At 38.8% G+C, this 72,089-nt stretch overlaps 1 pseudogene; it reads left to right on the top strand.

Moving 5' to 3' along the window:
• Positions 1–30,625: 30,625 nt before the first annotated feature.
• Positions 30,626–33,034, top strand: LOC149222635 (putative cytokinin riboside 5'-monophosphate phosphoribohydrolase LOGL10; annotated as a pseudogene).
• Positions 33,035–72,089: the final 39,055 nt, after the last annotated feature.

The following is a 72,089-nucleotide window of genomic DNA, read 5'->3' as shown; positions in this document are numbered from 1 at the left end:
CAGGAGAAACTACCTTCTCCTAAGTCCCCTATTTTCTATGTGAGAAGGCCTATAACTAGATCCACCTCATCCAAGGGAAAAGCAATCCCACAGGGTACACAGCAGGACCTACAGGACGCTGGAGCAGTCCTACAAGGTACTCTGCTAAACCTACAAGAGACTCAAAAATTGGATAAGGAGGGAAGCCTATAGCAAGAAACTAGAGAAGAGGACCCAGAATTAAAGGAACCTAGGCCCCAACCTAACCTTGACTCCTACTACAGATTTATTGAAGGAGGCAAGGTCATTCCACAAAAATTTTCTATTCCACTATTCTTTGAGCTTGAGAAGGAGAGAGCCAAAACTCATCGATGGATGCAGATTGCCAAATCCAAGGTGGTGGAAGACATTGGTCACATGGAGGAGAAGCTTAAAGAGATGGGCAGAGAGCTAAGTAGCTTGAGAGACAAAGAGGCCATAATGAAGAATCAGTTAGAGACAGAAAATGCATTGTTGAAAGGACAACTACAAGAAAGAGAGAATCAATTAGCATTCATGGCCAGTCTCTCTTTGGAAGCAATCCAGTGCAGGATGCCAGCTAAGTCCTATGCTCTATACCTTAAGGAACAGTGGCTGCAGTTCCAAATTAAGACCCTAGCACAGAGGGGCACTATGCCATTTCAGGACTACAGGTAGTTCATTGATCTTTGTGATCAGAGCACACTAGAAGATAGGGCCAAAATGTCTGAGTTTTATTTGCATAACATGGCCTTAATAGACATGAATGTATGGAACCCTAATGCCAATCTAGGAGGTTTACAGTTGATGGCTTCGGCATCATGGATGAACCATGAGGAAGCAAGGGTTGCAGAAATGAATAAGATATTGGCAAGAGAACAAACAGAACCTCTTATGATCAGAGTTGAGCAGTCCAATCCAATGGCTCTCATCAGCACACAATTTAATTGCAAATGATCCTCAGCTTGCGCCCAGGTATTTTGCTGCCCAAGAGCAAGAAATTTCACATTTTGAGGAAATGTTCAGGTTGTTAGGAGACGATAGCATACATGTTTGCCTGAGGAGATGGAGCACATTTCCATATAGTTTAAAGATAAGAGATTACCACTCTCTTCAAAGAATGAGAGAAGCACTTAACAGGAGACCCATGTACAAGAAATCTATGCAAAGGGTCAAAGTCAATTGGATTGGCTTGAAACTCAGTCCACCACTACCCTTAGGAATGCTAAAAGGAAGGAAGAAATAAGAAGAAAGAGGTTGTGGGAGGAGGTAGAAAAGAAAGCAGGTTTCTATGAACAAGAAGAAGAAACCACTGCAGAGGCATGGGATGTCAGGGATGCCACTAGAGCTATGAAGGATATGGATATTGATTGAGTTGCTTAGAGGATGAGCAACACTTTTAGTAGGGGGGTGATGACGAGCCTCATCATTGGGTAATTATATGGGCCTTAATTCACCTCCTAGCTTAGTCAAACCAACTTTTCTCACAACTTATTACATGTTTTTAATTATATTTTGTTTATGAGATGAGTTAGAGTGGGATATTATGCCTAGTTGACTAGTATGCACTGAATGCAGGTTTGAGAGAGAAAATCAAGGAATTTTGGCAAATACTAAGGATTAAACTCGAACGGGACAAGGGAGAGGGATTGTAGGAGGTAAATCCTCCTCATTTACTCCTTCCCCATTCGAATATTCCTCCATTTATCACACTAGTTTGGAGTACAAGCAGCCAAGTCATGAGGATTAGAAGGCAGTCGAGCAAGTGAGAGACAAAGAGCTAGTTTATCTTGAGTTTTGGAGTCGAGCCTACCTAATTTTAATGAATTCATTGGGGACTTTAGTCGTATAAGTAGAGAGCCCTAGAGTATCATTAGGATTTAATTTTTTGTTGTAAAACTCTAAGTTATTTTCGAGCTCCAGACTTGTGGAAGATTTTGATGTAATTTTTTGTTTTGGTAATAAGAATGAGTTTTGTTTTGAGCCAGCACTAAGTTAACTCAGAGGGCTGAAGCTCTTGGGTTAGGGCCCAACCCTAGCATCCAAGGCTCCTCTTTTTGTATCTGTATGTTTAAACTTAGTTTCATAGATTCATTGTTAATTTGTCTTTAGAGGTATTTTCATTGCAAGTAGTGTAGATTTGATTAGTTGTTTATTAGTTTGCTTCCATTTGTGCCTTACTTCAGTAGCAGGGTAGCAGGGATAAAAGAAGCACCACAAGGCTATCAGCAGGTGTCTTGGCCTCACTTCTTCCCTCTGGGATCATGATTTGAGGAAGGGACCCTTATGCAGCCCCAAAAACACAGATTTCTATTTCTTTTATAAGCTTTAGAGTTTACTATATTTAAGCTAGAATTTGATCAGTTTTGCAAAGTAGGATTTCAATGCCATCTCTTCTATCTTCATTCTTGCAGTATATCTCATCCATGATTCCATTCCTTTCAACAACTTTCCTCATGCATAAGGTAGATAGTTAGTCATTAATTATGCTTTTCTAGCTTATGAGAATGCTTCTTATTTACATAGCTTTTTGGAAATTACACATGTTTGATGTAGAGCAGGTGCTTCAAGAGTAGACAGAGACCTCATAGCCAACAATCACCTTCCACTTCATCCACCATAATCATTCCTTGCTTTCACCATTGCCTTCACTAATTTCATCATTTTACATAGAAATTCTTCCAAGCACATTGAGCAAATCCAACCATCTCCTAACCTTGTTGTTGACTTCTGAGTGATCCTAGGCCTTTTCTCACTCCATTCCACCCATCAACCACCTTCCCTAAGCCTTCCATCACCTCCAACACCTCTCGTTTTGCTCTCGGTTGTATCCTGTAGAAATACAGGGAATCTTGTAGGTTTCTAGTACATCCTGTAGGTTTTCCTATAGTGGCCTGTTTTGAGGCCGAATTGAGGGAAAACCTCTAGGAAGCCCCCAAAGGTCACCCAAGGGTCTCCCACACCATCCAACCATCTCCTAAACCTTCCAGCCATCCTTAAACATCCCTAAACCACCTTCCACATCACCAAAAGGAATTAGTTTGCATACTTGATTTTGCATGAAAAGAACAAAAAGACAAAAACAGATTTATTTCAGTCCCTTTACATGCACAATAGTGATCTTTGATGCTTTTAACTTCCATGCTTAGATAATATCATTTGGTTCATGTTAATTTAGGATTATTGCAAAGCATAGTTTCTTAGCATTTAATTAGAAAATGGTGTGATTTAGGATTGAATTTTGGTATTTTTCATTATTGCACTAGATTAGCTCTCTTTTAGAGTAGATTTCCCTTTCTTCCATCAAGAAACCAAGCTTCTTATGAATCCATAGAAGTCTAAATTGAAAACCCCAATGGTCTCTCGCCAGCTGAACAGTGACAAAAGGCAGAACCATCACTTTTACTTGTGTATACAGCACTGTCACCTCCAAGTTTGTACGAATCCCGGGTTGATAAAGAAAATATGGTAGCCCAGGAGTTGCAGCATTCTTGTTGCAATACTGGCGCTCATCATGGGATTCAAGGATATATCGTATTTTCGACATCGCTCGAAGATCTTCTTGAGATGGCTCAGGTGGTTTGACCACTTTCTGGAAAACACTGTCACTTCGTCAAGGTATACCACCACGCTCTATCTGATGAGGCCACGGAAGGTGATCTCCATAGCGTGCTGAAAGGTTGTGCCTACGTTTACATGCCCAAATGGCATTCTTTTGTAAGTGAACGTACTCCACTTGGTACAAAAAGTAGTTTTAAGCATATCAGGTTCTGTTACCAAAACCTGGTTATATCCAGAAAATTTGTCAAGGAGAGAGAACATTTCAACTCGAGATATTGTCTGCAAGATGTGCTCCATAGACGGCACAAGGTAGTTTTCTTTGCCAAGGCTCTATTAAGATTTCGGAAATCCACGCACTGGCGGATTTCTCCAGACTTCTTTCTTACAGGAACTAAATTTGAAACCCAAGTAGAATGACGAACCTTGTATATGATCCGAGCATCCAACAACTTAGTCAATTCTTTATGTATGAGGGGTTCAAGTGACGGATGGACTTTTCTAAGTTTCTGCTAAAACGGCTTGACCCCTTCTTTGATTGGAATGACATGTTGGATTATTCACATGTCATATGTTTTCAAATCATCATATGTCCACGCGAATACATCACGGTACTATTTGAATAGGCAGAAAAAGGCTTGTCACTCCTCTAGTGTGCAACATGTACCGAGATTTACAAACTTCGGATCTCTTTTTGTTCCCAAGTTGATCTATTCATGCATCAATGTGGAATTGTGGGTTTTGGTGTTCCTGGCCCCTTTGAAGCAATTTTGAAATTCATAGATTTTCTCAAGTGAAATCACAACCTTGGGGATGGGTTTTCCTTTGTTGTCATCAAGTGTGTCTTGCAAAGACTGCTCGTGCACATCTTCATCTATGGCTACGTCTTTGAAAATGTCAGCATTGGCCATAAAATGTAGTATTTGTTCATCATCATCAAAAACATGCAAATTAGTTATGTTGTCATGGATAGATGGCTTATACAAAATTTCAACAATAAATCTATCCCTAAGCAGTGTCATCCTAGCAGCTGCATTTTCTAGAGCATCTACAGTTGCATTGTGCATTCTTGGTACATATATGATATTGAAAGCTTGGAAATTAGAAATAAGTCACCATACCTCTTGCTTGTAACATTTTAGATGAGGTGAGACATAGTGTATGGTGTTACATACCTGTCGTACCACAATATCTAAATCACCTACCACTTTTAGCATAGAAACATTGAGGTTGAGGGCTTTGTGCAAACCCAAGACGAGTGCTTCATATTTAGCAATGTTTTTTGTGCACTCAAACTCCAAGTGGCTTGAGACTAAATGTTTTATTTTCCTTGGGTCAATCAAAACACACCCAGCTCCAGAGCCATCCTATGTTTTGGATCCATTAAATACAAGGTCCACAAGTCGTCTGTACAAGGACCGCTTGTCGCACTAGTACTGCTAACACTACTGCTACTATTGTTACAAAGTATTGTACAAGTTTCATTTTCACCAGTTGGGCAAGGAAGGAGACCCAACTGTGTATCTGGTGGGGTGGGGCTCGATTGTGTAAGATAACACCCTAGCTGCGTTTCCAGAAAGCAATTGTCGAATAGAAGTTCTGCGAAATCCAACGGTTCATTCTGACCGTCTAAGGGAGTAATGTTGTGTTTCATATACCTCTTGGACAACACTCGAATCTGGTTGTTTCTACCCTGATACGAAAGCCATAAGTGTGACCAGTCTGTAGCAAAATATCCTTGCAACTTGTTGGACCAGTCTCTGTTAAGCAGTAAGCCATATGCTTCTGGGATGTCCACTATCACAATGTTGATGCACTGGTGAACTTGTCCGTCGGATGATAACTAGATGATCACATCCCGGAGTTCACCAATGGCTGGTACACATGTTCGATCAAGTTGGATGATATGCATAGTTGTAATTCTCCATTGCACATTGATCTGTTTAGCAATGGAGAGTGGCATGACATTAACTGATGTGCCAAAGTCAACCAAACAGTTGTGGACATTGAAGTTGAATATTTCGAATGATAACAAAAATGGTGGGTAGAGTGAGTTTGCTTCTTCCCTGCGAAGCACATTGAGTATAGATGCGAGTGATCCAGGAGACTTACTTGGTCCCTTGCTGGAAGAGGCAACATTATCTATGGAGGTTTGCCCCAGTGCGCACAACATAATATCCCGCTAACCTATGATTTTGGTGAGTTCATATAGAGAGATGTTCGCACAAGTCTTCTTCATGTCTTCAAAAATATTGTAGTCCAAAGCGGGAAGACTCACCAAGTTGTCTGAGGGAAGACTTGTGTTTGTATCATCCGATGGAGTGTTCTGAAGTGAACTACTCATGAACGTATCTTTCGTTGGAGCTATATTCTCAGACTTGCTTTGTGTTTTCTGTGTTGAGGGTACTGGTGGATCAACTTTCTGACCATTTGGTTGAATTTCTCTTTCGTTATCTCAATCACAGTAGGAGGCCCTTGAATTCTCTAGTGGTATCAATTGTTTTGTTTTGGGGGCTCCTTCTCGATGGTTGTTTTCTTTTAGGTAGAATTTATACACTGATACATGTTAACCACGTGCCCAAAACTCAGAGCTGCAACAGCCTCTTCATCATCTTCATCTTCCAGATGAACCTGCTCACTGGCATTAAAATGATCATTCATCCTTGAAGCCATGGATCCCATAACTCGATTCCAATCTGCATAGGTCTTCTCTAAGTGTCGCACTTGGTGGAAATCATAGAAGTTATCCTTACTAATCAGGTCTGTTTGGAACACAACATTTGAGCTCTGTGCAGATTTAGCCCGGTGACTATTGTTGGTACCTGATGTCACATTCTTCCTGCGTGCAAAATTGGAAGGTATTTTGCTTACTGTTTTCTTGCTTTTCCGTTGCTTGAGTTCTGCTACTTCGGTGGTTAAGGACTTAAGGAGAGGAGTAAGGGTCTCAATTTCACTTGTTTCTTTTTCTTTTACCTTACTCACAGTAGCCTGGGACCTCCTACCTGCGTCTTTGGAGTCTTTTGTTGGTTCATCATTTACAATGACTCCAATCACATGCAGGTCTTTCTCCACATCAATTGCTTCTTGGTAATTTTTGAAAAGTGTTGGTTTCGCAACTCGCTTACAAATTGTGTAATGTTGGTCAGTAGTGCAGACGTATAGTAGTCGATTGTGATGGATTCATGAGGTTTAGTGTATTTGGTGAACTTTTTCAGGATACAGTTAAACCTCTAGTTAAAATCTTTCACTTTCTCTTTCGGCTCCATCTTAAGACTACCCAATTCTTTCAACAACATGGCGGGGGCTTTTTCATGAGCAAATTTTTCGAGGAAGATTCTCTTGAACATCCCCCAGTTCTGAATGGAGTTTACAAAAAGGTTCTGGTACCATACAACTACTCTGCCATCCAAGGTACATGGAAACAGTCTACATGCAACATCATCATAAAATAGCTCCAGCGTCTGCAGGTGTAGGTAGAACATGTCCATATGGTCTTCTGCCTTCACTGCTCTGTCAGGGTCATACTTCGTTAACAGCTTCTATGTGTGCCTTGGAATCTTGTGCAAGACATCGTGGAGTGCCAATGGGCCCCGTGTCATCCATTCCATATTTTGATGAACCATGTTGTCTTCTTCTTCGTACTCCTCCTCTTCTTCTGAATCAAACGATTCAACCTCCGAATATGTTGGTTCATCTCTGCCTCTGCCTCCTTCATTGCCTTCGTTGGAACCTGATCCCAAGAGTATATTGTTAACTTCTTATCCTTGTAGCAAAACAGGAGGTTCCTCTTCGTTCTCAACAGCTTCAGCCAGCTCTTCAAGAGTGGCGAGGATTACTTCTTCAACAGACAAGACTACCACTCCTGTGGGTGTAGTCTTTTGCTTCCTTTACGAAGAGGGGATATTGTGTACTCCTGGGATCAATCCAATAGCTTTGGCAAACTAACGGGTGATGGGATGGACTAAGCGAAGGTGATGATATGAAATTTCTTGTTTGGGTCTAGGAGGTGAGGAGTAACCAACTTCAAAGTTGCGTGTGGGAGAGAGGGAGCTCGTGTTACTGCCTTGACCAGATGATGGATATGTGAGGTTGAGAGGACATTCGGCCATAAACAATTAGTGATCCTCCTCCTAATATTAGAAATGTTGACGGTGTTGGACCCTCCAACATTCAAGGGATCTCCCTAACATGAAGTTCCACCTAGACCACACACCGTTTGGTGTAGGAGCCCCATTTGGTACGATGACCCGGTTGCCATTATCTTAGAGATTTGTCTTAGCTCTTGTTGTTCAGAACATGAGAGTGTTATGCTTATAACTTCAAGAAAGAGAGGTGAGTGTGCCTGGTGAGTGCTTAATGTAACACTATGTCTAGGTTCTCTTACTGTCAAAAGGGGGAGGTAAACTGAGGCTCTTGATGAGAGGGAATAGTCCCAACCTAGGGAGAAACACACGTGAACAACAACAAGCGTCTATCCAGCATCCACATAAATACTCCACAGCGGATGCGGCAGTCGTGAAATCCAAAGTTTAAGGGAAAACACGTACACCATCCAGTGGAATAGTCCACACAGGGGTGAAGGTCGTTAAAACCGATAAAACGCAAAGATGGTTTGTCTAATGTCCAATGGAGTAGTACAATGGATGGGACAACAACGATAAAAAATACAACACATATTCAACAATATGAGTACTAGAATAACCGAAGTAGTTCAACTATCTTAGTATAGGTTAAGAAAACATGCATTGACAACATTTAAAGAATAGTCTTACAAACAGATGCAAAACATGCGTGAAAACATGCCGCCCTGAGACAAGCTTCTGAATTAAGCAAAAGATCCAAGAGACATTTGTACACCATACATCACTAGTCCCAATAGTGGGACAGTAGATCCACTCCTCGCTCGTCAAAGAACAACCTACAGACTCTCAAGGCTATGTGGGAGGAGCCAAGGTGAAAAGTCCTTTGCTCATACAATGAGGGGGTATATATAGCCAAGGGGGTGTAACTGACCCTTGTGACTCTTTGACTTCCCTCATTATTGTTTGATTTCATATGAATTTTCGACTTTACATGACTTCATATGTGGGTCTCTTGGACTTCCACTTTACATTACATTGATTACAACAAGTATGGCCCATAGTAGTGATGTGGCCGAGACAACTCATGACACAACTCGACATGACACTGCTGACATGTACTGGATGACTGTGGTGACCATGTCGATCTCCTGTGCTGCTGAGTGATGGTATGCTCTTGGTTTAATATGTCTTCACCTCCGCATGGAAAAGTGCACGGGGTCTTTGATGGTCCTGGTCTTTGCTTGATGGTGCATCTGAATGTGTCCCTTAAGCTCTCTTGCTCGATGTGCTTCGTGTATTCATTCGACTGCAAGCAAGTCTTATAGCATGCACCTCTTTTCCATCTCATTTTTCGGCACGCCATGTTTCATCGATGTACCTGTTCCTATAATCACTCATGATGAGACGACATCAAATCCAAAATTCTCCTAGTCTAACATGATGTGTTGTTTTCCATTTCAATGCAGATGACCGAGAGAGGGGCAAGGCACTGAAATTGTTCAAAGCATAGCTCAGGCCGGGATGCAAGGCTTTGAAGCCTTGTCAGAAAAAATACGTAGATTTCATTGGGAGGTAGATTTGCACAATCTAGGACAACAACGACAATTGCGGGGCAAAACCAAACTGGGAGGCAAAATTGCAATTTCCAAGAGGAAGGTCAGGCGGGGTGTCGAGGAGCTACTGGGCCAATCTCCGCAATTTTAAAGGGGAACACTAGGCAGGTTATATACCTTGGATCTACACAATTTCTCCAGGGAAGACAGTGCGGGTAGCCAAGAGGCACTGCCAAAAAAATCTACTCAGTTTTCCAGAGGAGGACAAGATCAGGCTACGGGAGCTGCTGGTCAAAATTGCACAATCCTGGGAGACAGCCTGGGCCTGGAAAATTTTATGTAATTTTTGAGTTGGTTGCAGAGTAGGGAAGAAGGGTTGGTGAAACCCAGTTCTGTGTAATTTTTTGGGTGAGAGCAGAGCATGTCAGCAGGGAATCTTGCCTGACAATTCTGCGTAGTTCCTAGTCTGGTTGTAGAGGGGGGAAGAAGGGCAAGTGGAGGATAGCTCTGCGCAATTCCTAGGCTGGTTGCAAAGTAGGGAAGAAGGGTAGGTGGAGGACAACTCTACATAATTTTGGAGATCAATACAACCCTGGGTCACAACTCAAGTCATTTCTCTAGTTGACCAGCGGGAGGCTTGATGAGAGATCTTGCGGGAAGCGCAAACTGGATCATTTTCTGGGAAAACTTTTGCATAGTTTTGAGAATCAATCAACTGGCTCATTTCCAAAATTGAGAAGTGTAGGTTGCCAAAAGGGCAGCCTCAAGCTCTGCATAATTCTGGGCAGTAGTGCAAGGTCACTGAGATCAGGTCCAGTTGACGGAGGGTTTTCCGATCGATAGATTTTTGAGAAAATTGACTAAGTGTGAAAGCAAATGTACTTGTGCATACATGACAATGTGATCACACACTTAGCATGACTCGACAACAAGACACCTCAAACCAACAAGACAACATGTGCTCAATGAGACTGACTCAAAGGTTAAGAGCAACAAGTGTGCTAGTTGAAATATGTCTTCGAATGATCGTGACGACATTTGTGTGACAATGTTTACAAATTTGTCTGTGAGTGCGACCTATGTTGACAGAGCCAAAAAAACTCATACACACAAAGACAAACCTTCAAAATTGTCAGAACAAACTCGCAAGCATGACATAGCAATCAACATGCCAAAAGGCGACCGATGATCGATCAAGCAAAAAGGGTGCGACAACTCGACAAGAGCTCATGGGATGAGCCTGAGTGTTTGCAGCCATCAAGGGGAAAAACCAAGGAAGGCTCTGAAATTTGGATGCATGCCAAAATTTTGGAGGGTGTTGTAGCCGCTACAACACAAACTTTGAATCCTTTTCTGTTCCAAGATTGATCTGCCCATGCGACCGCGTTGAATTGTGGATTTTGACGTTGACTGGGCCTCTAAAGCGATTATGCAAGCCATACAAATTTTCTAATGATACCATGCCCTTCGACATGGGGTTTTCCTTGATTTCCCAAGCTACATCTTGCAACGCTTTATCTTTCTCATCCTTGTCAATGGTTCCATCTTTGAATACATCAACACTCGCCATGAAATGCAGTATCTGTTGGTCATCATTAAAAATGCATAAATTAGTGATATTATTAGGTATAGATGGTTTATAAAGAATTTCAATAGAAAAATTGTCCCTAAGCAGTGACAACCTAGCAGAAATATTTTCTAATGCATCTACAGTTGTGTTACGCATTCTAGGAACAAATACAATATTAAAAGCTTGGAATTGAGAAATTAAACAGCATACCTCTTGTTGATAATTTTTCAAATTAGGTGACACACAGTGTGTAATATTTGGTACCTATCGTTCGACAATCTCAGAGTCACCAATTGTTTTAAGAACCCCAACTTTGAGGTCAGTTGCCTTCTGTAAGCTCAGGATGAGTGCTTCATATTCTGTTGTGTTATTAGTGCACTCAAATTCCAAGCAACTTGAGATCAGGTGTTTCCTCTGTCGTGGGTCTATTAAAACATAACTAGCTTCAAATCCCTGTTGTGTCTTAGAACTATCAAAAAATAAAGTCCAAATATCATATGTACAAGAACTATGCCTTACACTAGTACTACTACTATCTGTTGTACAAATGTCATTTGTGCTAATTGGACTAGGAAGGAGGTCCAACTGTGTGTCTGGTGGGACTAGGGAAGGTTGATAAAAGTAGCACCCTAGGTAAGTCTCCAAGAAGCAATTTCCAAATATCAGATCTGTGAAAGCAATTGGCTCGTTCTTTTGCTCGAAGGGTGTGATAGTGTGCTTCATGTAAGGTTTTATTCTACCTAGATTTGATTATTCCTACCCTTATATGGAAGGCATAAATGTGACTAGTCGGTTGCAAAATACCCCTGAAATTTTTGGACCAGTCTCTATTGAGAAATACACCATATGGTTATGGGATGTCCACAATTACTGTGTTTATGCAGTGGTGAACTCGTTGATTAGATGATAGGAAAATAAGCACATTTATGAGTTCACCAATAGCATGGATAAGAGTCATGTCCAACTCAATAATCTGTGCATCTGCCTTATCCCATTTAGCATTGATTTTCTTAGCTACAAATAATGGCATTACATTTACAGATGCACCAACATTGACTAAGAAATCATGTACATTGTAATTAAATCTTTTAAATGTTAATAAAAATGGAGCTTTTGGTTATTTAATTAATGTTAAGTTACTACATAAATTATTGACCATGGTTAGTATGTTGATGAAGTGTATGTGTATTGTATGTACTAGAATTCTTATTATTCAAACAATTCCTATATTAAATTGAGATATCGAGATGGACATGTTTTCATCACTCTTACATGAAATTAAATATGTCACTCTTTAACAAAAATGAAATCAAAATCATTGCACTTGCTTAAAAGAAATATCACACTTTACTTGAAAGAATCATCACACTTGCTTGAAATAAATATCACACTTGCTTGAAAGAAATATCAAACTAGAATAACCACACTTACTCAAAAGAAAGATCACACTTGCAGAAATAAAGTTACTCTGAAATCAAACCCAATTTGCTTCAACAGAAAAAGAACTTAATCTAAAAGATCACACTTAATAAAAATCAAAATCTTCTTTACTTAAATGTAACTTACTCAAATATAACTCAAACCATATTATCCAGTCAAAGAGAATGGCGATGATCAGAGAAAGTGAGACGACTCTACCTACATAGGAGGTCAAGTTTCTACAATCCCTCACAACGCGGGAGACCCATGAGACTCTCTGCGCCATAAGCAAGATGGGGGACCCAACGATGAGTGGCTGGGCTATCATCCAGATCACAAATGAGTAGGGTATCGATCTAGGGCTTGAATACAAAATCACTGGGGCGCATAGGGTTTACTGCATTGCTGAGTTTTGGATCCATATAACCCCACTCGAACCCATCTCGTCACCAGATCTGCATCTCTTTTACTCAAAACCAAAAAGGGACTGTTACACAACATTTTGTCACTGTCCCTGTACTCCATGTTCCTCGATCCTGGAGTACCTCTACAATGACCCACATATGTTTCCCTAACATGAAGAACATGTCCCTACATCCCTCTTCATTTGTAGAACATTTCCCTCTTACATCATTTCCCAAGAATCTTCCTTCAGACCCAGTTTTCAAGACTGGTGCTAGTGCTCAGTTCTTCCCCTGCACCGATTTGCAGAGTTTAAAACTAGGACTAGCGCCGAACGATGCAAGTGAGCCATTCATCACTCGCACCGACCCTCTTTTGGCAAGTTTTCAAAAATGGAGTCGAAGCTTCCAGGTCTAGAAGCTTCGTGAACGAAATTATGGTAAATGGTTGAGCAAGATAGAGCCGAGAGAGATTGTTTGGGCTCCTTTCCCCTATTAAAATGGAACAAACCAAAAGGGATAAGGCCTCTCCCACCATAAGAGGATCCATTTCCCTTCCATAAAAGCTATATAAACTCCCCATTTCACACCCTCAACTAGCTAATGAAAGGGATGAAATAATCTACAAATATTGAGAGCCATATTAAGATCCTTAGCCTTCTAGTTTGTGTGTGAAGGGAGAATAAGCTTGTGGTGTTTAGTTTGGATCAAAAGGAAAGAGGCCTTGAACTTCCATTGTTTTGAGGGTGAATCATGAGATGCTTCTCATGGTGCTGGAACCTAGATATGCCAAAGGGAACCTGCAACGTCAAGGCTCCGGTTGTATTTCTATTTGAAGTTTCATTAATACAACTAATGGTTTATTTCCTATATCTTGTGTAATGTTACATTTGATAGCTTAAAACTCCTTGACCTTTTAAGTAGATTGAATTCAATTTTATGCTATCATGTTTGTTGTTGTCTCTTGCATGTTTGTTTCAGGTGTTTGAACGAAAGGAACAAAAGGAAGTTGGAGCAAGGAGGCAAGATCAACATCAAGTGGATTAGCGCTATAAGAGGTAGGCCCTCTTATTCGATTCTAATCTAAGGAAGTTTACATTAGATTGTTCTATTTGCGGCTAGACCCATTCTCGGGCTAGAGGGATCACCTCTATCCACAAAGGAGATTTACCTACTCCACAAATTGGTGACTCCGTTGGGGATCCCTCTCTTTGGATTGTTTGCATTTCATGATTTGTGTTGACTTTTGTCGTATCACTCTTTATTTTTGGTTTTCTGTGCTTTACACTGTCTACTGCCTAGAGTCTTGAATTTAGAGTGACAAGTCTGGTATTGATCTCTGAAATTTTTTATTTTTTCCTTGAAATTCTCAATCAATGTTGTTTATTTTTTGACAGTCATGCCGACCAGCGTGATTTTCTCTTAAAGGGTCGCACCTTCCCCCCCTGTTGCGCTTATTGTCAGTTAAGCACTCGCGTCGATTCATGTAGCTTAAGATCAGGTTTTCTCCTAAATCATTGCCAGTGTGTCTGCCACTCATAAGTTCTGTTTCTTGGCTCGTTTATCTATTTTCTCCCTGGCTAGAATGCATTGTTTGTTGGTTTTGATTGATTGATTGGCGTGAAGTTTCATTGCTTGATTTTTTTAGTTTTTTGGATGGTTTCTATGACCGTAGGATATCTAGGTCATTTACCGTTCATTTGTTCATTTACTCATTGTGTCAAGTTTCTAATTTTCTGCTTCATTTAATCCATCTTTCAGTCGCAACATCTACATTACTTTAGTTTTAAATTGAACGAATGGAAGAGTCTCATTTGTTCTCTTATTTCGAGTGTCTCTTTTCTCTTTCCGAGCATAGATTACATTGCTTGGTTTCTCTATTGAAGCATTTGTGTGTTTGGTTTGTTTGATTCAGGGAAGAAGTTGCTTTTAGTTTCATTTATCATGCTTTGGATTTGATCGATGCTTGTTTGTTTGGAATTATGAAAATTTTCATTAAAGTGCTTTATGTGAAAGATTTGTTTTGCATTTTATGAAAAGAAGAACATCATTCTAGTTTACTTAAGCGAAAATATTGCATTAGTAGCATTATTGAGAAGCTAGAATTGCATTATCATAGGCATGAGAAATGAAATAAACTTCTTGTTGTTAAAGGAAGATTAAGTGCATTTAGGACATGTATTAGTAAAAGATTTCATTCTTTGGTTGTTGCATTGATTATGTGTTCTCTATCCCTCAATTAATGTAAACTTTCATTGAAGACCAAGATTTCTTTCTCATATGGTTGCATATATAAGTTTCCAGATGATAGTGGTAGGGCCTTGGAATTGAAACCTAATTTAAGATCAATCATTAAAATTTATTGAATTAACCTAAGGAAGCATTGAAACTTAACGCTCACATTTAGAGGTCTAGGCTAGAGACGTGTTCGGACGTCTTTAAACCTAGTAGTTGTCATTCGCTTCGGCATTAGAAAACGCTAGTACAGACTTCTGCTCCCCGTACCATCACATATGTAAAGGGAAACCCCACTAGGTTTGAAATCCTTTATCCGTAGGAAGCTGATTCTGCCACCTTGTAAATGTGATTCACCGAACACAGCATTCATGGAGATTGCCTGCCTGTACTTCTCGGTCCACTGGGAGGTATTTTGCAATTCACGATTCCCTGGTAATCCTTTTTCCTAGATTATCCTGAGCAGTCATTTTGGTCTTTTTAACTCTTTAAATTTAAAAGATCACCGAGCACTTATCCTTTCGATCTCGTTAGCTTCGAAAGTGACTAGAGTCACCTTTTGCCCTTTTCTTAACTCTTGAATTATGAAAAGGCAAAGTTTTGTTTCAGTGTCTTAAAATTAACTACCCACGAAAGATTCCTGGTTAAAGTTATCCTCCTTAGGTATTCTTTAGGGTCGATTCCAATGGAAACACTTCAAGACTCCACCAATCAAAAATTTCCCTCGGATGGGAATCATGGTCCTTTTCCTTCTTTTGGAAACAATGGTGCTCCTTATATGGCAATGTTGTCCCTCCCTGGTTTAATCATTGGTTTACTTGTCTGGTTATTTTCGACCTCGGTGGTCCCGAGTGTCCCAACTCCTACCTAGCCATCTCCTTGGTTTGAACCACATCACGTTGATTCCAAGGTTGACCTCTCACCTTCTTCCCCTATTTCTTCATCTTCCTCTTCTACTTCGCTTGGTCAAAGTTTGAAATCCAGTAACCAGGAGGCTAAGAAGAAGAAGAAGTCAGATAAGTGAGAGGCCAACCGTGCAGTTGTTACTCCAAATGCACCTCCCATAGACAAGCCTTTTGATCCTCCACGGAAGGTCATATTCCCTTGTAAGCTGTGTAAGGGTGACCATCTCCTTCGAGACTGTCCTGGAATTCCCAGTCCTAGAGGTATGGTCTCAAGACCTGAATTGACCATCCCTATCAACCTATAGAGATCATGTTGATGCTACACCTTCAGCTAATGATGGTAAGAAGAAGGGAAAGATTAGATTCCCCTATAGGTTATGTGAAGGGAAGCATCTTCTTCACCTTTGTCCTCTTATGGATAAAGCTTCCAAAGTTTTGGAAAACCTTATAGCTCCTCAAGCCCAACTCCCTGTTGGTTATCAAAGGCTTTCTTCTGACCCTCTCCTAGTTGGTAAAGAGATTGACTTGGATTCATCTCTTACCCATCCTTCTCTTCCTAAGAATGACTCTCTTCTGTCTGTTCCTGACCAACCATTAGTCGAAAAGAGTGCGACTTGACTCCACCTTCAGTTGCTCACTCTGTTCCCGAAGAGAGTGATGATCATACTGCTCATGTTCTTCTCATCTCCTCAGATTCTTATGAATTGAAGAGTGACCCTCTCGTCTTGGTTGTTAAGGAGAGTCCTTCTCCTATTCCTGCAGAGCATGGGGGGAATCATAGGATACCTCCACCAAGTAGTTATGTCATTTCTTTTCATTGGAGTCAATTGACTGCATTCCATCTTCCATCTTATATGCCTTTCCATATCATAGTACAAGCCTATAATATGGTAGTACAAGGCACCATATTGGATGAAGGTGCATCTGTTATCATCATGTATCCTACTACTTGTCAAGATTTGGGTTCCCCACAGCTTGTGCATGTCACCTAGAATCTGTTAGCTTTCAATAGAGGAACCAGTCAGCCCTTAGGGATCCTTCTGAAGTTCCCTATTATGGATCCAAGCATAGTTTTCCGTTTCAAGCTTGTGTAAACATGAAACCAAATCCAAGCATATTTTTTCATTTCAAGCTTGTGCAAACATGAAACCGAGTCGAAGCATAGTTCCTCGTGGTTCAGGCTTGTATAAAAATGAACCCATCTCCATTTTAACCATCGTGATTTCCATTTTTATCAGCCTCTCCCGTCAGATAAGCCCTAGTTTTTTCTCCATTCCATCGCCACCATCTCTTTGGCCGATCATATGTTTTCACTTGGTTGTTTTCCTTTCCTAAGGAACCGCAATGATGAGTGGTCTTGTTAGCCAACCTCTTGACCATTACATGTTTTTGAGCAGCTCCATCATTGTCGAAACCAGTTGTACCCTTTATACCACTCGTTCCTCCAGTACGAGTCACCTTTAAGCTCTTTTCTGACAAAAGATTGTCAAGTATTTTTCCCTTTTAGACTCGTTAAATCAATAAAAGCAGGGAGTTTGCTTTAAGCTCTTTTCTGACTCTCAAAACATGAAAATATTGTCAAGTTCTTGTCGTTTGACCTTGTAAATGGTTTCGAAACGTCATTTACCCAGTATACATTTACCCTTTTTCTAGGCTAGGATAAACTATTTATGAAAAGGGACCCTTGGAGTTTGCTTTTCCATGTCTTTTTCAAACTCTTTAAACATGAAAAATATTATGAGTTTCACCTTTGTCGGACTCGTTAAAAGATTAAACAACATAGGACTTGTCATTATGACGAGACCGAGCTTCTCCTTCCTAGGGCTCGTAAAACTTACTAGGATGGATCCATCTGAAGGATGGACTTATATTACAATCATATGTTATCCCCGTCAAGCTTGTGTAAAAATAACGAGGGTACTCGCTAGAAATGGTGGGGGGAAATTGGAAGTATTCATCAGTTGTATTCTTCACTTGAGGCAACATGTCACTCTTGAACATTGACACTCATCTGTTGTTCGTGTCGAGTTTTGGGACATCCTCACTCTATCACTTGCCTCCCTGGGTTTTGGGTTATCCATTTTAAACCTCTCATATGATCTTTGCCACATCACCATGACCTCTGATCCTATGATGTCAAATGCTGCCAAAATATGGAGTCGTGTCATCCACATGTTCAAGAGAAGTCTTCCTACCTGTACATTGTCTGATCATATGTCACCATCTTAGATTACTCTCATTCATTGTGTTTCCCATTTCGTTTCGATGATGAAGCATTCATTATGACCTTCCTTTGACAGATCACTTCTTGTCGACTTCAGCTCATTATCCGGGAAGTTGATCTAGAAAATCCTTTCCAGTACCTTAGAGCTTGCATGCCTCAATGGCAAGTTCTTCACACTTGATGATGGGTTCTCATCATTAGCCCTCGATCTAGTGATTTTACAGGTGTTCAACTTCAGTTCCTTATTCACACTCTATGAATTGTGTTGTTGGTACCTTGAGAGCCATTGTCATTATTGGTGATTTCTCTCGCGCTTGTTAACAATTCACATCATTGACTAGTAATCAAGCAATTTTCTAGCATGTTCGACATCAACACATCTATTCACATGCTAGAAATTGTACTTTGATCAGGTCGTGTTGGAGCACAAGACCCTGGGCTCAGATTACACAAGTCCAAGTTGTAGGGTAATGTGACATGATCATGCTTACATACATGTCTCTTTCAAATGGATGGTTGCGACCATACCATGAATCTGTTATATGTGATCCTTCTCATTATTGGATGGCTGCAACCATACCCTAGGTTTGATATGATCCTTATTATTGGATGGTTGCGCCCATACCTTGGATCCATTTACATGATATTTTTCTAGATGGTTGCGTCCATACCATGATTCATGTCTCAAAGATTTCAGTGATGTATATTTATCTATGCTTGCTTGCATGTTTTCCGATGGCGACCTCCAGTTCCATGCATCTACTCATAAATCATTTCACCCCTCACTCTTGCTCGGCCTTCACGCTTTAGAGGGCATCTGTTACACAACATTTTGTCACTGTCCATGTACTCCCCGTTCCACAATACTGGAGGACCTCTACAGTGACCCTCATATGTTTCCCTGACATGAAGAACATGTCCCTACATCCCCCTTCATCTGCAAAACATTTCCCTCTTACACCATTTCCCAAGAATCTTCCTCCAGACCCAATTTTCAAGACCAACGCTAGTGCTCAGTTCTTCCCCTACGCCAATTTGCAGAGTTTAAAACGAGGACTAGTGTTGAATGACACAAGTGAGCCATTCATCACTCGTGCCGACCCTCTTTTGGAAAGTTTTTAAAAATGGAATCAAAGCTTCTAGGTCTAGAAGCTTCGTAAACAGAAGTATGGTAGATGGTTGAGCAAGATAGAGACGAGAGAGACTGTTTGGGCTCCTTTCCCCTATTAAAATGGAATAAACCAAAAGGGATAAGGCCTCTCCCACCATAATAGGATCCATTCCCTTCCATCAATGCTATATAAACTCCCCATTTCACACCCTCGGCTAGCTAATGAAAGGGCTAAAATAATCTGCAAATCTTGAGAGCCATATTAAGATCCTTAGCCTTCTAGTTTGTGTGTGAAGGGAGACTAAGCTTGTGGTGTTTAGTTTGGAGCAAAAGGAAAGAGGCCTTGAACTTCCATTGTTGGGAGGGTGAATCATGAGATGCTTCTCGTGGTGTTGGAACCTAGATATGCCAAAGGGAACCTACAACGTTAAGGCTTTGGTTGTATTTCTCTTTGAAGTTTCATTAATACAACTAATGGTTTATTTCCTATATCTTGTGTAATGTTACATTTGATAGCTTAAAACTCCTTGACCTTTTAAGTAGATTGAATTCGATTTTATGCTATCATGTTTGTTGTTGTCTCTTGCATGTTTGTTTCAGGTGTTTGAATGAAAGGAACGAAAGGAAGCTGGAGTAAGGAGGCAAGATCAACATCAAGTGAATTAGCACTATAAGAGGTAGGCCCTATTATTCGATTCTAATCTAAGGAATTTTACATTAGATTGTTCTGTTTGCATCTAGACCCATTCTCAGGCTAGAGGGATCACCTCTATCATAGAGGAGATTTACCTACTCCACAGGACATTATAACTTTCATTGATTTGTTATTTAAAGTCAGATCGGGGAGCTTTTAGTGAAGGCAACTTAGAGTTATCCCTCTGTAGAGAGGCTAGAGTCAATGGCAGAGGCGAGGGATCTGCATATCGGTGAACGACATGGACCAGGAACACAAACAGATCTATTGATCTTATACCTTCCACCCTTTGCCATAGGAAACATAATGAGAAGATCGGATTACTCACTCATTATGACTGCCCAAATCTACTCCTTCAGCGAGGTTCCAACAATCAAACCACAGCTGAATAAGAAGGATTAGGTTCATCTACCCTCACTAAGGAAATTTTACAGGTGAGGCAGTGATTTGAGGACGGATCAAAGACGCTTGGAAATCACTACAATGGTACAATCCTCAGTCCGATCCCGCGACAAAAATTGAGGGGCCGATTATCAGATTTGCCAATCAAGGAGGCCAGTTCAAATCTTGCAACCAGCAAAATAGTGCGATAGATATTATGATCCAGCATAAAGAAAACCAAGGCGGAATCTTGAAGATCAAGTGCCAAATCTACCAAAAGGAACCACGATTCATCTCTTCATTAGATCATTGGAAGGGAAATCAGTCTTTTTGAAGATAGGGGTTTGGGAGTGGATAAAAACCCTCAAACAAATGCTACAAGAAAAGATGGGCATACCAGTCAGTCTACAAACCCTGATCTATGAAGGGAAAGTTTTGCAGGATGATTACAAGCTACAGGCTTATACTATTGGTCGTGATTCAACCATCTTTCTCAACACAAGACTTCTAGGAGGAAGCCCTGGTTCATCCTAAAAAAACACAGCTTCCTTCAAAGATGCAGTCAAAAGAAATATGGAAACACAACACCCACCTGATCAGACTCCCATCACTCCTGGTCCCTACATCATGGAGCAGATGACACAGGCCCCTGCATTGACAATTAATGAACCTGAGGTAAATGTGTTGCATGATGATTTCTTTACTAAAGCAGTGATTTGTAGGTTTAATGGGTTCTGGCCCAAATCATAGGCACTTCATCAATGGATTTTTTCCACATGGACAACAAATTGTGACATTCATTTATGTTCTAAAGGTTTTTTCATTGTCAAATTTGACACAATATCAGATAAGGAATATGCATTGCAGGAGGGACCATGGTTTTGGGGAAATGCCAGTCTATTCATGATTCCATGGTTTCCAAGATTTGATGCAAATACCATGGTGGTTTCAAAAATGCTAGTGTGGGTAAGGTTACACAATCTACCCTTGCATTTCTGGCATCCTACAATATTTATAGGAATTGGAAATACTCTGGGGAAATTCTTAAAAATAGATATAGATCGTGTCTCAAAGGGCATTTTCACCTTTTCCAGAATTTGTGTGGAGGTAGATCTCAGTAATGGTTTAGCATATCACATTTTGATGTACCACAACAATCAGCAGTGGTCCCAGCCTCTAGACTATGAGAATACAACCTTCAGATGTCGTACATGTCTACAAACTGGCCATCTTCAAAGTACATGTCCTCAAAATAAAAAAGAAAGAAAGAATAAACAGACACAAAAGCCTAAAGGTTGGCAATTCTCTACAACAAAGACAACTGCAAAAAAAGATGAAGAAACTACATATCCTACCACAAATAATAATGATCCACAGGATATTATGCATCAGGACGAAACGGTAACCAACACAGCTTTAGTTCCACTATCTTCTACACCACAACAACAGAATGAGATGATTTCCTCTGCCAAAGAAGCAATTAGCACCAAACGAACCCATGTTTCGGATGGCTCGAATTCTGACAAAGAAATCCCACCAAATATAACTGAGTCTCAAAGAGCCATTGTATCATCCACCCCCAACTCTAGTGGTTGGCGGAAAGTGGAAAAAAAGAAAGGTAGGAAAGAATAGTATAGGGTAACTCTCTCATGAGTCATTATTGATCTTGGTCAACAGGATCTACCATTATGCATATGCTTGACAACATCTACAACATGTAATTTTGTTCTACTTTCTCTGAATAAAATTGTGATTTTTCCTTGGGAAAAAAACTCAAACCATACTGCAAATCTTAAATCAATCCACACTTTGTTGTACTATTGTTCATGCGCATAAGAGATATCGGCTTCACTCATTCATCCTACAGCAAAATGATTAAACAAAACACACTTTGTTATGAACTATGTTATCACTGTCAAAATCATATATTAAAAATTGAAATTGGACAGTTAGATGAACTAATTAAACACTATATAAAATGCAGAATTGAAATGTTAATTGAAAACAATAAAACCTTACAATTCCAAGGGGGCCTCCTGCAAGATGTAGGTAACAACATGACTCCTTCAAATGATTATATATGCATCAAGATAACGCACAACAAGGATATCAAATAAAATAGAGTTTTATAACTATAAAACAAAGTTTTCAAATTAATATTCAAGACTGTGTTTGTCATTCCGAGAGGTAGATTAACCTCTATCAATAACTATTTAGATATTTATGAGTCTATCCTACTCGACAAAGACTAAAAATATCATTAAAAAAAGAAGATAAAATCTCATGATTTTCTATCAGAGAAGCAAATCATGAGGCTAAATTTTTGTTTGCATTAATTTCCTTGCTCGCCTGGTTCGCCTTTGGCTCCTTCTTCACTGGTTGACTTCTGCATTGACTGGCCCTATGTGGTGTTCTTATCATCGATCCAGATCATGAAGATAGGAAAATATCATTGTGCCAGCTATTAGCCACCTGCCCATATGTCTCATTCCTCGGCTGGAGTTTCAGAACCTATCAAACCTTCAACTTTGCTGCAGAATCAGTCATTAGCTGCAAAATTGGTGCAATTTAGTAGCTCATGCAAATATTAAGTTAAATCATAAAGAATAATGAAACTTATGAAATAAAATATGTTAAGTACCTGTTATTTCCATGAACCTTGTAAATTGATTCTCAAATAGAGTTATTAGAGTAAAAAAGAATGAGGATGTAGTGTAAGAAGGTAGTAAAAAAGAGACAATTTTGGGCTTCAACATTCCCCCACACAGAAGACATTGCATGTCCTCACGCACACAATTTCAAAATTTGTAATCCTTCTCCATTACTGAGCATATTCAGAGGCCTGAGCAAGAACACCTAAGTTAGTTATTCCTTCTTTCTCGAACTGACCACTGCCATCCTCAGTTTCTTCATCAAGATTATGTGCTGCAAACTTATGACCTTTTTCTTAAGAAACTGATTTTAGCTTTCAATCTCTTAATTTTCTCATACCATAAACCAAGATGTAACAAGATGTTGTCATTTTGAGTTCTTTGGATTTAATTTTATGCCTTTATTGTTTCATGTTCCTGCTTCAAATGTCTATTTACTACCTCATATTCATAGATTTCCTACTTGAGAGTGTTTACAATTTGGGGTTCTTCTGGAGGATTAAAATGAATAATTTCTTCTCAGTTTGGGGATGATTCAACAGTTTTTCATGTAGCTCTTTGTTCCAGAGATTCTATGTACTCAAATATTTCGTGTTGGATGGGATCATTTTCTAGAGTTCTCCTAGCTAGACTTGCAACTAGTGATGGAACTCTCGGTTCCTCTTCTTCTTCTAAATTGACAAAATCTGGAGATTTTTTAGACTGTGCATGTATTGGTTTATTAAGCCTTGGACTTCTTCTTACAGTTGATGGTAGTTTTTTAGTAGTTCGGGGACACTTTTTACCTTCTTCTTATTTTGTTTCTCCTTTTGATGTACTTTCACTTTTATTGTTGGCTATCTTTTTTCTAACATGTTTTTGCTTAAGAGTTTCCAACGCATTTATAAGAGGGATTTCATCATCAAAATATTGATCTTGTTGTGTTTCTTGTGCAGGTGAGTTTTCCTTAGGGTTTAAGGACAACTTTCTTCTTATCTTTCTGGTCTTATCACTAGGCTCTTCTTGTTTAGCTTCTTTGAAATGATTTCTAATCAGAAAATCCTCCGAGTTATCTCCTTTGTTTTTTAGATGGACTTCAATTAAAATTTTCACTGACCCATGGTGGTACAGGGCATTATCTATGGACTGTGTTTTCCCTTGAATATTTCCAACCATTTTTGTCAAAATATTAAGCAGTAAGGTAGGTTGATTTCATTACCATCAAGAAAATTCATCATCAAGCGAGCATGGTAAAAGAACATGTTTCCAAACCTACCTTCACAAGTTATGAATTTTTGAATAATCAACAACAAATTTCTCCATTTATTCTTTAAGGTTGTGATTGGAATTCCATTCTTAAAGATAGAGATATCCATACTTGGGTTTTTAAGGAAGACTTCCCATTCTTTCTCCTTGATTTTTTGGTTTTTGAACCAGCTTTCCCCGATTCTCGGCAATCTGATAGCTTCTGCTACAAATGACTTTATCAAAACCAATCTAATGTCTATGTTGGGCCTAAGAATTATCCTTAAAATACATCCACTTTCACTCCATTCACACATTTTCTCACCTCTATTCCACCACCATGTCATCACATCCGCTTCACTTTCATCATTATATGGGTTACTTTTGTGTTTTCCAAAACATTATTAATTCTTAGTATTTTTAAGAGAATTTGTGGTTAAACTTTAGAAAATAATATCCATATACTTATACCTAACAATTAGAATGAGTTTGTTGACATGTGTAGGTACAATGGAAGCTTCTAAGGCACCCTTATGTGGCACTCTATGTTCAATTCGAATTTGAGGAGATCATGGACCTCATGGATAAGATCATGGACCCTATGGAGAAGATCATGGAGGATAGTGTTATGTGTCACCATTGGTTGAGAGATATGTGGATCTGAAGAGGGAATAGTGGATCCATATTTATGAGTTTGTTATCATAACTTTTGTATAAATAGGAGTATTATCTCCTTCATTTGTAATTTGGAATTTAGAATTTAGAATTGAGAAGTTAGAATTTAGAACCTTAGGATCTTATAAGTTTGTAATGAGAAGTTAGAATTTAGAACCTTAGGATCTTATAAGTTTGTAATGAGAAGTTAGAATTTAGAATCATTGTAATGGAGATTTTAGAACCTCTTGGAATGTAGAACTTGTAATTGCAATTCGCAATTGATGATAAATAAAATGGAGTTTCTTTGATCTTCTACATTTGACTTCTCTTTTGATGTGCTTGTGAATCCTTGGAAGGGCCCCCATTGTCTAGCAAGTACACTTTTGTTTTGGTAAGCTTTCATTTTATGTTTGTTTGTAAAATTAAGATGATTAGAAATATTAATGAATAGTCTCCTGTAAGGGAGATTTAATATTTCTTACACTTGTCACAATGTCTTTAGATTTCATTTTGTTAAATGACTAAATAGGTGTTGGAGATCCCAATGAAAGACCTCCTGTAAGGGAGCTTTAGCATTTCTTCACCTAGCTTAGTTTAGTTTGTCTCTAAGTCCACATATGGTGGATGTTCCTCGAAGTTTTACTTTCCCAGGTTGATAATAAATGGAACTCTAATTTGCATCCGCATTTATTTTTTTTTAATTGTAACGGGTATAATTTATTATTGAGGTATGGTTGGGCCTAAGCCTAATCAACCGTCTTTACACAGCTTTTCCTTACATCTAAATGCTTCTTGTTCAATTATGCGCTTGAATTAAGGAATACAATATGAGGTAGCGCTGTTGTCATTGATGTTGAGAGCTCCCGGTGCTATGAGACTTCCTTTGTTTTCCATTTCATCCACCTCACTATTCAAACTTCTGAGAATATGGTATATTTTGAAGGAAGTGAAATCTTGCAGAATTATCTTTAACCTTTTCAGAGACTTGTTGAGGATAGCATTGTTGAACTGGTCATCCGAGATGATCTTCTTAATGAGGATTTCGGAATCTCCGAATGCTTGGCATTCTTTGATGCCTTTATCCCGGACTATTTGGCAGGCTTTTGTGAGAGTAAGGAGCTCTGCTTGATTGTTTGTGCGAATACCAAGCCCCCAGCAAAAGCGAACTTTTCTGGAATTGTCTGAGAAGTAGATGACTCCTCCAGCTCCCGCAGCCCCCGGATTTCCTTTGGAGGCACCGTCGAAAAAGATTGAAGTTGTGTTTTGGATCTTCCGCCAAGTTTAAAAGACAGCTTCAGGTTCTCTAATTTTCCAAGATGGAATGGGGAGGGGAGGGGGGAGGGAACGGGCTTTGCTTATGGGATGAGGGCTATGAAGGTTCAGCCATGCCTCTTCTGAGGGGAGGAGGGAGGAGTCTGATTTGTGGGAATGCAGGAGGACAGTTTCAAGAAGAAGAGCTTTTGAAATTGAGGCAGATTTAGCAGGAGAGCGTGTAGAATTGTTGAAGATTGAGTCATTTCGGGCAAGCCAGATTTCCCAGCATACAAATTTGGGTATGGAGAGCCAAATGTGAAACTAGAGGGATTTATTGGGGATATTATGAGGGTAACATTGAAACCATTCAGTAAAGAGATCTGCCACGGAGCTATGCTGGGGAGGGGAGGCGGGCAGTCCAAGAAGAGTTAGTTTCCAAACTTCTTTGGCAAAATCACAATCAATGAACAGGTGAGAGGCTGTTTCTCTAGAGTTTCTGCACATTGCGCATCTATAAGGCCCAACAATATTACGTTTTGACAGATTGTCCCCTGTAAGCTGTTTATTCTGCACAAGAATCCAAAAAAAGAAGTTAACTTTTGGGAGCCTAGAGGTGCTCCAAACCTGTTTCCATAACGCTCGAGTTCTCAATCTGTCTTTTTTGGTCTGCAGGGCAGTGTAACCCAAAGCTGAGGTATAAGAACCCGTATCACCCCACCCCCATTTGTCTGCGCTGTTGCGGTGGACCGGCGCTGCGTTTGAGAGCAGCGTTTTGAGGATTGCGAGTTGATAGTGGAGCTGCGCCAGCACGGGAGGGAGTGCCCAGTCGGTCCAATTCCCTTTACTATCCCATGCAGAAATTTCGTTCAACTTTCTTATACCTGCTCCGTGGAGCCAATCTCTAAGATCGCGGATTTCTTCGTGGGAGTTAAGAGGGGGGCTATTCATGATGCGATCTTTCTAGAGGAGGATCTTCTCCCCATTGCCAGGTATGTGATACAATTGTTTCCTGAAACACTGATGCATTTCCTACAGAGGTTCCAAGTATGAGTGCCTGCGAGAGTATTATTTGCTGACAGATGCCTGAGAGAGATCCCCTGCGCGTATTTGGAGGTGAGCGTTTCACTGACAGGGTGTGTGGGATCTGAATAGATTTTCCATAGAAGCTTGCATCCTAGTGACTGATTAGATAAGGTAGGGTCTCTAATCTGTAGGCCTCCGTCCAGTATTGGTTGCTTAACAAGATCCCAGTTTGCCAAATGCATTTTACTGTGATTGCCTCTGCCTCCTTTCCAGAGAAAGTCTCTCAGGAGACATGAGATCTGTTCCATTATGTGTTTCGGAGCCAGAAGGAAAGAGGCTTGATATATGGGGAGAGCAGATAAGACGGATTTAAGTAAGATGGTTTTCCCTCCCTTGGTAAGCCAGTAACCTCCCCAGGAGGTGATCTTGTCTTTAATTTTGCTAATGATGCCATTCCACAGAGATCTGTTGTTGACTCCAGATGTGAGGGGTAAGCCGAGGTATTTGATGCTGTCCCAATGGGCGAAGGACTCAAAACCAAGGATCTGGGCTATGGTATTGAGATTGTCTTGGCTTACATTCCATCCATTAATCGAGCTCTTTCTGTCATTTATCACCGCTCCTGAAGCTCTGCAGTAACTTTTTAGCACATAATCGAAGTTAGCTGCTATTCTATTAGAGGCTCCGCCTAGGAGAAGGGAGTCGTCTGCAAAGAGAGCATGGTTTATAGGCTTGAGAGCATTTGCAGTTCGGATTCCTGGGAGATCACCAGTGTTCATTTCTGCAGCCAGCTTCCTGCTAAGAGAATCTGCCATGAGTATATACAGAAAAGGCGAGAGGGGACAGCCTTTCCTTAGTCCACGATGGGCTTGGAAGAAGGATGTTGGGCAGCCGTTGACCATGGGGGCTATCCAAGGGTTTGAGATGCAAGCTTTAATGAGGTTGATAAACTTAGTAGGGAAGCCGAAGGATCGGAGGACTTGGAGAAGAAAAGAATGGTTGACTCTGTCGAATGCATTAGCCATGTCAAGCTTGATCAACATCCCCTTCTCTTTCCTCTGTTTGCTTGAGTGGATAGCTTCCTACACTTGAATGATGTTGTCCAAGATGTGTCTGCCTTTGACGAACCCCCCTTGGGTGCTGGATATTAGTTTGTCAAGAAGGGGTTTGATTCTGTTTGCAATGATTTTGGACAAGATTTTATAGGAGGCGTTGCAAAGAGAGATGGGCCTAAACCTGCCGAAAGTTTCCGGGTTAGCCTCTTTTGGAATTAGAGCAAGAAAGGTGGAGTTGATGCCTCCTCCAACCTTGGCTTTTCCAAAGAAACCTTGTATCATTTTCAGCAGATCTGTTTTGATGATGTCCCAGCAGACTTTGTAGAAGTGTATTGTAAATCCGTCTGGCCCAGGGGCCTTATCTGATTCCATTGCCCATATGACCTTGATGATTTCTTCTTCAGATAAGGGTTTCAGTAAAGCCTGGTTGTCCTCATGGGTGATGAGGTGGGGAATATAGGAGAGGAGATCTTCAGTGTCTTCTATGCTGCCTTCATTCCTTGTTCCGTAGAGATTTTTAAAATGGTTTTCAGCTGCAATTTTTATTTGGTCAAATTTGTTGCAAATCTGACCTTCTTCATTCTTGATCTCAGTGATGTGATTCCGAGATAGGCGGGCTTTATACTGTCGGTGGAAGAAAGAGGTGTTTCGATCTCCTGCCTTTAACCATAGACTGCGAGATTTGAGTCTCCAGTGCTCTTCTTCCCTTCTGAAAGATTGATGGATATTTCTTTGATAAGCTGCTTCTTTGTTTAAAATTTCAGGGGTAATGTGGAGACCTTCCATTCCATTTTGCAGAGTTTCCAGCTGTTGGACTTCATCTTTTCTGTGCTGGGTAGAGGGATTGGGGAGTTTCCTTAGCCACTCTTTTAAGGCTTTTTTGGTGGCTTTCAATTTTTCCTCCCACACAAAGCTTGGGGATCCGTTGATGGGGATATCCCAAGTCGATTGTATAGTGTCTAGAAAGCCTGCTTTTTCAATCCAGAGTGGACTAAATTTAAAGGAGATAGGTCCAAGATCTTCCTCAGGGGCCATAAGGAGCTGAATTGGCTTATGATCCGAGGAGAGTTTGGGGAGAATTTTTGATGAGATAAGGAGGTTTTCCAGCAACAGGGAGCTTTGGATTAGAAATCTATCCAGTCGGGCAGCAATGTGGTCAGGCCCAGTTCTATTATTGGTCCAAGTGTATTTGCCTCTCACCGGGGCAAAATCTAGGAGGTCCCTCTGTTGCATTAATTCCTCTACCAAAGCCAGCAGCTGATCTCAGCTGCTGTTTCCCCCCCTTTTTTCCTTTGGTTTCATGACTAAGTTAAGATCTCCTCCCAGGATGATGTTGTTTAGGGAGTGGAGATCTAAGAAATCCGAGAGAGTGTTCCAGCATTCTCTTTTTTCTGCATAAATAACAGGAACATAGAGATTGAATAAAGCTATAGTTAACTTACTTTCAAGGTGCTTGAGCTCAATGAAGATCCAGTGTTGGGTCTCATGGGAGTTCAGCAGGAGGAACTGATCTTTCGACCAGAGAGTTGCAACGCCTCCCGAAGTTCCCCTTGAGCTGACTGTTATGCCTTCGTTCTTCTTCCATTTAGAATTGCTGATATCCAAAAGGGCTTTCCCTTCGATTTTAGTCTCTTGGAGCAAGAGGATGTCTGAGGGCTCTATTTTCATCAGATCTTTGACCGCTTCAATTTTTGGTTGGGTCCCCAAGCCTCTGCAGTTCCAAGAGACTATACGCATTATTTACCTGGCGAGGGATTTGGGATTCCTCCCTTGGTGGATCTTCCTCTAGTATTTCTTCCTATAGTCATCTCTATTTTGGACTGGCTGCCTTGCATTTTAAGGCACTCTGCCTCCTCCTCCCTGACTGCTTTGTGGGTCTTCCTACCTGTTTTCTTCGAGGGTCTCTCATAGGTCTCTTCCTCTGAGGAGTCTGAAGGTTCTGGCACTTTTTTCTTCTTTGTTATATCTGCATACGAAGGCATGGAGGGGCTGCCCTGAGGAGAACCAGACGAGACTTCCCCGCCTCCATCTTTATTTGCATGTGGATCTTCGACCTGTGCTGGAGTAGTCAGATCAGTTTCTGGGGGATCTGGTGGAGAGGATCCTTTGGGGATTGGGATCTCATCCAGGTTCTGGGGGGTTCCATTTTCATTGCTGGGATTTTCTTGGTTATTCCCCTTTGCAGCTCCTTTCCCAGCTGCTTTTGCATGGCCCGTTTTCTGGACTGAGGTCCATTGATCTCCCTTCGAGGTGTGGCTCTGCTCTTCCATTTTTTTCTTGCAGTATTTTGCAAAGTGTCCATAGCCATGGCAGTGTCTGTGTTTAAAGGGGATCTGCTCGTAATCCAGCTCTTGAATATGGAACCATCCAGCCACTGTGAGTTTTATTGCTTCGGGTAGTCCATCTTCCATATCTACTTCCATGCATATTCGGGCACAGGAGTACTGATATTTCCTCACGGCCTGATCAATGTATTTACCAAGGGATTTGCCGATAATTTGGAGAGATTTCTAACTCCAGCAATGCAGGGGAAGGTGGGGAAGCTGCACCCACACTGGAACCGCAGAAGGAACATTCTGGGTCGGGTCAAAATCTGGAGACCATTTATTTAAATATAATCCCTGTGGCCCCATGAAATATGGCCCGTTCTTGAAGATGAGACTCCGATCTTCTGCTAATTCGAAGACGAATACAAAGAAGCCTTTACCTAAAAAATATGATTTGATCCCTTCCTTGATCAGAGGGGACCAGTTTCTTTTGATCCAGTCTTCAACAGATTTGGGTGATGGCCAGAGGCCGGTGAACTGCCCAATGAGCCCTCTATCGGCTAGATTCAATGCAGAGCGACAAGTTTCTTCCTCAGGGAGGGCCACCATGGGGATGCAGTCTTTTTTCTTGACAAATTTCTGTTGTTGAGCAGATGGAGGGCGTCTGCTGCATGCATCAACCATTTTTCGGAATTCGAGGACTTCAGGAGGGAGAGGGGGGGTTCCGCATCCCCATCGCTGGGCATGGCTGCCAGGAGGGCCGCAGCAGCTCGGATCAGGCGAGCGCAGCACAGGCGCGACGCAGGAGCTCTGGGGAGCTAGGTCACGCAGCCGCTAGCAATCCAAAAGTTTTTACATCTGCATTTTAGACCCAACATGTGCATCCGCATTTTAATTCCTTGAAAGCTAGAATGATAATTTTTGGAAAAAACTTCCTTTCCTCATTTCATAAAATTTCCAAAACCATTAGTTTTTTTGTGGGGGGGGGGTGTACATTTACATTCATACTTTGTCACATTCATATTTTTCCATATTCATATATCACATTCTAAAACCCACATACCTTCAAAATATATTCACTATTACATGAGCATATAAATGGCCTTGTAAAATTTACTTAAAATCTAATTGGATGCAACACAATCATGGTTGTTACACAAGAACCAACCATGATGCATTCCAACAAAAATACTTTGCAATAAAAATCACATTATCATTATGAAAATACCATACATTGAATTTGAATGCAACAGACAAAATACGGTTGAAACACAAGAACCAATCAAGTTGCAATTCAACAAACACACTTTGCAAAAGTTAAGTAAATGATATCATGCAAAGTTTAACCCAAAGCTCAAGTATCAAAAGTAATGTAATAGATTGCATGAGGACATGCAATACCTTCAGTTTGGGGGTATGTTAGGCCTGAGAATTATCCTTAAAATACATCCACTTTCACTCCATTCACACATTTTCTCACCTCTATTCCACCACCATGTCATCACATCCGCTTCACTTTTATTGTCCCATAATTGTATTGTGTCTCGAGTAAAGTTAATCTCTGAGCTTTATTTTGTGATCCGCCAGGTTTCACGGAACATGGACCTGGTTTATGATGGAGGAAGTGTGGGGCTCATGGGCCTCGTGTCACAGGCGTTCTATAATGGCGGTGGCCATGTGTTGGGGGTTATTCCAGAGACACTGATGTGTCCAAAGCTTATGGGCGAAACTGTTAGAGAAGTGAGAGATGCAGGAGATATGCATGAAAGAAAGGCAGAAATGGCATGCAAATCAGATGCATTCATTGCTCTTCCAGGAGGTTACAGGACACTGGAGGAACTCTTGGAAGTCATAACATGGGCACAACAAGTTGCTTTTGGCCATTTGAAATGTCTTTTCCAAGTAATTCGAAGTGCAGTTGTAAAACAAGAGTATGTTGTCCACAAAAACATAAACTGGGTTTAACAAAATCATATTCGTGGAATCACGGGAAGAAGAAGCATATGTCTAGATAGGCGAAATAGCTAAATATAGCAAGACTTTGAGAGGAGGAAGGGAGATCATGACTGAAAATTGTATAGATTTTAAGGTTCGAAGTCGCCCGAGGCTTGTGTGTAATACCAAATAGGATTTGAACCATTGGTAATCCTAACAAATTCATTGTGTATCCCTTGGAAAAATACCAACTCGGCAAAGGGTTTAGTGTTTTATTCAATTTTGCACGGTAGCCAAATCAGTTGAGGCAACCTTGGGGACAAAGGGTTTGGTGTTTGGGGTTTTACGTATTCACTCGTTCACCAATTGTGTCACGTTGGTCAGATCAGGTGACTCGAATTTGCACATTATTCCTGGAAGAAAGGTTTTGTTGGGGTCCTAATCTAGAAAACTCTTTGGCTTCCTTCTTGAAACCCCAGCGCCTAAAACCATCACTTATTTCAGAGGTTCTTCATAGAAATAGAAACTATGCTCCCTTGGCATGGGATTTTTTTTATTTTTTTTTAAGTGGGCAGGCAGAGCAGGTGCTTGCACGTACAGCTTGCATCCTTTACATGGGCACAGCAACCTGGTCGAATTGTTGAATGTGGAAGGCTACTACGATTCTCTGTTAACATTCATCAACCAAGCTGTCGAAGATGGGTTCATCACATTGGCTGCACGTAATAGCATCGTTTCTTCTCCCACAGCAAAAGAATTAGTATGAAAATTAGAGGAATACGTTCTAAGACACAACTGGGTGGCGTCTGGAATATGCTGGGAGATGGATCAATCCTAATATTCTTTCGGAGAGGGCTTATAAAAAGAGACCAAGTTCATTAGTGGCGAGAAAATTAATTTTTACAGTAATTTCCGGTCCGCCTGAGCTAACCAACAAAAATAGTACTACTCACAATTGTGAATCATCGTATTAGTGTAACTCCATAATTTTAGAAGAAATTCCCTCAAATTTTGTCGATTATTGAGAAGGTACTCAACAGTTTGCAGGTTGTTTCAAAATAATAGGGCACCTTGAATGCACCAAAAAAAAAAAACATTTGTATACACAAATTCAAATACGACACAGTCCACTATGCCGTGTTTTCATATTTGACATCTTTGGCTCGTGTTCTCTTAGCGTTTTCCATGCTTTCTGGCAATAGTTGTGAAAGCAATGTTCAATTATATTTCGCTTGAGAAGGCTCTTCAAGCTAGCAAGCATCTGTTGGAATCTGGCTTTCATTTGCTACAGCAAATATGTCCAAATTGAGCCCCAAATCTCTTCTCGATGCATCCAAGCTAAGCAGTATGATGGAGAGAATGGAGTATGACACATATCACATTCTTATAAGCTTTTTTCCATGCACATTCCATGAGTCCTCTGACACAAATAGGGAGTTAATTTATTTTTCACGGAAATTTATTAAAAATCACTGTTATCAACATCATGAATTGGACTAAAATTACACTTTTGATTTTCCTTAATCTGTTTCACTTTGGCATACAATTTTTGCGTAAGAATCAGGAAGGGAATGGCCATTTCTTCTTGAACACACTTATGTTCTTTATGCCAAGTTTTTTTTTTTTGCAGGTTTTGGGAGATCAACTGATCATTAAGGAGATTAAATTGTGCCGGCGATTGGTCTTCAAAAGACTAATTTCATGAGAAATTCTAAAGAACAAGTCCATGATCATAAACAAAATTTCCAGAAAATTACAAGTTCTTGCAACTTCCTGTAATAGCTTAATGGTTTGACATGTTGCATGATAGATTAGCAAATTCGAAGATCTGGGGTTTGTTCCTAAATATCCAAGGATGGGGAAATACCTATCCACTCTTGAATTCGAAGTCTACAGGTGGCTGGTCAACGCTGGTCAAACTCAGCTATTTTAGCATAAATTCCAGAATTAATGAGCAGATTTGCTATTTTTGAGATTTTGCATGCCTTTTTCCCAGCAAGAGGCATTATCCATTTCTCATTACCCACATACACTTCATTACATTTTCTTCAATCCTAACCCACCAATAAAAGCAACGAAGCTCATTTACAATATTTTTGTTCCACTTTACATATTCATTGTCAGTTTCCTTTTTCCTACCCTTGCAAATAAAACCTTGCTTCCATACACCATTGAGTCCATAGTCCTTGAGTCTAAATATTTTTCTAAAACCACCTTAAAGCTTGCATGCCTTAAGGGCAAGCTATGATGCCGATAAACAAAGGGAATACATCAATTTCCCTTGTTCATCGGATCTTCTAAGTATTCGACAACAACAAATTCATTCATACTTAGAAAGATGTGTTAGGGGCATCTTGACTCTCATCCACACCAAAGATGGGAGCTCTCGTGTTGACTAGTGGCATCCATTAATGGCCACTAAGTTAACAATTTATTGTTATGTTAGACTTCAAAACATTTAATCACATGACAAGAATTGTGCCAACTAGTGTTGAAGACTTGAAGATCCATCATTTTGTAGCAGAGGAAGTAGATTTACTTTCATTACTATTCAGTTTTTTATATAAATGACTTGAGGACAAGTCAATAAATAAGGCTAGGGGGGAATGTAAATTCTAAATTTTGTATACCTTCCAAGCCTTATACATTTTTAGCCGCATTCAGTAGCAGATTTCGAACATTCAACAGAAGATCCAGCAACAGATTTAGCAGCAGATGTAGCAACAATAAAAGATTCACTTTTTCGACTTCATCCACCATTTTCACAACCAAGTAAAGAAGACTATGATCAAAATTTTGCAGCCACACATGCGCAAATCTCATCCATTTTTGAAAGGGTAAGTTGAGGTATGATATTTTCTAACTTTTAACCATTTAATTCCTTGAAAGCTAGAATAATAATTTTTGGAAAAAACTTCCTTTCCTCATTTCATAAAATTGCCAAAACCATCAGTTTGGCGGGGGGGGGATACATTTACATTCATACTTTGTCACATTCATATTTTTCCATATTCATATATCACATTCTAAAACCCACATACCTTCAAAATATATTCACTATTACATGAGCATATAAATGGATTTGTAAAAAGTATTTAGAAGCTAATTGGATGCAACACAATCATGGTTGTTACACAAGAACCAAACATGATGCATTCCAACAAACATACTTTGCAATAAAAATCACATTATCATTATGCAAATATCATACATTGAATTTGAATGCAACAAACAAAATACGGTTGAAACACAAGAACCAACCAAGTTCCCATTCAATTGCAAAAAGTTAAGTAAATGATATCATGCAAAGTTTAAGCCAAAGCTCAAGTATCAAAAGTAATGTAATAGATTGCATGAGGACATGCAACACCTTCAGTTTGGGGGTATGTTGGGCCTAAGAAGTATCCTTAAAATACATCCACTTTCACTCCATTCATACATTTTCTCACCTCTATTCCACCACCATGTCATCACATCCGCTTCACTTTCATCATTATATGGGTTACCTTTGTGTTTTCCAAAACATTATTAATTCTTAGTATTTTTAAGAGAATTTGTGGTTAAACTTTAGAAAATAATATCCATATACTTATACCTAACAATTATAATGAGTTTGTTGACATGTGTAGATACAAAGGAAGATTCTAAGGCACCCTTATGTGGCAGTCTATATTCAAATTCGAATTTGAGGGGATCATGGACCTCATGGACAAGATCATGGACCCTACGCTGAAGATCATGGAGGATAGGGTTATGTGTCACCATTGGTTGAGAGATATGTGGATCTGAAGAGGGAATAGTGGATCCATACTTATGAGTTTGTTATCATAACTTTTGTATAAATAGGAGTGTTATCTCCTTAATTTGTAATTTGGAATTTAGAATTTAAAATTGAGAAGTTAGAATTTAGAACCTTAGGATCTTATAAGTTTGTAATGAGAAGTTAGAATTTAGAATCATCGTAATGGAGATTTTAGAACCTCTTGGAAGTAGAACTTGTAATTGCAATTCGAAATTGATGATAAATAAAATGGAGTTTCTTTGATCTTCTACATTTGACTTCTCTTTTGATGTGCTTGTGAATCGTTGGAAGGGCCCCCATTGTCTAACAAGTACACTTTTGTTTTGGTAAGATTTCATTTTATGTTTGTTTGTAAAATTAAGATGATTAGATATATTAATGAATAGTCTCCTGTAAGGGAGCTTTAATATTTCTTACACTTATCAGAATGTATTTAGATTTCATTTTGTTAAATGACTAAATAGGTGTTGGAGATCCCAATGGAATACCTCATGTAAGGGATCTTTGGCATTTCTTCATTTAGCTTAGTTTAGTTTGTATCTAAGTCCACATACGGTGGATTTTCTTTGAAGTTTTACTTTCTCGGGTTGATAATAAATGGAACTCTAATTTGCATCCATATTTTAGACCCAACAGTCTCCAATCTCCGCTTTCATACCCGCATATGCCCTAGCGAATGATTTTCTCACTTCTTTCTCATGCCCATCAAATTTTTCCACAAACTCTAACCATTGTGCTTGCTACAACTATTGTTTCACTTGCGGGTATCCTTCAAGGAATTTAGCCCCCTTCGAATATGAGCATACAATGACTCCCATGTTGAAGAAGTCTTAGCCCTTAATTTCTCTCTTTGACAAGGTTATGGAAGGAATTTGGTTATGGAGGATGGAATTTGGGTAATAGGTGAGGCATTTTCAGCAATGGAACAAGGCCGAGTGGAATGGATATGATGCAAGAAACTGTGATGGTATGCGAAGGAAGTGGAATGTTATACGGAAGGAAGGGAGTGAATTTAAATGATAACAAGGTTTCATATCGGAGTTATATCCTTTTGACAAGATATTTTCATTAGAATCGAAGTCATATCGTAATGAAATTAATCATTACACAAAATGGCGGTAGTAACAGTCATACATCTATTTAATTTCATAATTCAATGTTTTTCCTTTATTATTTAATTAATATTTACATACATGTTGTTTTGCCTTACTGATTTTGGATTTGTCCTTTTGCAGGTTGTACTCATGTTGCTTTAGCTATAATATTCATCCAATTTGTTTTTCCATGATCTTCATTTGCCCTAGTTGCAACTTATCAAGTCAATTGTGGAATTCCATGAGAGCTGCAGATTATTGACAAATTTGTAATTGTCTTATTTTTCAAAAGAGGAATAAAAACCTCGGATGCGAGTGTTAGATAGGATGGGACAGGTGTGGACGGAAGGCCACATGCCGGCCACAGGCCATCACGTGGCAGACGTCGGAGACATAGGTAATGCAAGCGGCTGGTATAAGGTGACGCTGCAGAGCATAGTAAATGCCCTGCACGGTAATTCGGCTCAAGCGGAGGTTGCAGTTATGGCGGGTGAGCTCCAAGGTAAGGCAGTTGAGGCTATAAACAATGTTGCAGCGTATGGTCAGGGAATGTTGGTGGCTCTTCCTTCAGGCAGGTCTTTGCAATTCCGGTTGCCCTGCCTCTCCGTCTCCTCTGGGATATCCTCTCTGTCTGTCTAGCTCATTCCGCAGTCTGTTCCGGTAGCTGGTTGTTTGGATTATTCCGTGGTCTGTTTGAATTTCCTCCCCTTGACCCCTGTAAGAATGGTGAGACCTTGATAGCGTCTGCTTAGCTGTCGAGGCACTTCCAGAGGAGGAACCTCTCGCAGTCACGAGGCGGATAATGCTGTCCATTGTTGTCATTGCAATAACTTATGCTCCACTGGAGCTAATCCCCTTCACTCCAGTCAATTCATGGATGCGGGTGCATCGAGCTTGGCTGCCTTGCCTGCCTTCGGCTCTACTATCTTCAATTTTAGCAGTTCCATGAATAACCCGCAAATTAGTGCGCATGTTTCAGTCTTGTTCATTGAAAATTCCCAGGAAGACAATGACTCCCTGGATGAACATGGGCAGAGGAAGACTGACAGCAAGATGCAAGAAGCAAAGGTTCCTGAAACAAATCCAGAGAAGGAGGTTAAATATCCTGCCTCAGACCTGTAAAATGTATCGAAAAGCAGGCTCGATCAGAGGGAGAGGACCAGCGAAGCAGAAGAAACTGCTCCCACTGCTGCTGAAAGGGAAGCTTACTGTTGGTGCCGGGTAGAGGAGGTGCAAATGGACGAATAGTGATGCCCGAGCTCAAGGTTCACATGGCTCTTCTGTCTGGTCTTCTGGTCTCTTTTGTTGTCTGTTTTGGCTTAGTTTTGGCATCAATGCTTTGTGTTTATGTCTCTGATACTTCGTTAATGGGTTGGTTACTGTTAGTCTCCCCTGCGTGGGATAATCCGGATTTCTGGTTGGCGCCCCTGCGTGGGCTAGCTCTTTTGGATGGTTTCGCTTCTCTGTTTGGCGCCCCTGTGTGGGCTAGTTTTTTTATTAGCCTCAACTGCTCCTGGATGATATTCCCAGAGCCTAATTCTCTTTGTTTTATCATGATGTAAATGTTGTCTACTGTACATAATATATTAGCATAGTTTTTACCGAGAAAAAAAAAAGAGGAATAAAAAGAAATGGGACAAGAATAGGGAATTAAAAAGAAAATCTATGATGCCAAGGATTCTTGGTTTTCGACTTGTATTTTCTGTATAAACATGCCAACAATGTTGGTTTTCATGTTTATAAAAAAAATTGTTTTCATTTTCATTTTTTTTTTTTTTGAAAAATAAAGTAGAAGGCTAAGTTAAAGAGGAAAAAGAATCTTCCTTGACCAACTTCAAATCAATATTATCTTGCATATTTCGTATGAATTCTTCCTTTGTTATTGGTTTATGATATATTCGTAATCTATGACCATTTACAAGGAAAAGAAAATTCTTCATCAATGGTTTTGATTCTAACCGCTCCATTATCAAAGACAGTTTCAATCTCATAAAGACCAAGCCAATGAGTTTTAAATTTTCCTTGAAAATCTTTAAACTTTGAATCAAAAAGCAATGCCCAATCACCAAGCTGGAATTTTCTTTCTTTGATAAACTTACCATGCCATATGGATATTTGTTATTGGACTATATTGGTTCTATGAACAACATCTTGTCTTGTCTCATCAAATTCATTCAATTTCTTCATTGTTTGTCTTTGGGATTCTAATTGATCAAGACCTAATTTGCTTGTTGTTTTAAAAGTCTTTATCTGGAACTCAATAGGAAATAGGACTTGCTTTCCATAAACAAGTTCATAAGGAGTGTGTCTTGTTGTGTTTCTCCATGTGGTACGATATGCCCATAAAGCTTCTGGAAGCTTTTCTGCCCAATCCCTTCTATGCAGATGCACAGTCTTGGTAAGAATTGCTTCAATTACTTTATTGGTAGATTCAACTTGTCCATTGGCTTGTGGATGATATGGAGTAGACTTTCGATGTTTGATTTTGTACTCCTCCATTATCTTCTGTACCAACTTGGATGTAAATTGAGTACCTTGATCTGTCACAATTTCCCTTGGGACACCAAAATGAGTGAAAATATCCTAAAAAAGAAATGAAACTACAACATTTTCAATAGCAAAAGGAAGTGCTTTAGCTTCTACCCATTTTGTGACATAATCTATACAAACAAGAATGTACTTTTTTTGTCTTGACGGTGGATTAATTGGACCAACAAAATCTAAAGCCCATTTCTCAAAAGGTTCAATAAGTACCTAAGGTTGTAGAGGCATTTCATCCGAAGGAACATACTTCCCCATTCTTTGACAACTATCACATCTCTTAACATATTCTTTGGCATCCTTAAAAAGAGAAGGCCAATAATATCCTAAGAGAAGGACTTTATAGTTAGTTCTTTTATTAGCGAAATGTCATCCACATGGTTCATCATCACAAGATTTTAATATCTTTGGTACTTCATCCTCTCTAACACATCTTTGAATGATTAAGTCAGGTCCTGTCTTGTACAATTCTTCATTTATCCATGAATAAGATGCACTAGTTTGAATAACCTTCCTTTTCTCTCAAGGAGATACGTATGATGGTAACTTCCCTGTAGCCAAATAATCAGTAATATCTGCAAACCAAGGAGATTTAATAAATACTACAAAAACATATTCATCAAGAAAATTACCTTCTACAGGAACATCATTATTATCATTTTGGGTTCTCGATAGAAAATCAAAAATTGTGTTTTGCTTTCCAGGTCTATCCAAAATAGTAATATTGAATTCTTGTAATAAAAATAACCATAATGTAATTCTACCATTAATAATTGATTTATTCATTAAATATCTAATTGTAGAATGATCTGTGTGAATGAAGGTTTCATAACGAGTGATATAATGTCTGAATTTATTGATGGCATGTACAACAACTAAAAACTCATTTTTCATTACAGTGTAATTTAACTCTACAAGGGTCAATTTTTTGCTTGTAAAGGAAATGGCATAAGGAGTTAAATCTTTCTTTCCTAATATGACTCCTAAAGTTGTATCTGAGGCATCAGTGGAAATGTGAAAAGACAGTTTCTAGTTTGGTCCTCTTAAAATGGGTGCTTCAGAAATCTTTTCTTTCAATGTTTCAAAAGCTTTTTGGCAGTCAAAATTTCACATGACTTCACAATCTTTAGTAGTCAATTTGAAAAGTGGAGAGGCTATCTTTGTAAAGGTTTCTATAATAGCTATTAAAACCAAGAAAACTTCTAACATCTCTTTGACAAGTTGGAACTGATAATTTAGAAATGACTTCTACCTTAGATGCATCCACTTTGATTCCATTTCTTGAAATATGGTGGCATAAAACAATTCCCTCAGTGAACATCATAAAACATTTTTCATGGCTTAATGAGAGATTACTTCTTTACACCTAATGAGAGCTTTTTCCAAATTTTTAAGAGCTTCTTCAAAAGAGCTTACATAGGTAGTAAAATCATCCATGTAAGCTTCCACACAATCATGAACTAGATTAGAAAAAACGCCTAAAATTGCCCTTTCGAATGTTGCAGGTGAATTACATAACCCAAAAGGAAGTACTCGATAAGCATAAGTTCCCCACAAACAGGTAAATGTTATTTTATCTTGATCTTCTGGGGCTACTTGGATCTAGTTATATCCACTAAAACAATCCAAGAATGAAAAATATTTTTCCCTGCCAATTTATCAAGGACTTGATCTATAAAAGGAAATGGAGAATGATTTTTTAGAATAGCTTTATTCAATTCCCTATAATCAATGCATACTCTTCATTTTCCATTCTTTTTCAGCACAACTACCAATGGTGAGACCCACTTGCTATCTGATATTGGATAAATGAAATTCACATTTAACAATTTTTGTAATTCCTCTTTAACAATTTCCCTTAGATTTGGATTCATTCTCCTCTGGGGTTGTCGGATTAGTCTGGCATTTTCTTCAATATAGATATGATGCATACAAGAGTTAGGATCAATTATTTCATATCAGTGTACTCCCATGCATAAGCAAAGGAATGTTGTTGTAACATCTTCACTAATTATTTCTTTTCAGATTCTTCCATATTATCATTAATATTCAAAGTTTTCCTTGGAAAAAAATTCTATTAAAGAATTGCCAAATTTCTTTATAGAATGTAAAGCCATTTGACAAGATGATAGATATTCAATATTACATTGTTCTTGAAAACTTTGATTGTGCTCACAATATGAGGAAGATTCATTATTTTCCATTAAATTCAAAATATGATCTTCTTCATTTATTTGTGAAGTAGCGAAAAATTGTCGTATATCAAAGTTTTCATTATCATCGTATATCCATGCTTCACTTTCTACTTCTATCATTGTTTTTGCAGTAGGATATAATGTGAATTTCTTTGTCGAACTTCCATCTGAGATAAACATATCACCAGATCCACAACTTATAAAAGCATCAGTTGTAGCTAACCATGGTCTACCTATAATCAATGGGTGTCCTCCTAGGTTATTCTTGGGTGTCAAGATCATGAAGTCAACAGGATATTCCAAAGAATCTAAGGATACAAATACATACTTTAACACACCATCAGCCTTGATAACAGATCTATATGCTAATTGCAATAATGTAGGTGTATATTGAAGATTAGGAAGTTTCAATTGATTCATAGTTTGTTTACTCATGATATTTATGGTTGCTCCTAAATCAATCAATGTATTTGGAATCTCAACACCATTAATGTGTGTTTTCACAATGGGACTTCCTAGATCTATATATTTTTGAATTGTTGTCTTTCCCATCATGATATCTGTAATTTTCCCAACTAACTGGATTCTTTTAACTTCTTTCCTTTTTCTTCCTAGTTTTTTAATACTTAACTCCCTGATTATCTTCGCAAATATTGGTATTTCTTTGATAGCTTGTAACAAAGGAATTTTTATACAAACATTCTTCAATTCATCTATCATATCGTAATCATGCAACAAAACATGTTTTTCTACCCCTTTAAAAATTTTTAATCTTTCAGGAAAAGGTGGATTTTGAATAGAAACTAATGTAGGAGCATAAGGCTTGAAGACAAATTCGAAGAATTATTCCAAAAATACAAAAAAAAATATTACAAGCAAAGGAGTGGGATCCTTTAGCCATCAATTTTGATGTTTTCCTAGTTAAGCATAGAGCTAGAATATAGGATTTGATCATGATGTAATAAGTTTTAGTTAGTTAGCTCTAGTGGAGATTCTTGAGGAGAATGCCTCGCAAGACAGATAGGGTTAATAAATTTTAGCCTTTGAATTGGGATCTAGTTGTTAGGACGAACCAGTACTTATGTAATTTTCACACTATTGTAAAGGGATTTTGACTCTTGAAGAAATTTGTCTTTCCTGGAGCGAATCTAGTAAAGTGGAAAAATTTAGTTTCTGTGTATGTGGATGAGAAATTCTTTGTCAAATCCCGAAGGATAATCTCCTTCGAAATCTTTGTGTTATTGTGAAATTTGAAGTTTAATCGGCGTTCTATGAGATTGAATGAAATGATGTTGACTATGTTAAATTATGTGTTTTCACTATGTTTCTCATGAACCCTGAGTGTGTGGAATGGACGGTCGAGATCAGTGGAGGAAGACCTGTGGCGTGAAGATTTAATTTGGACGGTTAAATTTTGGTCGAGACCAATCAACAGTGTTTGGGCACAGAAGTTAATCGACAGTTAACAAGCCGAAGCGGGTTGGAGAAACCACAAGTGGTTATCAGGTGGAAGAAAGGCGGTAAGTGGTAATTCCCCTGTTGGCTCCGATTCCATACAGACAGTGACACGTAGTAGCGAGGAGAGAGAGGGAAACCACTTTTTTGGGTGGATTTGGAGTGCACAAGTTAGTCGGTCGATATGCATATGAGTTGTTAGATATGGTGGAGCAAGATCAACGGTTGATAGGCATGGAGTAGGTTTGAGGTCAGGGAAGTATTGTTGACTCTTGGATCTTGAATAGATCAACGGTGGAGAAGTGCTAATGAGATTTTAGAAGGCGGATTTAAAATTTTATTAAACTAAGGTTTGTATTATCATCGGGTCCAGTATGGTGGTAGTTTAGCGGAACTCTGTGCCTTTTGGAGGGCTACTAACTTAGCGAAGCTCTAAAGGTTATCGGTGGATGACAGAGAGCCCACTGAACTAGCAATCACACCCGAAACTAGCAATAGAAGATATAATCTCACAGTTTGGGAGATTAACGCTCCTTCCTAGACCCAGACTGCCATCATTAGTGGTATCAGAGCAACCTGTTGACACTAAATTGAATCTCAGAAGCAAGAGAAGGAAGACCAATTCAAAGTTGGAAGAGGACGAGGACGTGATAGAAAAGGACGACCAGTTGTAAATGCTGAGGTGATGGAAGCTATGCAACAGATGCAGGCTACATTAGAAGCATTAACAGCAGGGAGAAATATAGATGATGGAGATGTTAGTGAGCCTGAGGTTGAAACTAAAGAAGAGGAGGAAACTATAGCAGTTACTCCTGAGATGAGATTCTTCCAATCAGTGTTGAGATCCACAGCTAGGCCAAAAACTGAGGTTTCAATATATGCAGGAGGATTGAATTCAGAAGAATTGATAGACTAGATTAATGGCATGGAGAAATTCTTTGATTATGAAGAAACAGAATATGAGAAGAAAGTAAAGTTTGTTGTCACCAAGCTAAAAGGACATGCAACACTTTGGTGGGATGGAGTGCAGGCAGAAAGAAAGAGTCTTGGCAAGCAACCAATCAGGAATTGGAATAGGATGGTAGCAAAGCTAAGAGGTAAGTTTCTACCAAGTAATTATCAGCAAACCTTGTTCAGACAGATGTAGAATCTTAGATAGAGGTCTATGACAGTGAGAGAATATACAGAGGAATTCTATAAGGTAAGTATAAGAGCTGGACAAACTTAGGATACAGATGAGAAGGTGGCTAGATATGTGAATGGTCTTAGGATGGACATTCAAGATGAGATAAGTATATTGTCTCCTAAAATAGTATAAGAAGCTTATCAGGTGGTACTGAAAGCTGAAGAAAAACTCATGAGGGAGTAGTCTACCAGAGGAAGAGGTACTTTCCGAGGAAAAGGAACTCAAGGTGGTAGAGGAAGATCTACAGCACCTAGAGATGGAGCTAGCAGCAGCTCAACCCAGCATGAAACCACAGAAGGTGATGCAGGTGGCAGAGGAAGTTTTTCCAGAGGAAGAGGCAGAGGTAGAGGAAGAGAAGTAAGATGTTACAGATGTAGAAAACTGGGACACAGAGCTTTTGAATGCCCAGAGAATGTAGGAACAAATCATAGGAATGCAATTGTTGCTCAAGTTGAGGAAGAAGCAGCAGTAGTGACAGAAGAAGAAAATGTACCAGAGAGAGGAGAATCTTTGGTAGTTAGTAAAGTTTTGTTCAAGCCAACAAAGGAGATAGTTGAACCATCACAAAGAAAGACTTTGTTCAGAACAATGTGTAAGGTTTGATGGAAATGTTGTCAGATGATCATTGATAGTGGCAGGACTGATAATTTGGTCTCTACAGAAGTGGTGGAGAAATTGAATTTGAAGACAATGAGACATCCAACACCTTACAAGGTGTCATGGTTACAAAAGGGACATCAGTTGTTAGTGAATGAACAGTGTGAAGTGGAGTTGTAGTTGGGAAAATATAAGGATAAAATTGTATGTGATGTGATGCTTATGGATGTGTGCCACATATTTCTTGGAATGACAGAGGAGCTATGTATGATGGGAAAAGAAACATCTACAAGTTTGGTAAAGATGGTGTCAATCATACATTGTTGCATATGGAAGAAGAGGATTCATTAGGAAAGAAGACTGATCCAAAAACTCTATTACTAGGAAGAAAGGAATAGTTACAGCAGACTGAAGAAAATGAGGTAAATTTTGTTGTAATTTTCAAGCCGAAAGTAATAATGACTTTTACTAAAGTTTCTGGTTTACCCATTGAAATTCAAAAAATGTTGGACAACTATTATGATATCATTGTCGATGATTTGCCTAATGAGTTACCACCCATTAGAAGAATTAACAATCATATAGATTTGATTCCTGGAGCAAATCTACCAATCAATGCAGCTTATAGAATGACTCCCACAGAAAATGAAGAAGTTAGAAAGCAGGTTCAGGAACTGCTTGACAAAGGACTGATCAAAGAAAGTTTGAGTCCTTGTGCAGTACCAACAGTTTGAGTCCAAAGAAAGATGGAGGCTGGAGAATATGTACTGATTCAAGAGCCATCAATAAAATCACAATCAGGTACAGATTTCCTTTACCAAGAATTGGAGATTTGATGGATTGTTTGAGTGGAGCAAAGTATTTTATAAAACTAGAGCTTAAGAGTGGGTATCATTAGATAAGGATAAGAGAAGGGGATGAGTGGAAAACTGCTTTTAAGACAAATGAAGGATTGTATGAATGGAGAGTAATGCCTTTTGGGTTGTCAAATGCACCAAGTACGTTTATGAGACTCATGAATGAAGTACTTAAGGAGTTTATTGGTAAATTTGTAATAGTATATCTAGATGATATATTAGTTTACAGCAGGTCTAAGGAGGAGCACATAAGACATTTGAATTATGTCTTACAAAGGTTACAGCAAGAGAAATTATTGCTGAATTTGAAGAAATGTTCATTCATGAAAGAGGAATTAGTGTATTTGGGTTTTGATATTTCCGCTAAAGGATTGAAGATGGATCCAAAGAAGATCAAGGCAATCATGGAGTGGCCTTCACCTAAAAGTATCTTTGAGGTAAGAAGTTTTCATGGTCTTGCTAGTTTTTATAGGAAATTCATAAAGAATTTTAGTAAGATCAATGCTCCTATTGTTGAGACTATAAAGAAGGATAAACAACCATTTAGATGGACTGCTGAAGTAGAAAAGAATTTTCAGCTGTTGAAGAAGAAGATCACTAAACCTATTTTGGTTCTACCTAATTTTAATAACTTTCCAAGTGAAATGTGATGCTAGCTGGAGAAGCTATTGGAGATGTTTTAAGTCAGGAAGACAGACCTATAGCTTATTTTAGTGAAAAGCTAAATGATTCAATGAAGAAGTATTCTTCTTATGATAAAGAGTTTTATGCAGTTGTGAAGTCATTGAAGAAGTGGAGACGTTATCTAATGTCAAAAGAGTTCATACTTTATTCAGATAACCATGCATTGCAATATATTGTGCAGCAGCCAAATCTTAATCAGAAACATGCCAAATGGGTAGAATATCTTCAGGGCTTCCATTTTGTCTTGAAGCATATAAATGGCCAATCAAACAAAGTTGCAGATGCTTTAAGTAGGAGAAATACATTTTAAAGAGAGTCAAATTCAAGTGTTGGGTTTTGATTTTCTTAAAGAATTGTATGAGGTCGATTTAGATTTTAAAGAGGCATTTGAAGCATGTAAGAATCATGTTTTTATGGATAGGAATAAATGGTTGGATTATTTCTTACAAGATGGATTGTTGTTTAAGAGAAATCAGCTATGCATACCAAATTGTTCTCTGAGGGAGAACTTAATTAAAGAGAAGCATAGTGGTGGACTTGCAGGAAATTTTGGTATAGATAAGACTTATGAACAGTTGAACAGATTTTATTTCTGGCCGAAAATGAGATCTAAAGTGGAAAAGTATGTGAAAACTTGTAAAGTCTATCAATATGCAAAGGGAAGAAGCCAAAACACAGGTTTGTATGTTCCATTACCAATTCCAGATAGGCCTTGGGATATGGTAAGTATGGATTTTGTTTTGGGCTTACCAAAGACTCAAAGAAGAAATGATTCAATTTTTGTTGTAGTGGACAGATTTTCAAAAATGGCACATTTTATTCCATGTTATAAAACCAGTGATGCTACTCACAATGCTAATTTGCTTTTCAAGGAGATTGTAAGATTGCACGGGTTGACTAAGAGTATCTTAAACAGGGATTCTAAATTTGTTGGACATTTCTGGAGGACACTATGGGAGAAGCTGGGAACTAAACTTAGTTTTAGTTTTTCCTATCATCCACAGACTGATGGACAGACTGAAGTTGTGAACAGGAGTTTAGGTAATCTTTTAGCAGTCTTACTATACAAAATCCAAAGCAGTGGGATCAAGTATTGGTACAGGCTGAATATGCATATAATGACTCACCTAACAAGAGTACCGGGCAGAGTCCATTCCATATAGTTTATGGAATGCATCCAAGAGGTATGTCTAAGTTAAGAAACTTGGGAAAAGATGAGATGAGAAGTGCAGAGGGAGAAGATTTTGCTTCAGAAATACATGCAATACATGAACATGTGAAACAAAGCTACAGGATAGCAACATCAAGTACAAAAAAAGAGCAGACATGAGAAGAAGAGAAGTGAACTTTGAAGTTGGGGATTTGGTTTTAGCACACCTAAGGAAATATTTCCAAAGAGGGAGTATAACAAATTGAAGTTCAAGAAAATTGGACCATGCAGAGCATTAAGGAAATTTTCTGCAAATGCATATGAAATTGAATTACCCCCTGATGTTAGAATATCTCCAATTTTCAATGTTGTTGATTTGTTTGTACAAGTATGAAGGTGAAATTTCAAATGATATAGAAGAAAACCAAGAGATACAAGAGATTTACTGGGTAAAACAGTTACCTATAGCAAAGGAATTACAGCCAGAAAGGATTTTAGACAAGAAAGTGTTCAAGAAAACCAGAGGATCGGATTACTTTTAGTATTTGGTCAAATGGAAGGATCAGCCAATTGCTTAAGCTACTTGGGTAATAGAAAACATGCTACAGAAATTGGGCAGTTATGTAGAAGAGCTCATGGGCAGGAGCCCATGAAGAATTTTGTCCTCAGAAATCTAATGCAGGAGCATAAGGCTTGAAGACAAATTCGAAGAATTATTCCAAAAATACAAAAAAATACTACAAGCAAAGGAGTGGGATCCTTTAGCCATTAGTTTCCATGTTTTCCTAGTTAAGCATAGAGCTAGAATATAGGATTTAAACATGATGTAATAAGTTTTAGTTAGTTAGTTGTAGTGGAGATTCTCAAGGAGAATGCCTCGCAGGACAGATAGGGTTAATAAATTTTAGCTTTTGAATTAGGATCTGGTTGTTAGGATGAACCAGTACTTATGTAATTTTCACACTATTGTAAAGGGATTTTGACTGTTGAAGAAATTTGGCTTTCCTGGAGTGAATCTAGTAAAGTGGAAAAATTTAGTTTCTGTGTATGTGGATGAGAAATTCTCTGTCAAATCCTGAAGGATAATCTCCTTCGAAATCTCTGTGTTATTGTGAAATTCGAAGTTTAATCGGTGTTCTATGAGATTGAATGAAATGATGTTGACTGTGTTAAATTCTGTGTTTTAACTGTGTTTCTCGTGAACCCTAAGTGTGTGGAATGGACGGTCGAGATCAGTGGAGGAAGACCTGCAGCGTGAAGATTTAATTTGGATGGTTAGATTTCGGTCGAGACCAATCAATGATGTTCGGGCGCAGAAGTTAATCGACAATTAACAAGCCGAAGCGGGTTGGAGAAACCACAAGTGGTTATCGGGTGGAAGAAAGGCGGTAAGTGGTAATTCCTCCGTTGGCTTTGATTCCATATAGACAGTGACACGTAGCAGTGAGGAGAGAGGGGGAAACCACTTTTTTTGGGTTGACTTGGAGTGCGTAAGTTAGCCAGCCAATATGCATATGAGTCGTTAGATCTGGTGGAGCAAGATCGATGGTTGATAGGCGTGGAGTAGGTTAGAGGTCGGGGAAGTATTGTTGATCATTGGATCTTGAATAGCTCAACAATGGAGAAGTGCTAACGAGATTTTAGAAGGTGGATTTCAAATTTTATTGAACTAAGGTTTGTATTATCATCAGGTCCAGTATGGTGGTAGTTTAGCGGAACTCTGCGACTTTTGGAGGGTTGCTAACTTAGCGAAGCTCGAAAGGTTATCGGTGGATGACAGAGAGCCCACTGAACCAGCAATCACACCTGGAACCAACAGCAGAAGACATAATCTCACAGTTTGGGAGATTAACACTCCTTCCTGCACCCAGACTGCCATCAGAAACTCAAGGTTGTTCTATAATGGGAGTTGAGTTTATTGGAGTATCATCAGAATGTACAGGGATGGTTTGTTTTTGAGGATTTTCCTCTTGATGAAGAGATGTCTTTTTCTTAGAGAGGTCATCCTTTTCAAACTCTTAGATAACAATGGATGGTGACTTATTTTCCAATACTCTACCAGATCTAAGTTGGAAATTTTCTAGATCTAACGGAGTTATCATGTAATTTTGGAAATTCTTCCCTTCCATGTTGTAAACAGGCTGTGAGATTTTGTTATTTGGATTTGGAAGTGGCTAAGCAGGCAGTTGATTTGGCTTTTTGTGGAAATGGTAGTGAAAGTTGTGGGTTTGGATTTTGAGGTTGAGAGGGTTGAACAAGCTGAGGAAAATTTTGCGGTGAAAAAACAGGGTAAGGTTGTTGAAATTGAGGATATTGAGGATACTTGCCATAAGGATTTTGCCATTGTCTCTTGGCAATAAAACAAAGAGGTTCTACTTGATTTAGCATTACTTGCTCTTGATAAACATCTTTAAGACCTAGTATTAAAGGACATTCCTTTGTATCGTGATTTTATGCACATATAACACGGGTTTTTACACTTTTAAAGTCAAGAGGGCATTCTCTCAAGGCATGTTGATTTCTACATTTTTGACAAAAGATAGATAATGCAACATTTTCAGCCTTTTGCTTGTTTTGTACTTTAATGGTATCTATTTGTTCACTAAGGCTCCCCAAAATATATGTTTTAAAGTTGTCAAGCAAATGGCCTATTTCAACCCTACTCATTGTCCCAGCTGCAAATTTATGAATCCTATACATAACAAGATCCCTTGGATTTTTCCCAGTTCTTTCCTTTCCTCTTGAAATGTGTATGCATAACTCACAAATATCTCCAAATGATAATTGAGAAATATCTCCTTTACCCATCAAATTGAGAAGATATATCCACTCATATCTGATAGATTTCAACAAGAGAGCTTTCAAAGTTTCTTCATCTAGATTATGCATTTTAGCCCTTTTTATATTATAAGCAAATATTCAACGAAATCTTCAAGATTTTCATCTTCTTTTTGCATCATTTTAAAGACTTCATATTTAAGGTTATGGGGCAAAAGATAATCCTTGTATTTTTCTAAGAATGCAGTTTTCATTTTTTCCCATGTTCTTACAGAATGTGCTCCTAATCCCATAAACCACTTTAATGTTGCATCCTTAAGAGTGGCTAGAAATAATTTCAACTTTTGAGTATCAAGGAAGCAGTCATAGGATCTACACAAAACTTAAAAATCAAAGAGAAATGTTCCAGGATCCTCATTTCTTAATCCATGGAAATTAGGGAGGATAGAGGGTGAGATATTTTTCATTGTGGTTGTGGTATCTTCATCAAAGATGGGAAATCCAAAAGGTTTTGGATCTCCTCTACCACCTCCTCTTCCTCTTCCTCCACCTCTTCCACCTCCTCTATTTCCTCCTCTTCCACCTCCAATCCTAGGTTGTTCACCATTCACATTATGTACTTCTCCTTCCCCTTCTCCTGCCATTGTAGATTCTTCAGAGCTAATGTAAGGTTCCAAAATTGGGTTTTCTAGTTCCTCCTCTAGCTCCTCTGGTTCTTCTATCAATGGAATGTTAAAATAGGTTTCTTCTTCTTCCTCTTCACTAGGGATTTCTAGTTCTTGTCCTAGAAGTTGTTCTCCAGTTGAAGATAGAAAAATTACTCCTTCTGTTGGGGATGTAGGATCTTCTTCTTCTACTACAGCTTCAGTAGAGGAAGTTGGTGAATCTTTAGGTTGGATTTCAGATCTAAGTACCTCAGGAAGTCTATGCCTGCCTGCAATTGATTGAATATGAGTTTGGGTGGATGGTGTGGCACTACAAGGTTGTGGTGGGGTGAGTGATGATGTTGGAATCAAACTCCTACCTCTACTTACAAATCTACCTCTAGATTCTCTTTCCCTATTCATATCATTTTTTTTCATGAAAATAAAAAGACTCTTATATACACTTCCTTAGCAATGGTGCCAAAATGTTTGGTAATTTAATTTATGTTAAATTACTACATAAATTATCGACCAGGGCTAGTATACTAATGAAGCGTATGTGTACTGCATGTATTAGAAGTCATGATTATTCAAGTAATTCCTAGACTAAATAGAGATATCGAGATGCATGTGTTTTCATCACTCTTACATAAAAGTAAATGTGTCACTCTTTAACAAAAATGAAATCAAAATTATTGCACTTGCTTAAAAGAAATATCACACTTTACTTGAAAGAATCATCACACTTTCTTGAAATAAATATAACACTTGCTTGAAAGAAATATCAAACTAGAATTATCACACTTACTCAAAAGAAATATCACACTTGCAAAAATAAATTTACTCTGAAATCAAACCCAAATTGCTTCAACAACCAAATATATATATATATATATATATATATATATATATATATATAGAGAGAGAGAGAGAGAGAGAGATAATTATTTAGATATTTATGAGCCTATCCTACTCGACAGAGACTAAAAATATCATAAACAAAGATAATATCTAATGATTTCTTCATGATTTTTTTATCAGAGAACCAAATCATGAGGCTAAATATATGTTTGCATTAATTTCCTCACTCGTCTGGTTCACCTTCGGCTCCTTCGTTGATTGAATTCCGCATTGACTGGCCCTATGTGGTGTTCTTATCATCGATCCAGATCATGAAGATAGGAAAATATCGTTGTGCTAGCTATTAGCCACCTTCCAATACGTCTCGTAACTCGGCTAGAGTTTCAGAACCTATCAAACCTTCAACTTTGTTGCAGAATTAGTGCAATTTAGTAGTTCATGCAAATATTAAGTTAAATAATAAAGAACAGTGAAACTTATGAAATAAAGATGTTTAAGTACCTGTTATTTCCATGAACCTTGTAAATTGATGCTCAATTAGAGTTATTAGTGTAAAAAAAAGGAGGATGGTGTAAGAAGGTGGTAAAAAAGAACAATTTTGGGCTTCAACACGGAGGGCAGCGTGTGTTTGCTTCCAATTTTAATGCATCAAGAACATATTCCAGGGGACCAGAAGACTCTGACTTACCATATCCCTTCTGCGAAGAAACATTATCACCTGTGGAAGACTAATTAAGATCTTGGACAAGCAGTTCCCACTCGCTCGTGATCCTTGTAAGTTTGAAGATTGAAATGTTAGTGTGAACTCTCTTCATGTCTTCGACTATGTTAAAATCAAGCGCAACAGATATTTCCAAAGTCTCTGGAGGAGTGAATTTATATGATACTTCTGGAATAGTATACTTGCTTTTACCATTGGTGGAAGTATTTTCGCTATAACATTATTTCCAGACTTAATCTAAGTGTTTTGAGCTGAGTTGACAGGCGGTGTGATCTTTCTTAACAAGTGTTCTTTCAATTTTTGCCTGGTCAGCTCTGGTTCGAAAACTGGACCCTGGCTTCTAAAATTATATCGACTATTCTTCTTTTGATTTGGGTCCTCACTCAGTGGTGATTCTTCGACAGTTTTCTTTTCAGCTGCGAATACACAACTGAAAGTATTCACTGCATGCCCAACACTCGTAGTTTCTTTAGCCACATAATTTTCTTCCGTTGGCTCAGTCTGCTCATCTGAAAGTACTATATCAGTGATATGCACGACCAAAGTGTTCATGTTGTGATTCCAAAACGAGCATGTCATTTCTAAATGATATCCTTGAATCCCAAGAAGATCGTCTTCGCAGTGTCTGAGGGTAACCTTCTTGGGCACATAATTTCCAAGAGTGGGATCAAGGTAGATCCAGACAGAGTCCAGACCATAACGCAGATTCCTCATTCTGTGAACAAGAAAGCTATGCAGTCCTTCCCGGGGAAGATCAACTTCCTCAGAAAGTTCATCTCTGATTATGCACAGATTGTCAAACCCATATAAGATATGACCAAGAATGATGCATTGTATAGTTGGGGAAGAACGAAAAGGAAGCGTTTTCCCGGATTAAGCAAGATATAGCATAGGCGCATGCATTGTACAACCCAAAATTCAACAAATATTTCTTGTTCTACATGTTTGCTTCTGATACTTCACTTGCTCTTGTGCTCATTTAGAAAGACGAGTTAAACAATGAATGACCTATCTCTTTCATGAGCACGAGCTTGAAAGGACCTAAATTAAACTATCATGTCATGGACAAACAAGCATACGTTGTATATAAGGTGGTTAAACATTTTAGACCCTACCTCTTGAAAAATCACTGCATTGTTTTTGTGCTACACCCAGAAGTCAGATCACTGCTCGTTCAGCAAGAGTTAGGTTAGAGGTGGGCGAAATGGATGACTGGACTGCAAGAGTATGATCTTGACATCAAGCCAGTCCACACCAGAAAGGGCCATTGTCTTTGTAGATTAGCAACTGAAGCAATACATGTGCAAGAGGAAGAAGTAAAGCTCATCGGCTGGGAGCAAGAAATTGAAATATATAATGTTGAGCGAGCCCCCCCCCCATGTGCTGATACCTTGAGCATGGCACCATGCCCTCTCACTTCTCTATGCGGAAGAATAGGGCACTCTGACTAAAAGCTTTATCTTACTAGTTGGTACATGGATTTCTTTACAGAAAACATCACAACGACGTATTGCTCAGGTGCCTTGAGGCACAAGATTCGAAAAGGGTGTTAGGTGATCTCCATGATGGACCAGTCAGGGGTCACTTCACGGGTAACACAACAATGCACAAGGTCATGCGGGCGGGTTCCTATTGGCTTACATTATTTAAATATGCACATGCCTATGCCCGCAAGTGTCCAATGTATAAGAGATGTTCCGGCAGAAAACGAAGGTCAACATCCCCACTGTAGTTTGTTGCAGTGGGAAAACCATTCCAACAATGGGACTTGGACATCATTGGGGAAATTTTCCCATATTCGTCAAAGCAGCATCGCTACATCTTAACTGCTACAGATTACTTCACGCGGTGGACAGAGGCATTTTTGCTGAAACAAGTGAATGACCAAGAATTCATCAGCTTCTTAAGACAGAACATTGTCTCGAGGTTTAGCATTCCTATATCACTTATTTTTTACAATGCAACATACTTTTCTTCATTAAATCCTTATGACTTTTCATTGAAAAATGGAATTGTATTAAAGCATTCAACTAACTGCTACCCGCAAGGAAATGGTCTTGTCGAGTCTACAAAAAAAAATCTTATCCACATCATAAAAAAAGACCATTTACTCTGAATAGTGAAACTTGCATTCCTCTCTGGTGAATTCTCTTTGGGCTGACCGAGTCACACCCAAACCCTCTCTTAATACCTTCCCCTACTTCCTAGTATACCTAAAAGAAGCCATCTTCCCACCGAATATCTACTTGCCTACTCTCCAGTTATCCCAAGAATCCCAAGGAAAACCGTGTTGATTGGTTCAATGTAAGATGGACACATTACACAAACTACAGGAAGAAAGGGTGAAAGTGAAATAAAATTTCACACTTCACGAGAACCGTGTCAAGAGATGTTTTAACAAGAAGTCTACAGGGAGTACCAACTTCATTGTGGGAGACTTAGTTTTGAAGTGGGATAAACCCCATGAAGACAAAGGCAAACATACGAAGTTTTAGTCCCTGTGGATTGGCCCATTTACTTTTCACGAGAAGCTTGGCCAACACACGTATAATTTATAATCACTTGACGGGAATATTGACACCCTCTCTGTCAATGGCCAAGACTTAAAATGTCATTTTCAATGATCTGGGGTGGCACCCCGCATCGTGTACATACTTCTTTCATTGTTGTTCTATTATATTCTTTGCTTTTCTGCTTTGTTGTATTGTTTTGTTCTTTGCTTTGTTGATTTGCTTGCTTTGTTGTTTAGTTGTTTGTTTTGTAACTAAGTGTTGTCTCGCACTCCGTTATAGTTTCTGAATGTGCATGTGGCTGAAGTTCAAAGAGCCTTGTGACATTACAGCGGTTGGTCAATCCTGTGTTCGTCTTCTTTGTGCTTGGTTGTAAATTTTGGCCGATGAAGTCTTGATGGAAAATATGATCCGTCTGTAAGGAAATTTTTGGTAAAACCATGAACCCATGTCCAGTCTGGGAAACCTCATGCCTATACTCAATTTTTTGCTCTGTGTGTTCAAGCTTATCCAACTAGTAGAAACAGACAATGGGGAAATCTAAACGAGCAAACCTGAATCAGAGGTATTACATGCTTCTTTGAAGGAACAACCTCTTATGCTCTCAATAAGTCAGGATCCCTCTTTCGCCCCAAAAATAAATAAGTGCCTATGCACATTCCTCTTTCAAAAAATAACAAAGACGAAAGAAGAGAAAGGCTTCCTGCGCAGAGAGGTGAAGCAAGAAAATCCACTGGGGTACTGTTCAGGCTCACTACCAGTGAAGCAATGTTTGTGTTCCTGCGTGACTCCACCGGGGTACTATCTAGGCCTGCTAGCAGCGGAGAAACACCAGAGATGAAAACTTTACTTGAAAATATTAAGCTCGTGAAACAAATTACCCTTCCTGCTTTGAAACACTGCGATCTGGCTGAATTTTTATGTTGTGTTCAACTAAGTTGGTGCAAGGTGAACCATGTTTGTCCACAGGGTAACTGGGGAAGCCGAAGTGATCTGAAAAATGAATCAATACTTCCTGAAAGGCCAAGGCCCTACGCTAAAAATGAACCAAAATAGAGAAGTTGATATTCAACCAGTGTGTCACCAAGTGTTGTAGTGGCTGCAACACCCTCCAAAATTTTGGCTTGCATCCAAATTTCAGAGCCTTCCTTGTTTTTTCCTTTGATGGTCACAAACACTCGAGCCCACCCCATGAGCCCTTGTGAATCCTTTTCACCTTTTTGCTTGTTTGACTAGCAGCCATCTTTCAGCATGTTGATTACTTTGCCATGCTTGTGATCTTATTCTGGTGAGTTTGGAGGTATGTCTTTGTGTGTTTGGGTTGTCTTTGCTATGTAAACATCTGTCGCCCTCACACACAAAGTTGTAAGCACTGTCACGCAATTGTCGTCACGGTCATCCAAAGGACTACCACAAGTGTCACACTTGTCGCTCTCAACTCCAAGACAGTCTCACTAAGGGCATGTTTTTTCTTATTGTCATGGTGGTCTATGTTGTCTCATCATCGAGTATGCTAAGTGTATATTCATAATGTCAATCTACACAAGTTTACTTGTTTTCGACACTTAGCCATTTTCCTGAAAATCTGCCCGATTGGACAACCCTCTTCCACTGGACACCGACTGAGCTACATTGCACAGTCTCAGCCCCCAGTGATGCTGCCTGGAACTGCACAATGCTTGAGGTTTTCCTCTAGGTCAGCTACACTACACAATCCTGAAGATGAGAAGCCTATCTACCTCCCATAATTGTGCAGAAATTTCCCCCATGTCCAACTGAACTGCACATTTCTCAAGCACAATCATCAACCCTCCTCCTTGCCCGCCTGGAGCTTGCACTGCTCTAAGACTTGGGTTTGAACTGTTCTCCAAATTTTCACAGACATGCCCAGCTGGTCATCTACTACCTTGCTCTGCATTGTTCGCCACAATTGCGCAAAGATTCCCAGATGACCCCTGTTGCCTTGCTTTTCCCTGCCTCTAGAAATTACGCAAATATGTCTGGCAGTTCCCCTGCTGACTATCTTGCATTGTGCCCAGAGATTGCGCAGAACTGACCAACAGGTCCCTCTATAGCCCTGCTTTGTCTTCCCTATAGAAATTACATAGAACTGACCAACAGTCCCTCTACAACCTGCTTTGTCTTCCCTCATAAAACTACACATAAGATACCTCCCTTAGGGTCCCACCTTGCAGCTGACACTAATGACTCTCACTGCACAATCCTGCCTCCCAATGATCACTGCACAAGTTTTTCCAATAGTACAGGTTGTCCTCCTGGAGTGCCTCATTCCAACCTGAGCTATGCTTTGCGTTGTCTCAGTGAGTTGTCCTCCCTCCCTGTCACCCAGAACATGATAACAATGCATCATGCTAAACTAGAAGGTTTTGAATTTGATGTCATCCCATCATGAGTGAATTACAGGAATAGGTACACTGGTAGATCATGGTAAGATGACGAATGGGATGAAGAAGGGGCGCACATGCTAGAAGACTTTCTTGCAGCTCGATGGACGTACTGAGTATATCAAGCAACAAGCAAAAGGAACACATGCATTGAACCATCAAGCAAGAACAAGACCATCGAAGAACCCGCAGCACTATGCCATGCGGAGGAGAAGACAAAGCACACCAAGAGTACATCCATCACTCAACAGCACAACAACTTGACATGGACACCACAGTCAACCAATACATGTCAGCAGTTTCATGTCGAGTTGTGTCATGAGTTGTCTCAGCCACATCACCATTATGGGCCATATCCATTGTAATTGGATGTAATGTAAAGTGAAGTCAAATGGACGCACACATAAGTCGAAGAGTCATGTCAGTTGAAAATTCATGGGAAGTTGAACAATCACGAGGGTAGTCCAAGAGTCACAAGGTTCAAGCATCACCCTTGGCTAAACATACCCCTCCCATTGTATGAGCAAAAGAATTTTCACCTTGACTCCTCCCACATAGCCTTGAGAGTTTGTAGTTTGTTATTTGAGGAGCGAGGACTGGCTCCAATGTCCCACTATTGGGACTAGTGATGTATGATGTACAGATGTGCCTTGGGACTTTTTCTTAATTTAGAAGCTTGTTTTCGACCAACACGTTTTCACGCATGTTTTGTAGATGTTTGTAAGACTACTCTTTAAAAATTTGTAATGCACGTTCACTTAACCTGTACTAAGACAATTGAACTACTTTGGTTATTTTAGTACTTACATTGTTGAAGATGTGTTATATTGTTTATCACTGTTGTCTCGTTCGTGTGGACTACTCTGCAAGACATTAGATAGACCATTTTGGTTTTCTCGGTTGTAACGACTATCACCCCCGTGTGGACTACTCCATTGGATGGTGTATGTGTTTTCCCATTACAGTTTGGTTTTAATGACTGCCACATCCATTGTGGACTACTCCGCTTGATGTTGGACAGACCCTTGTTGTTTTCACGTGCATATCTCCTTGGGTGTACTACTACCTCTCATTTAGAGGCTTACTTTTACACTCTCCCTTATAGTAAGAGAACCCGAACACAAATTTGCATTACACACTCACTAGGCATACTCACCTCGCTTTTTGAAGATACAAGCATAACACTCTCATGTGTTGAACAACAAGAGGTAAGGAAAATATCTAAGATAATGGAAATCGAGCCATCGTACTGGATGGGACTCCTACACCAAACGATGTGAGGTCTAGTTGGGACTTCATACCAGGGAGATCCCTTGAATGTTGGCAGGTCCAGCACAGTCAACACTTGGTTAGCACCAGTTGATTGGGACAAAATCACAAAGGTTAAGAAGCAAGTGAATTGAAATGTTATCTTGGAACAAGCTACTTCTAGCACTCAGGTAGTTCAACCAATCCAACCCATGCAAATAGTTACATGTTAGCAAGAGGATTGGGATGAAGTGGCATTGATCGCATGTCATATGCTTATGGCAAGAATGCTTGGATCCCAAGGGAAATTCCTTGGTACCACGTCAAAAACAGTCGAAGCATCCAAGTCATGAAGGCATTCATGAAAGTTTATTTACTTTTAATTGAAGTTATTATATTTTGAATGTTAATTAACTTAAAGACATATATTATGACAATTATTTTTTTGAAAACTCTATTTAAGACCCTATTTCTTGTTAAGAGGGGGTTGTTGACAGAAGAACTTTTTTTTAATGTTTTGGATCTAAACGTACTTGATACATAGATCTATTGTTTATAGAAGGATATACTCTTACATATTTGATAAATCACCTTATGATATATGTGTTTGTTTACAACAGTTTAAAATGTGTTGAATGTTGGACTTGTTTCACATTTTGTGGCATCCATGTTATTTAGTTGCTTGGTTTTATGGTATTTATTATCAAATCAAGTGATTAAAATATTGAGCATTTGATTGAAGGTTTAAGTTCCATGAGCTTGCCTCTAGGGCAGAGAAGCAATCTCTTACTCAATAAACTTTGAAATTGTTGCGTTGTGTTTTCTTTATAGTGTGCATAATAATTTTGTGTTTATGATATAAAATGTGTCTTAAATTAATTATGGTCTTGTGTTGATTCTTACAATTTAATTGTTCTAATACATATTATTAGTTTGCTAGCTATTCTGGGATTAGCGTGAGAAAGAAATAATAGTTGTACTTGCTACAACGTTCTCCCCATTTTCTCACTCAAATAACATTTGTGTCTTATATATATATATATATATATATATATATATATCTATGTATGTATGTATGTATGTATGTATGTATGTATATATATATATATATATATATGGGTGTGTGTGTGTGTATATATGTATATATATATAGATATATATATATATATATATATATATATATATATATATATATATATATATATATATATATATATATATATATATATATGTATATATATATATATATGTATATATATATATATATATATATATGTATATATATATATATAATCTTTCTTTGATGTCTGTTTTATTTTCTTTTATCATTAAATTTTGAGCATTCGTCACATGTACAAAACATATCGTTCATCAACAACTAGTTGAATTAAATTTCTTTTGTCTATGTCATCTTGTTGCTACAATGTTTCCTTTATCAATAGTTGGTCCTATTTTACTTGCATATTGAAATCTTACTATTATTACTAGGGAATACCCCTATGGTGAAAAAGAGACCAGCCTGAAGCACCTAAAGCGGGAGGATTTTTGAATCCTCAACGAATGCATTCTTGAGTGGTTCCCACCAAGAACAATTTGAGGACCAACATTCTTCTGGTATCGTTGTTAGGGAATGACTTTTTTAATTTTTCTTAAAGAATGTTCCTAAACATTTATAGTTGCATAATATTTTCGAGCTTGTTGACCAACGTAGCATTCTTAATGGTTTATATGATCTCACCTTGCAGGTTTCTTGTACCTCCAAGGAGGTTCGAAGAAATTGGGAGATGTTAGCTCAGAAAAACGAATGAACACATCCAAACCCTAATGTTCCACAATAATGACAACAACTGAGGCTCTGATCACATGATGAATGTGCACATTCACCACTTGGCCAAGTACTCTTATTATGCACACCCATATATTTTGATTTTTAAAGTTTTAGAATACAACATATATAAAAGTAATTGTGTACATCATTGGCAATTCCAAATCTGGATACTCCTAAACGAATAACCCGGTTGACTTTAGATTTACATCATACCCCCTTAGACGACCCAGAACTTTTGATAACCATCATCAATAGAGGAGATGACTTGAAGAGCTCAGGAAAACCCATCCACTATATCCTAATCCTATAACAAGGGAAAGCTTAAGACCTCTCACCCCTACCTGCGAATTCGACCCCCTAGTCACATCATCAACTTCACACACCGACGCTCAGACTATCTCCATTCCTTTTACTCCCCAAAGTAGTCCATTGGCTTCGCCTTATCAATCGTTATCAACTTCCCCTCCTTCTCCACCAGCCATGAATGCCTACATGAATGCTCAATATTGCCCCCTCAATATTCTAGGGCCATTACATGATATCCCACCAAAATATGATAAAAATTTGCCTAGATTTTATAATGAAGGGGAACGTAATGCCGAAGAACACATAGTCAGATTTTAGGACTATTGTGAAAATATTGGTGCAGAATACGATGATATGTGTATGACAATTTTTGTTCAAAGTATCGAAGTGGAAGTTGGGAAATGGTTTAAGATCCTTCCACTAAACTAGGTCAATACGATGGGCATATTAGTCGAACTATTTCTTAAACACCTTGGCATTAAAAAGAGCAATCAATTGTGGTTAACTGAATTTACAACCTTAAAACTAAAAACTAAGGAATCAGTCTTAGATTTTAGTAAACGATCTATGAAGTGTTATAACAAATTACCAGTTGATGTTCATCCACCTGATATTGCGGTTATAGTCGCATATTCCTCAACCCTTGATGACGATCTCTCTTATGCATTGCGAGAAAGAGAATGTAACACCCTCCTTCCACATTTACCCAAGCCAATTAGTCCACTGCGGTGAACATGTGACAAAGAATTACTATGATATGATTCAACTCCCCACATATAATTAAGGAAGTGGATTCGACATGACAAGACCAATTTTACCTTCCACACATGCTACATAACCTTCAGGAGCCAACCAACCCCTCCAAATGACCAACCCTTGAGACAACTTGCCCTTTCACTACCTTAGAGACTTAACCACTCCCATGACAAGGCATGCATTCGACTAGGACCCTCCAGTCTCTCCCACGGCAAGGCATCCATGTGACTGTGGCCTTTTTCAAGTAATTTTATACCAATGACCCCAGATTATGTACCACTTTCTCAAGGTCGAGACTCAGGCCACTAACCAGAACTTCATGAAACTTCCATGGATGACAAATAACATCAAAAAAATGGTACTAATGCAAACAATTGAACAATGGCTTGATATAACCCTTGCTAGCCATGACATGAATTTTTTCAAACATGTCACAATAACATATATGAGCATAGGAGTCTCATACTTATCTTAGAGTCGTCAAAGAGGACTGATATCTCTTCACAATAGTTGCATTATTATCTATTAGGTCATGCATTTGATAACCAATCACATATTCATCAAACATGTCAAGAGCCATAAACAATATACATCATATAACCAACGTATAAACCATGGAAACTCAACCATAATGTCACCATCATAATCAATACATATGTTCAGAGATCACAATAGAAAATACCTCTTATTAATATATGAAAGTGCCAACCAATTCAAGGACTTCCACGTACCACCCAGCCATAAACTAGGTTGAACAAAATGTTTCTTTCATCTAGTCATCCCCATGCCATATTCTAAGAATGAATGTGGGATCTCATGGAATAAACCAAGAACACAAAACCAGGGCTTCCAGAGGCCAAACCACCTCAACCCTCAACCATTGATTCCATGTCATAATCGGACATCACAAACCATAACCAAGATTATTCTCTATTTAAGCTATCTAGGGCTCTAGAGTGTTTGTTCCAACCAAGGCTTCCAAGACTAGTAACACCCATAGTTGTCGCAAGGCTTCAAAGTGTTTGTCCAACCAAGGATTTCAGGACTAGTAACTCAACCCACGAAGGGTTCCAAAGAGTTTGTCCAACCAAGGCTTCAAGGACTAGTAACTCAACCCAAGTTGCTACAGGGCTTCCAGAGCGTTTGTCCAACCAAGGTTCCAAGGACTAGTAACTCAACCCACAGCCATAAGGAACATGAGCACCAACCAGAAAACAAAAGATGAACCCACAACACCATGGTTATCGAAGAAATGGCAAGGCATAGGCAAAACCATTGTCAATCCAGGAAATCCTCCATGTCAATGACATATCATAACTAAGAAACCACATGTATGTGCCATGCATACCAAAATTAGCAAAGGAAACCATACATGCAACTCAATACCTGCAAATCAATCCAGTTGTAACCGTTGATCCACCGGTTCCCTTGGGTTGTCTTGCTTTTCCTTTGCCTTATTTCTCACAATATAAAGTATACCACCATGCTCCAAGAAAATATAAGTGTGCAAGAGTACGAGAGAGAATAAAATGATAGCTCCACCTAAAACATGTCAAAAGACCATGAACTGATCCCCATAGGCCTTTTTATCATTATGGCCTCTATTTTCTTCATTTTCCTTATTTTTCCTTCGATTTCCTCCTCACATGCAACCTGTGACCTTTCACCTTCCTTTTCTCCTACTTTCCACTATTTTCATAAATAAAATGCCAATTAATGCCTCATGTCTTTCCAAAGCCTTTGCCAATTTCCTTAGCCATAATAAACCAAATGAACACCCACTAGGATGTTTTTAGCACCATTCAATTTGGAATACATGTCCCATAACCTTGTTATTATATTTTTTTCATGAATTTTTAACCGAGGTTGTTATAGAGAACGCTCGACCCTAGCTGATGCGTAGGCCAAGGCTTGCTCATGTGAGGGTAACTTAATTGCTACTGGAAAGAGAGGTGCTAGAGATAATTGTTCTGAGGGAAAGAAGAAAGTTGCAAAGCCTTCTCCTCAACTCACAAGCTCTTCGTCTTCACATGAGCAGAAGATTGAGGAGATGGTGAAGCTCATTAAATCTCTAATTAACAAAATTTAGTGACTAGAAGTTGGGAACATGGAACCTCCCCCTGCCCTGAAAACCATCTAGCTCAACAAAATTATCAACCTAATGCACAAAGTTTTCCTAATATAAATTTGAATTATCCTCCCATGAACCAAACTCCTTACCGTCGTCCCAATGCCCCTCAGATTTTACAAAGAGGACAACTTCTGGAGGACCCTCCTATTCAGCCTCCCTTAAGGAATAATTATAACCTCATCGAAGATTACGAAGATGAGGTGGAAAGTTAACTCATGAATCCAAAGGAGGAAGACTACCCTAACATAAATTCTATTCATTCTCCAGATGAATGCACCTAAGAACCGATCAACTATTTAGAACAAAATTTTAGGAACCCTAAACTTTAATGTTTTGTTGAATATTTAGAGGTGCAATTTCAACACAAATACAACCTTATACCTAGAAAGGAGCACACACCCAAAAAACAAACCTTAGCTCAAGATCCTCCTCAACCTAACAAGAAACAAAACATATTCAATGAGCCTGACCCTCAAGAATCTCATCCTCAACTTGTGTCTGGATTTAGTCTCCAAAATGAATTAAATAAAATTAAAATCAGTATGTCGCTTACCGAAATCATTAAGGTCTCCACTTACAAACAAGATATTAATACCTTCCTCAAAAATACCCATGCTCCGACACAGGAGATGGAATTTACAGATGTTATTAACATTCAAGATGACGCTCCAAAAATTACTATTGAACCTCAAGCGGAAAGAGATGGTAGTTTAGTCCCCCCTTTCTATATTAGCCTGAAGATCCATGACTAGAATTTACATAACAGCATGTTAGAATTTGGGGCATCCCACAATCTCATGCCCAAAGTGATCATGGAAAAGCTCGGTTTAGACATTACCCAAGAGTACAAATACTTATACTCCTTGGATTCCCCTAGAGTCAAATGCCTTGGGGTGATCAAGGATTTAGTCGAATTTATAGCTCAAGTCCCCATTAAAAGCATCGTGATGGATGTGGTGATGGTTGATGTCCCACCAAATTACGACATGCTCCTTTCAAGGATCTGCGGCACTAAATTAGGTGGTTCTTTACAGTTAGCACTTTCATATTCCACTATCCCTATTTTCACGGGAGGCACCCGTCGATTATACAGAGAATCAAGATTGACTTATACGATTAGCTAAGAGAAATATCCAAAAAATTCCCCTATTTATGCTTATGATGACAATATGGGAAATATTTTTCTCACTCTCTCTAATGAAGAGAAAGCTATTATACAAGAAAAGAAATCGATGCCTAATCTACCTATCGACTCAGATGTCATTTGGAAAATGTTCCTTGACAGAGCATCTTTTAAGGATGGGTTAGGTCCTAGAGTAGTTTTAATCCCCACAAATCATCCAAGTGTGAATTTTCCTTTTAAACTAAGCTCTGAAACTACTAACAACGTAGTTGAATATGAAGCCCTCGTGTTCGGATTAGAAACAACATGTAAACTCAATATTCAAAATTTAGCCATATTTGGCGACTCTGAGTTGGTCGTTAAGCGAGAGAACAATAAATGTCAAACAAAACACCCTCGTTTGCGAGCATATAAAAATTAAGTATGGGACTTGATCAACAATTTTTCTCTGTTATTAATTTTACTACTATTCCTAGGGAAAAGAATAATTTGTTGACACTCTCGCTGTCATCGTTTCCACATTCTCCCCTCCTGAAATATGAGATTGAGATTCTGCACCGACCATTGATTCCTAACCATGTCAAACACTGGCAAGTGTTTGAAGACAATCAGGAGATCAAAAAGTTAATTGAATTAATCGGTGAATTTTTAGATCAATGTATAAATGATGATCTCGATGACAACTAAGTATATATCAATACATCTCACCTTAAGACTAAAATCGGAAAGCATGATATCATTCAACTGAAAAACAATTATATTCATAGAGAGCTTACCCCCTTTAGAGAAAAATTTTGATCGCAATAATGTCATTATAAATCCTACTCTTAAAACCCCCAGTTTACAAATAAAACCATTGAATAATGTTGAGAATTCAATATGGAAATGTATATGTTAATTCTCTTAAATTGATAATTATTTGTGTTACCTTTTTACTTATTATCTTTGATATTTCTTATTCCAATGTGAAATACATCAAACAACTACCAAAAATAGTAAGAACAATGACACTGTATATAGGTTGCAAGCCAGGGCCAAAACCACTCCTCTTGAGGGGAAAACCTATAAAATCTCTTCTTTTATTTCAGATCTTTCAATTAATAAATACCATGATCTAGAATCAAACAAATACCCTCCAAGATCAAGTCTTCCTCGGCCTCCTACTGAAATATCTCCGACCTCCTTGTAGATTCGAAATTCTGCTTGCCAATAACTGCTGATGCTCCTCTAGGAGACTTCGATTTCCCTCTAACTGCCTTCCCCTTGACCTCGCTTGCTTGACTAGTCCTAGGGCTATTAAGATGCCCTAAGAGACATTTTCTTACCTTCCTTTCTCTCTTGCTTCCAAAATCGAACCTCAGACTTTCCTAGTGCAAAAACCCTAACTTCGTACTTCCAAAAGAATGGAGAGAGACCCAAACACTTAGACTACTTAGTCCTTCTCTTCTTCGCACTTCCTTCTTTGAATTCCTTCTTCACATAAGAGATGAGTAAATTAAAAAAATGATCCAAATGGAGGATGAGTTCCTATTATATATAGGCTTCCTCAAGGGTGGGCATGGCTCTTCATGTATGCTAACTTGACAACTCATTCAACTGACTTGATCTTGGAGGTATTTTGACATTTTCAAGACAATTTTTTTTTCTTTACAATATACAATGTGCCCATATGGTCTTCGATATATGACAATGACTCTTATACCTAGGACAAACCCTAAAATCACTTAATGGGTGTTTGACCTATAAAATAAAAGAACTTGAGCATGAAACCCTTGCTTCAAGAATAATAATACTTTATTTTTCATTTTACATTTACAAGAATACATTTCATACTAATGAAGACCGAACCCAGTTACACATTTTTCAACACTCCCTCTTAACTAGGGAAGTATTCATTAGAGGTACATGGTCATTATCAATCTAAAGAGATCTCATAAGAAGAGTTGAATTAGTAACCCATCTGTCTAGCATCATAATAACTAACATTGTCACATAGCAAGTCCTTGACTAACAAATCTATGTGTCCACAAGATCAGAGCACAATGTTTGTGAGACCAATGATGTATAGACACCATCATCATTGTCTCTCCAAGGTACATACTCCACCCGAGTGTTCATATAGTATGACCTCCCATTGGGCTATTCTTATCTTGGGTAGCTAATCCTCAAAGAATATCGGTTCATGACTACTCTTGTCTCAAATGACCTACCACATTCTTAAAGTGTATCAAATGTTAGATGATTACCCAATCCTCCATTCTTTCTTCCCAAGCGAAGACAAAAATGTTGTGTCTATCTCTCCCTCTAAATTAGGGAGGACAAATCCACCAAGCTAAGCTTGTCCCTTAAGTATACAAGCTTCTTGTTTGGAAGTGATTTCATCAATATGTCAGCTACCTGCTCATCAGTGGAGATATACCGTAGCTGCACCACACCATTTTGTACTAGCTCTCATATATAGTGATACTTGTTGTTGATATGCTTTGTCTTCCCATGAAACATTGGGTCCTCAGATAAACAAATACAACCGGTGTTATCACAACATATCACTGTAGGGTTCATCGATCCTTCAAACAAGTAAGATAACAACTTCCTTAACCAAATTGCTTCCCTGCTAACTTCGCATGTTGCAACATATTCAGCTTCAACACTACTCAAAGCAATGGTGTCTTGTTTTTTGCTCATCCATGAGACCATAGAGGATCCTAGACTAAAACATCCTCCCGTAGTGCTTCTTCCATCTTGTTCACTACCTCCCTAGTCAGAATTTGTATAACCAATTAATTGAACATCATTCCTTCTATCATATTTCAGGCAGTAGTTGATGGTTCCTCATAGATATCTCATAATATGTTTTGTTGTTATCCAATGATCATGCTTCAACTCCACTTGGAATTGACTTAGTACATTTACTGTAAAACATATGTCTGATCGAGTATTCACCAAGTACATCAATGAGCCAATCAATTGTGTATACTAGAAGGAATCCACAGGGCTTGATTCAGAACTCCTTAGTCTTTTCAAGTTTGTGATCATTATAGTGGTCATAGTTTTATAGTCCATCATGTCGAACTTCTTTAGTATCTCGATCACATACTTTCCTTGACCTAAATAGACTTCATTAGGTTCCTGCCAGACTTCTAGTCCCAGATAGTAATGCATCAGCCTAAGATCCTTCATGTCAAACTTTGATGCTAATTGCTTCTTACATTCTTCAATTCGACCTTCTACACCTGTCAAGAGAAGATCATCTACATACAAAAGAATAATTACAGGTTCATTGTTTACAACCTTAATATAGAGGTTTGAGTCAGCAGAACTTTTCGTGAAGCCTAATCTTTGTAGGTATGCATCCATCCTAGCATACCATGCCCTCGGTGCTTGCTTGAGGCCATATAATGCTTTCTTTAATCTGCAAACATATGCCTTCCTATCTTTGACTTCAAATCCCAAGGGTTGTTCTATATAAACTTCTTCATCTATAGTATCATTCAGAAACACAGCCTTGACATCCATTTGGTGGATGTTCCATCCCATCGATGCTATCAGTGAGACTAATGATCGAATAGTTGTATATCTTGTTGTTGGAGCAAATGTTTCTTCATAGTCGATGCCTTCAAGTTGTGAGAACCCTCTAGCCACAAATCTTGCTTTATACTTATCTATACTTCCATCAACTACATGCTTGATCTTATAGATCCATTTGGAAGTAACCATGGATTTGTCTTCGAGCCTAGGTACAATCTCCTAGACTCCATTCTTCATTATAGATCGATATTCTTCGTTCATGACATCCTTCCATTCTCAATGTTCTACAACCTCTTCAAAGGTGGATGGTTATGCTTCTATTAAATTTGTCATGTATGCAACATACCCATAATATCTCTTGGGCCTTTTACTTTCTCTAAATGATCCTTGAGTTGCCCCATGATCTTTTGCATCACGTAGTGTAGACTTCAACCAGTTAGGTCTTTTACTTGTCTCTTGAATGACCACAGGTTGAACAGGTTCACTAGGCCCTTCTCCTTCATAGTGAGATTCTTCTCCTTCCTTGTCAACTTCTTCCTCAAATATAGGAAGTTATTCGTCATCAAAATCTATAGAAAGTTATTTTGATTTCTTAAATGCTATGCTCTCTTCAAATATGACATCACAAACAACTTCAATGTGATGTCCATATTTCATATAGATTCTATAGGCTTTCGATGAGTTACTATAGCTAACAAATATGCCCTTCACACCGAAAGGATCCATCTTTTTTTTGTCCTTTGGTATATGAATATACACAGGACATCCAAAGATTTGGAGATGATATACAATGGCTTTTTCCCAGTGAACACTTCTTCCAAAGTTCTGTTATCTTGAGACCTGTGGGGACATCGGTTTTGTATGTAAATCATTGTCTTTTTTGCCTCTCCCCATAGAAACTTGGGTAGATCTTGATCGTGTAACATTGCTTTTACACTTTCTTCAATGGATATGTTCTTTCTTTCTACAACTCCATTTTGTTTGGGATTGTATGGAACTATCAACTCCCTCTTAATCCCATATTCCTTACAGAATGTTATAATCTCTTTGGATGTATATTCTCCTCCATTATCAGATCTTAGTATCTTGATTCTTCTTTCTGTAAGGTTCTCCACTTCAACTTTGAATTCTTGAAATTTAGTAAATACTTCATCCTTGGTTTTCATTAAGTAAACCCAGGTCTTTCTTGAGTGATCATCTATGAATGTGACATAGTAAACATGTCCTCCAAGCGATTTTGGAGTCATAGGGCCACAAACATTAGAGTGAATGAGATCTAAGATTTCTTTCAACCATGAAGCACTGCTTCCAAATGGTCTCTTCGTATTTTTGTCTAATGCACATCCTTTGCAGACACCTTCATGATCTTCCTTTAGATTTGGTATTCCATCTAATATGGAATTTAGAGTCGGAAGTATTTTGAAATGTAGATGACCAAACCTTCAGTGCCAAAGTTCACATGGACTAATCTCAGTGTGAACTAGGGCATGGTTTATGGGAGATATTAACCTATAGAGCCTTCCTTCTTGGATGCCAATCACTTTTCATTTGTTCTATGATTGAGCCCTTTTCCCATACAACTGCTTTGCCATCAATGAAGGCTACTCTATATCCTTTAGCTTCTAAGCTTGAAATAGAAAGTAGATTTTTGTGCAAACCTGGAACAAACCGAATGTTGTTGAGTGTTGAAATGTGGCAACAAGAATATTCCAATTTTATTTTGTCCTTGAATTAAAATTGAAAATTAAGATTCGAATTTAGTCTCACCAGCGGCTTGAAAAATAATTAATTAATTCATCTTGAGTTAATTAGTTGGAGAAATTCAAGCTAGAAGTCTTTCTGAAGTCATGCAACAATTATCCCTTAAATTAAGGAGATTATCCCTTAATTAAGGAGATAAGGATGAGTTATATTTGAGTTGTAATTAGTTAGCTCAATTTACTGAGTTAAGTCCAGTTAAATTAGTTCCAAACTGTTTGAGGAACTAATTGTGAGTTCAATCAGTTAATGCATGCATGCATCCAACTAGTGTACTCCAGATAACTGAAGATTCTCTCATTAGTAACTCATGCATGTCTATTCAGAGAAAGACCTAGTTGAGATTAAAGACAGGGATAGTGTACTATCAGTTGCATGAGTTTTCCTATAAACAAAACTCATGCATGTAGAAGGAATTCATTCCTTGAGATTTGCACAGTTTTACAAGGTGTAAGATCAGTGTGAGTGATCAGTGTTACACTTGGTAACAACTAGATCACCCAGGAAAAACAACGCAAGGAAATAGGAGCTTGGAGGGCAAAGGAGAAGGCATATGAGCAGTGTATTTTGTCTGTGAGCATCTGTGAGGGATTGGACTAAGAGTTGGCTAGCTGTGAGAGCTAAAGCTTTGTGTGATCCTGATATATTTCCACTTGTATGATAATACAGATAGCGGGGTTTTTAGTTGAGGCTTTCCCTAGAGTATTCTTCTGTGTTTCATGTGCATTGATTCTTCTTCTAGTTTTATGTGTTCCACTTGATCTTGCTCAAATATATTAAGCTTCTACAAGTTTGATTGTAGAAGTAGATTAAAGTATTTTGCTTTAGTTATATTGCATTATCAGGTTAATCTACAGTCATAATTTCTACATGGTATCGGAGCAAAGGTTATCAGAGCTGTGAACAGTATACTGAGAAGAGAATTCGAAGTTTGAAGTTCGAGGTTGCAGGTACAAATCGAATTCATCTCATACTTCAGGTTGGTCAATGGCGTTCTATGGCTTGAGACTCGAGTATGCCTTGGAAGGCAACTTGAATTACATAGCATGGAAAGATAGAATGGAAGTTGTATTAGAAGACAATGGCTTAAAGGATTTCATTGATCAAGAAATCCCAAAGCCAGTTGTAGCTAATGCACAAGAATTGGCTGAGTGGAAGAAGTGTGTGGCGAAGGCAAGACAGATCATCCTAGAGGGAGTTCGAGACCATATTGTCTCGAGTCTCCATGGGAAGGATACTCCGTTTTCAATGTGGAAGACATTAAAGGACCTCTACCAGAACAGTAGCGACCAGAGGAAATTGGCACTCAAGGATAATCTTCGGAAAATCAAGATGGAGAAGGGTGATACTATTTCCACATATCTGAACAAGCTCAACACCTATAGAGATGAGCTTGGTAGTGTGGGAATAACTATTGTTGACGATGATATGGTGAGCCTCGCTCTCCTCGGCCTTCCAAAGAGCTAGAATAGCTACCAAGACTCTGTGAATGTAAGGGAGAAACTGCCAAATTGGGAATGACTGTGGTCGAATCTAATAAAGGAGGAGATCAGGAGGAGTACACGAGATGGTTCTTCATCCAAGAATGATGATGAAGAAAATATGGCCTTAGCAAGTAAGGAAGGAAAGGGAAGGGGAATGCTTCTCATTCCAAATCGAATTCTTCTCATGGAGGGAGGAAGGTTGACAAGTCTAAAGTGAGATGCTTTAATTGTCACGAGATGGGACATTATGC

Source organism: Pinus tabuliformis, chromosome Q (genome assembly GCF_031772625.1).
Source record: "Pinus tabuliformis cultivar Carrire ecotype Pingquan chromosome Q, CPIR1, whole genome shotgun sequence".
NCBI lineage: Eukaryota > Viridiplantae > Streptophyta > Pinopsida > Pinales > Pinaceae > Pinus > Pinus tabuliformis.
Note: the sequence above shows the minus strand (reverse complement) of the source record. Positions and strands in the feature narration are given on the sequence as shown.